Source organism: Hylobates moloch, unplaced genomic scaffold (assembly GCF_009828535.3).
Source record: "Hylobates moloch isolate HMO894 unplaced genomic scaffold, HMol_V3 SCAFFOLD_2, whole genome shotgun sequence".
In the NCBI taxonomy this organism is placed as follows: Eukaryota; Metazoa; Chordata; class Mammalia; order Primates; family Hylobatidae; genus Hylobates; species Hylobates moloch.
The window spans coordinates 76,869,139-76,941,227 of record NW_026652277.1 but is presented as its reverse complement, the minus strand read 5'-3'; the positions used below and the strand labels follow the sequence as shown (position 1 = coordinate 76,941,227).

The 72,089-nt window shown below is 34.3% G+C and overlaps 1 protein-coding gene across 1 annotated transcript; it reads left to right on the top strand.

Annotated features, from left to right (window-relative positions):
• The first annotated feature begins 29,348 nt into the window (after positions 1 to 29,348).
• Positions 29,349 to 67,673, top strand: LOC131382916 (uncharacterized). The gene is made up of 4 exons (XM_058435723.1): positions 29,349 to 29,394; positions 31,182 to 31,499; positions 48,644 to 48,717; positions 67,255 to 67,673. The coding sequence occupies exons 1-4, from the start codon at positions 29,349 to 29,351 to the stop codon at positions 67,294 to 67,296; spliced, it is 480 nt and encodes a 159-aa protein (XP_058291706.1). The 3' UTR covers positions 67,297 to 67,673.
• Positions 67,674 to 72,089: the final 4,416 nt, after the last annotated feature.

Below are 72,089 nucleotides of genomic sequence, written 5' to 3'. Positions count from 1 at the left end.
ATATCGTGAAAATGGCCATACTGCCCAAGGTAATTTATAGATTCAATGCCATCCCCATCAAGCTACCAATGACTTTCTTCACAGAATTGGAAAAAACTACTTTAAAGTTCATATGGAACCAAAAAAGAGCCCGCATCGCCAAGTCAATCCTAAGCCAAAAGAACAAAGCTGGAGGCATCACGCTACCTGACTTTAAACTATACTACAAGGCTACAGTAACCAAAACAGCATGGTACTGGTACCACAACAGAGACATAGATCAATGGAACAGAACAGAGCCCTCAGAAATGATGCTGCATATCTACAACTATCTGATCTTTGACAAACCTGACAAAAACAAGAAATGGGGAAAGGATTCCCTATTTAATAAATGGTGCTGGGAAAACTGGCTAGCCATATGTAGAAAGCTGCAACTGGATCCCTTCCTTACACCTTATACAAAAATTAATTCAAGATGGATTAAAGACTTAAATGTTAGACCTAAAACCATTAAAATCCTACAAGAAAACCTAGGCAATACCATTCAGGACATAGGCGTGGGCAAGGACTTCATGTCTAAAACACCAAAAGCAATGGCAACAAAAGCCAAAATTGACAAATGGGATCTAATTAAACTAAAGAGCTTCTGCACAGCAAAAGAAACTACCATCAGAGTGAACAGGCAACCTACAGAATGGGAGAAAATTTTTGCAACCTACTCATCTGACAAAGGGCTAATATCCAGAATCTACAATGAACTCAAACAAATTTACAAGGAAAAAACAAACAACCCCATCAAAAAGTGGGCAAAGGACATGAACAGACACTTCTCAAAAGAAGACATTTATGCAGCCAAAAAACACATGAAGAAATGCTCATCATCACTGGCCATCAGAGAAATGCAAATCAAAACCACAGTGAGATACCATCTCTCACCAGTTAGAATGGCCATCATTAAAAAATCAGGAAACAACAGGTGCTGGAGAGGATGTGGAGAAATAGGAACACTTTTACACTGTTGGTGGGACTGTAAACTAGTTCAACCATTGTGGAAGTCAGTGTTGCGATTCCTCAGGGATCTAGAACTAGAAATACCATTTGACCCAGCCATCCCATTACTGGGTATATACCCAAAGGACTATAAATCATGCTGCTATAAAGACACATGCACACGTATGTTTACTGCGGCACTATTCACAATAGCAAAGAGTTGGAACCAAGCCAAGTGTCCAACGATAGACTGGATTAAGAAAATGTGGCACATATACACCATGGAATACTATGCAGCCATAAAAAATGATGAGTTCATGTCCTTTGTAGGGACATGGATGAAACTGGAAACCATCATTCTCAGTAAACTATCGCAAGGACAAAAAACCAAACACCGCATGTTCTCACTCATAGGTGGGAATTGAACAATGAGAACTCATAGACACAGGAAGGGGAACATCACACTCCGGGGACTGTTGTGGGGTGGGGGGAGGGGGGAGGGACAGCATAGGAGCTATACCTAATGCTAAATGACAAGTTAATGGGTGCAGGAAATCAACATGGCACATGGATACATATGTAACAAACCTGCACATTGTGCACTTGTACCCTGAAACCTAAAGTATAATAAAAAAATATATATAATATATGCTTTACATTTTAAAAAATCATTTATCTATTTCCCTCTTTACTTACATATCCATATAGTTGAGGTGCTAATTCAGTACCAAAATCAATGTTCCCCTTTCCAAGGTATACACGTCACTGGAAGTAGCTGCCTATCTAAGGTCTAACTGTCTCACTCCCATCTCCTTACATCTAAGTATGACCATTTGAATATTTTTCACCAAATGAAATGTGAGCTGAAGGGATATATGACACTTTGGGGCCAATGCTCTTAATTATTTTCAAGCTTCTTTTTCTCATTTTAAACTCACCTATTTTGGTATTGGGAATCCCAGGTGGATCTCTTACAGTAAAATGAAAAAGGTTGCTTATGCAGTCTATGAATATTATGCCACCGGGAAAATTATTTCTTAAGTTATCTCAACAAAGTAGCTACTGATAATAATATGATTTCCATGTAGCAGAACTATAGTATGAAGATCTGCTGCTTGATCTGACATAAGTTCTGAATTTCAGGTCTTGTGACAACTTTATTCTCACTGTAATTAATAAAATTGCAATCTGTTTTTTCCTTCTGTCTCCAGTGTTTAGTTAACATAAGATAGTCCCTGAGGGACTGATTATCCTTGAAAATGGTAAGAAGGGAATCCCCGAGCTTCCAAAGCAGAGAGCCAGATGCAGCCAGCCTTCCCTTTGATCATTTTATTTCAATTTACATCTTCATTCATTGTAATGAGTCCTAAAATGAGGATATAAATGTATGTGTTTCCAAATAATCCATTTTTATAACATCAGTTGAGCAATCTCTGCCTTTATTGTAAAATATTAGTGTTTTATTAAGTTATACTGAGTGTATATTGATCAGAATAAAATTTGGCATACTAAAATATAGAAATTTATGAGATTATTAATAAATACACATGTTGAATTAGATCAAAGTATTTAATGTATATGTGGAATTCTGCATCTGTATTTTACATTGCTTCAGATCTCACATAACAAATTTCTATACTTGAGAGAAGATATGGTAAATGTGGAGGCCAGAATAATAAACCCCTAAAGATGTTGAAGCACAAATCTCTGGAAACTAGGTATATATTACCTCATAGGGCAAAAGAGTCAAAGGGTCTTTGCAGATGTGAATAGAAATATGGATTTTGAAATGGAGATTATTAGAATGGGTACAACCAGTCTATTCATATAAATGAGTTTGTAAAAGTAAGAACCTGGCTGTTACAGTTAGATGTGACAATGGAAGAAGGGTCCGGGAAATGCAATTTTGCTGGCTTTGAAGACAGGAAAAGGAATGTGGATAGCCCCTAGTACCTCGAAAAGGCAAGGAAATAAATTCTCCCGTGGAACAACCAGAAAAGAACACAGCCCTGTAGACACCTCAAAATCCATGTGGTACTTCTGGCCTACTAACTGCAAGATAACTAAGTGATGCTTAAGCTGCTAAAAATTTGTGGTAATTTGTTAAGGCAGCAACGGAAAACTAATACAGTGAATTATTTACATGAGACATCGACATAATAGGAAAGAGATACCTGTGAAGGGATCTGATGATCACAAAGATGAAGAAAAAGAATAAGGCAGAGGAATTCTCAGGGTACCAACTGCGTAAATAGAATATGCCCTTTATCTGGTTATAGGGCTTCCGCTGCTTGATACCGACTTTTAAATGAGCATTATCACTTATAGTCAAAAGATGCACTAACAAGACACATGAACTTACAATCTCTATGTTGGAGAAAGGATTGAGGTGAAAGGTTGTGTATGGTTAAAGAAAACAAAATTCACAGAACTTGAAAAAAAATTAAGTAGGGTTCTAATCTGTAGCTTCTCTCAGTAACATTTTTACAAATAGTGACAATAAACCTAGTGTCCATGAATCAAGCTAAAAGGAAAGTGAGTAAGTAGACATTGGAAGCTCATTCTAATTTTGATTCTTTCAGTTTGTATTGGGCTTTTAGCACCTGTCAAAGACTTGCTTTTTTTTTTTTTTTTTTTTCTCACTCTTTCTTCCTGCCAACAATGAGCTCATGGCAGTCAAGGGAAAGGATAGAGAAATCCACAACATTTTCTAAGGTCTGTTTCCCTGGCTATGTTTTTTTCTTTCATGAAATTTTTGCCCATTCATATGCCAGTGCCAGTGTTTCATATATAGTATCTTTATAATAATATGTTTAATGTTTATTAAAATAGGTTATCACAACCATTATTCAGCTATTCTGAATTTTCCAGTTGTTTTTATGTGTTAGTCTTCACAATAAGATTAAGGATTATTTTGACATCTTTAGATGTTAATAATAAATGAAAATTTTAATTTCTGTTGAGATTTTAGATACTCTTCAAAATACAATTATGCATCCCAGGAACCTCAGAGGCAAACCAAAATTTAGAGGCTCCTTTAAAGCCTCTGCTTTAATTCTTTCACATTCCATTGGCTGAATCAAATGTTGTGTTCAGGGTGGTATAAACCCTCCTGAACGTAGAAGGAGGAGAAGAGTAAATACTTGCTTGACATGAATGTAATGCACTGAAATATAGTGGAAGGTCAAAAATGGTATGGAAAGTATGTAGAGCGTAGGAAAGGGTATAGAGAATTTGGGGGATTGTGTTGTGGTTTAGATAGTGTGTTCTTAGTAGTCCTGAGATGACATTTAAGCACAGACCTGAAGGAGCTGAGAGAATGCTCCATGTAGATAATTGAGAGAACAGCAATCCAGACAGAGGCAGCAGCCCACGCATAGTACCAAAGTGTGAGCATATCCACTGTTCCAAGGAGTGATGAGTAGAAAGTAACTGAAGTGGATTCAGAGGAGCTTATACAAGGGAAGCAGCTATGGAAGCGAAATTATATTTTAAAAAGATGAGTATGTTTAATTTGGAAGGTATACTCAAAAAGATTTTTTGATTGAAATGTGTAAGAAAAATGCTTTGGAAGGCACTAAAAGTGTTGATGAAATTACATAGAGCGTAAAAGACTCTCCGTAAAATACATTTGGCTTTTTGGCTTTCTCTCCAATTCATCTCTTATTAGTCTTTTACCCATTTCAACTACCAACCTTCTATATTTTTGTATAAAATGATTACAACTCATTGAAAATTCTTTATGCAAGACATTTCTTAGTGCTAGTACCTATGAAAGGTAATGCATATGCCTGAATGAATGCAATGGAAATGACTTCCGCCATTCTGACATTTATTCTCTAATTGGAGAAAGAACTAACAGGCACATACAAAGCACATAAGCAAAGATGAAATTAGATAAATTCGCAGAGAAATTAAGGAGTGAAGTGCAAAATCACTAAGGGAAGGAGGTAATATCTAAGTTGGAAACTAAAACATACAAAAGGGTCAACTGTAAAAAGAAGGACAAGATCTACACAGAGTGGGTAGCATGCACTGTGGCCATTATGAGATGTGCTGATATGCCCACTTTTTAAATAAACTATGCATAATTAACAAAATTAGCAAAATTAACTATTAGCAAAATTAGCAAATTAGCACAGTTAGCAAAATTAACTATTAAAACTCCAAATTAGTTCACATGTAATTGCCATCAACAGAGGCAGTATTATAAATTATGCCCTAATAAATACATAAGCCCAGAAGCTAGCAATACTGGGTGAAAATCAGGCTCTGCTACTTACTAGCAGGGTGATCTTGAACAAGTTACATAATGTTTAGGTATTTCACTTTACTCATCAGTACAGCAAAGGTTGTTGTGAACATTTGAATTATATGGGTAAAATCTTTTTACGGTATCTAGCATATAGAAGTAACTTAATCAGCAACTTTTATAGTCCAGATTATTATTATACAGTTTTATGTATAATTAATTTTGTCTTTAGCAAAATAAACTTTACAAACACATAAGAGGAATCAATAAAAATAATTTTAGGACATTTATCACTGTAGCCCCGTGTAGATAGCTCTCTAAGGAGTACTTTTTATGACGTGATATGTAATGTTTTAGTCACAGTTTTCTGTATCTATTAAACTTACTCTTTGAATTTTGGGAAATTTTAGCTATTTAAGATGTTAGTTAATGAAGTTCATTACTAGAACATCATTCTTACATATAACCGATTACATATTAAATGACTTTTCTAAATAACTCTGGGTTAATTAACAAATAAGCCTCCAATTCAAATATAAGTAGAAGTAAAATTACTTGTAAAAAATACAATAGTCATTAAATGTTTGTCTCATCTAGGGTGAAAAGAGCCTAGAGAATGCCATTCTACATCTGATTCCACTTGCAAATTATGACATGTTTGGTAAATAAAAAGCAGAGTCTTGATCAAAAGGCATAGTGGCCAGACAAACTAGAGTAAAGGAGGTTTATGCATAACACTTTTATTTATTGTGTTTATAGAAGGAAGAGATGTGGTTATTAAGTCCAATAGTAGCAAACCAGTTCTTCAGATTTTATAATATTTTGGGTAATAATCTTTTAAGGCATCTTTTCTTTTAAATGAAGGTAGTGTTTGTTAACCAATTTGATTTTCACACATTCGATTATTCTGAAAAGTTGAAGCTTATCTAATAGCATTATGCCAAATGTGTTTGGGACGACAAAACTGAAGAATATATGAGACTTGCCCTGAAAGATTTTTTAGTCTATTAAGAGGGAGAGGCATGTACATTGTTCAACACAAATTAGACAGTTCGGTTTCATGAGAACTGCTTTAGGAATTTCCGAGAGAGAGATTAACATTCCAACAAGGAAAAAAAATGCCACAAGGGTTAAAATGTAAATGCACACAAGGGACAGACAGGTAAGGTGAGTGAAGAGTCCAGGTAGAAGACATAGGCATACATTATATGTTAAACACAGGCACACTTTTCATCACCACACAAAAATACAGTCTTCGATTTTTTTAAACTATAAAGCTTTCTTATTTTATCCACATTTTCCTTTGGAAAGACACTGGCTACCAAAACATATAATTTGAATTAGGGCAAGTGAGATGATAAATGGCAAATTTTTGTTTCAGAGAGATGGTGGTGGGCTGCAGAAGGTTGGCTACAAGACCCCATATTGGTATGACACCAGCTGATTGGTGGCCACTGATATTAAGGGCTTGGTATTGCCAGATCTTCTAACTTTCAAGAGAAGCTGGAATGCAGGTTTTGAATGTAAAACCACTTCATATTCCAAAATTAGACCAAGTTATTAAAAATTGAAAAATAAAAGTGTGTCTGGGCCACATGAAATGCATATGCTGGCTGAATTCAGCCGGAAGAGGAAGAAATTTGCAGCTCCTCCCTGAGGTAATGTTTTATTCGGATATGAAAGAACAGGAGAAATCTTTATCTCAATGACAATCATTTCTAAAAGTCTATGTTTGGCTTAGGTTCGTGTTTAATACCAAGAGTTGTCAGGGTGACATACATTTCTATAATTTACTTTATTCCTATCTTAAAACCTTTTTTTGCTATGAAATCTAAGAAAGAAAAGAGAATGACATGTATGATCTCACAAATATGAAAATATATGATTCTAAATTTGTGATCTAACACCTTTACCAAAAATATCAGTATCCTATGTAATAAATTTATAAACCAGTTCATTGGTGCCATCCTCTCCAGAAAGGATTCCTATGAGTTATTAGATATAACACTTTGCAGTTGTACAAAAGGTGATAAAACATTTACCTCCTAAACCATGGTGTTAGTATACTCAGGATAAACTGAAGCATACTGCAACTGAAATATTAACTCTTTCATAAATTGCACTTTTTCCTTTATAAACTTCTTCCGTAAGCCTTTGGTTAAAATCTCACAAATAACTGAGGTTCAGATCAACAGCAAATTCCAGGGGTCTTCAATAATCAACAGTTTTATATGCCTTCTCTTCATATTCTCATTAAGACTATCTGATTGAGAATATGAATTATTACTATTAATTAAATCAAGTTTTTGGTCTCAAGAAACAAATGTAGAAATAAATGAAAACATAATTTTAAAATCTGTGGCTAAAAATATATAATTGACAGAAGGAAAAATTCTCTTTCACAAAATGTCTTTTCTCTGGCAGCATTCCCTTACGAATTTTTATTATTCAAAATGACTTTCCAAGGAATGTTTTTCATCTGCATCACCATAATTCTGTTTCAGTGCCTCAGCATCATTTTCAAATACTGTATGACTGATAAGAAATTTAAAAATGGTTTTACTCAATTTGCTGGGTCTTCCTTTTTTCCACTTCCAAGGAAATAATTGCTTTTTTCTTCTTTTTTTATTCCTTCTGATTTCCTCTTTCTCATGTATGTTTCTTCTGTCTCCCCCATCCTTCTCTTTACTCAAGTATGTTCCCCTAATTCCAGCAAAACCTCGAACTGAATAGTTCCCCTGGAAACCTCTCCTGCCCCTTTTTAATTCTAGATCTCTTGGGACTGTATTTCATGGCAAAACCCTATTAGCTTATTTTGATGTTTTGATCTTTCTGTGATTGGGAACCAGTTCATGCAGTCCAAACAGACCATTTTCTGAGGGCGGTTAAGTGGATTTTCAGATCTCCTTTGAGGAGAAATGAGCTTCAATAAAACATTAGACCACTACCAAAGTTTACTGGCTTGAGTGATGTAACTTCTTCTGTGGTTCCTGCCTTTTACTGTAAGTTTACACTCCCATGAACATTAACTCTGCCCGGCGGTAGTGCTTTAAGTGAAGGTTTGCACGCAAATATGGCCTCCATGAAAGTTACCTCGGGCTAAAGTACTTCCATCATCGACAAAATTAAGCGTCACACTAGATCTCTGGTGGTTTAGTTGGCCTCAGATTCAGTTGTGGCTCATGTTTTATTAATGTGGTGAGATTGTCTTTTATTTTCAGCCTCCCACAGCAGGTGAGCTTGTCATATTCACTAAGAGAGAACGAGAGAAGATTGCCCACCACTTGCGTGAATTGTTTCCACAGTTCTTAATTTCTGTTGAGAGGCACGCAATATAAACAAAGTTTTACTTAACTGCTGGAACATTTGTCAAGGATTTGATACACGCAAACCTCCACTTTTATGCCGCGCTATGAAAATGCTGCAGTGTTGCTCCTCTGAGTAACCCTGTGCGTGCCAAGCAGAGCCCCAGAATTAAGGTGTTTGAACAATTTCTCTGGCTTTAGTCTAAGGAAAAATCTCACCATCCAGAAAACTAGGTGGGTGGCCTGGAAATGAGTTAAAAATCATAGAAAAGAGAGGTTCTTGCTTCTAGTGTGGTAAGCTTAACTTTGTCTCAGCCCATTTTCCTGTAGTGGTTTTTTTTTGTTTTGTTTTGTTTTGTTTTGTTTTTAGTATAGAAAATGCCAAATCCTTAAAGTTAATAACAGCTGTTAAAAGCTAAGTTCTTTAGGATACTACAATGTGCTAGAAAAACCTTCAAATTTTATCCAATATACCAATAAACACAAGAATATTTTTCTTGTGAATTAAATTTGTCAACAATTAAGAAGAGAATTATTCTTTTTCTTTCTTTCTTTTTTTTTTTTTGAGACGGAATCTCGCTCTACTGCTCAAGCTGGAGTGCAGTGCTGTGATCTCGGCTCACTGCACCCTCTGCCTCCTGGGTTCAAGCCATTCTCCCGCCTTGGCCTCCCCAGTAGCTGAGATTATAGGCATGCACCACGCCTGGCTAATTTTTGTATTTTTAATAGACATGGGGTTTCATTATGTTGGCCAGGTTGGTCTTAAACTCCTGACCTCAAGTGATCTGCCTGCCTCAGGCTCACAAAGTGCTAGGATTACAGGCATGAACCACCACACCCGGCCCGGGAATTCTTATTGTGTAGTCTCTATTAACGGAATTTATCTCTTTCTTTTTGTAAATTGTTTGTCATATTTACAGATTACTTTATTTTTTAATTTCACAGGACCTAGAGTTCAAGGGAGCACAGATACAAATTCCATGCTGCAAATAATGATGAATAATAACATAGTGATCAATGGGTTCTGTATAGTAATTTAATTAAGAGGGCTTCATGAATCTTGGGAAAGTGAACAAACTTGCATTATGTTGATTTCTTTTTATTTTTTGAAATTACAATATAATAAAAATTGGGTAAAAAATATGTGTATGCACACACATACTTTATAGATACACACATTTATTCAGCTCTGAATTTTAAGAGTTAAACATTATGTTTAGTTCTTGTTTATTTACTATGAAAGTTATTGTATTTTCTATTTTAAACAACTCTAAAGGCCATACATCTAGAATACAAGTCAGGTAATGCTTCCTCTAATACCTAATATATTAATTGAATCATAGAAAAAGAAAATATGGATACTATTAATGCATTAAGGACTTTCTAATCTTGAATTTTCTAGTTTGGCTCCATATCCAAATATGTTTGCAAATTTTATAGTTAGACTCTATCGTTAATGTAATGTGTATTGTCAAATTCTCCCCCTTTTTATTTGTGCTTTAGGAATCCTTCTCTATAAGATCCCTTATTCTGTGTTTTGAATTACTTATATCTAATTAAAACTTACAGAATAAACAAATAAATGGTGTGTAGAAGCTGAAGCTCATAGTTGACACTATTATAAATATAAACTTGCCTAAAAAGCTAATTAGTTAATTTTACCTTAGGGATCTGGAATTAACATTAAAAATCTTGTCACTATTTCAGTTAGCATTATCTTTTGAATACTCGATTTGAATACTAGATTTGAATACTTGAAAGTGATTATCTTTTGAATACTCGATTATTGAAAGAAATTACGCCTTTTAAAAATCATGATATTGTAATTCTAGTGCAATATTGAATGTGATTTAAGTAATTTACCCAATATTCTTTACCCAGTGAGACATGGAACAGAACCTAAACCGACATCTGTATAATTCCAGAGCACATCTTCCTCCTGAAATAATCACATAAATTGCATGTAGGATGACGTTACCTCTAGATGAGCAGGAGTCAAGAGAATAGTTTTAAATTAAGCTAGATGAAGCAACTATTTTTGAGTTCAGATTATAGAGGCACTTGAACTACTCTCCTTTAGAACAGCAAATAAAAGCCTTTCCTATTTCTAACATAAAGATGATAATAGCTTTAATTTATAATAGAAAATTATGAAGATTAAACAGTTGCTCTTAAGATAGTGCAAACTGACAAAATGTGCTAGCACTTTGTGGTAGGCAGAATTCTTGAGATACTCCTTCAAGATTCCTGTCCCTTGGTTATTAAAGCAAACACTAATCTAGGAGCTGCTTTGAAAGGACTTTTCAGATGGAATCAAAGATACCTGACCTTAAAATAGGGAGATTGTTCTAAGTTATCTGGGTGGGCCCAATCAAAACACTTGAGTCCTTAAAAGTAGAGAAAATCTCTAACTGGGATCATAGAAATGCGTCTGAAAGGGAGGCAGAAGAGAGATGAGGGTGAGGGGAGGTCAGAAATATTTGGAGTGTGTGGACCACACCTGCTGCTGCTGGGGGCAGGGGGTGTGTGGAAAACATAGGAAATGTAGACAGCCTCTCAGAGTAGAGCCCCCCTCTGGCTTATAGGCAGCAACTGCAACAGGGGCTACTGTAGCTGCAAAGAACTGAATTAGGCCAACAGTCTGAATGAACTTGGAAGCAGCTTCATCCCAAGAGCCTCTGGAAAAGAATGCAGCCCTGCTGACATGTTGGTTTTGGCTTTGTGAGACTCTAACCAGAGAACCAGCTAAGTCTTGCCTTGCCTGGACTTCTGACGCTATAACAATGTGAGATAATGAATTGATGTTGTTTTATGCCACTAAGTTTGCAGTAATTTGTTGAAACAGCAATAGAAACTAGTATGTACTTATTTTCTAAGCAGGAGTAATGAATGGTAATGTGACCTCACTGGAATGCAAGGATGTCTTTTCCAAGTGATATGGATTTTACATCAATATTGAAGATATGAATGCATTATAGGATAAGAGACAAATATTGAAGAAACGAATGTATTGTTAAATGGAAAAAAGTTAACTTTTAGAGTGAGTGGGTGAATTCCTTATTTCTCTTAAATCTGCAATAGTTATATAAACAAAAGCGGAGTGGGATAAAGATGTAGTTGTGCAAGCTATTTGATGTTATACTACTAGTAGTTAAACAGAGCTGTGGTTTGAACGTTTGGATCCCCTCCCAAATTTATGTTAAAGCTAAATTCCCAAGGAAATAGTATTAAGAGGTGGTACCTTTAGGAAATGATTCAGTGAGGAGATTTCCTCCTTTGTGAATGGGATTAAGGACATCATAAAAGTGGCATTATACAGTGGTAGGCCCTTTTTGCCTTTCTGTCCCTTCACCAGGAAAGGACACTTGGAGAAAGCACTGTCTATGAGGAATGGGCAATGACCAGTGAATGCCGGCACCTTGATATCGGACTTCCCAGCCTCCAGACTGTAAGAAATAAATTTTTTAAATAAATTACTCTGTCTCAGGGATCCTGTTAAAGTGGCATGAACAGCCTAAAACAGCAGACTGCACTGAGGTCTAGTGTTATGAAAGCCAGGGCAAGAGATGAAGTCAGCTCAGAAGAGAAATGAAGGAAATGGTAAATGAGGATAAAGACTGCTCATCTTGTGCTGTATTGAAAAAAGCTTTCAAGGAATTAATGACTCAAGAAACAATTTTATTATATGTTGCAGTTAATGTTGCTTTAGCTAATTTTGACTTGATTTAAATCTATCCTGAAAGCGTTGATCATTTTTCTCCCTGGTGAGCCATATGGTGCATTCAGATACTTCTCCCTAGTTTCTGTTCAGATATCAGATTGTCAGTGAGACCCTTACTGACACTCTATAAAAGGTGTACAATATCGTCACATATCTCACTTCTACTCTCTTTTTGCAAGTTTTATTTTTCTCAATAAAATATAAAAAGAAGACATTTAGTTTTTTATTTGCTTATACATCTCTTTTCTTCACCCGAATGTATGCTCTGTGGACACAAGAAGAATGTTTGTTCACTGCTCCGCCTCCAACATCTAGAAAATTATATAAGATGCTTAATTGTTCCCTGTTTGAAAGCTTCTCCTCCATGTTATCACAGTACTTCCCTCGATCATTCCTCTTTAAGCTTTCCAAACTATACAAGACAAGGGAGTCTGATTCAAACTTAATTAAAATAAAAATCGGCCGGGCGCGGTGGCTCACGCTTGTAATCCCAGCACTTTGGGAGGCCGAGGCGGGCGGATCACGAGGTCAGGAGATCAAGACCACGGTGAAACCCCGTCTCTACTAAAAATACAAAAAATTAGCCGGGCGTGGTGGCGGGCGCCTGTAGTCCCAGCTACTCGGAGAGGCTGAGGCAGGAGAATGGCGTGAACCCGGGAGGCGGAGCTTGCAGTGAGCCGAGATTGCGCCACTGCACTCCAGCCTGGGCGATAGAGCGAGACTCCGTCTCAAAAAAAAAAAAAAATCAATTCAAATATTCTTATTTAGAAAAATTTTGTCCAATGACCAAAGCGGTGAGAATATTTTCATTACTCTACTTGATAGTACTACTTTTGGCCATCTGTGTAAATTAGAGAATGTTTTTCTTCATTTTGTGCAGCATAAATTCATTTCTAAATAAAGATAAATTCTTCTATTATAAATATACTAAAGTTTCTCATGCCTCACTTTATTATCAACAAAATTTCCAAAGAATGCATGTATCTTTTTCCTCAAATTCTAATCCAAATGTGCTAAGTAGTAACGGGGGATTAACACTTTCATTGAAGAAAAGAGCTTATTTAGAAACAACAGTTTAAATAGCAGCTCAGTGTCATGCAGTAATACCAGCACTTAGTACACCACACTAAAGAAAAAAGCAACACTCTCACATCTACTGGGAATGAGAAAACTGGCAGTTCTTACCAACTTCCCACTAAAAGAGATGGTTCAAAGCTTCCATTTTTGTTACATAGCATTGTTCAACAGCACCATTCTTATTGTTATGTGGCCAGTTTTAGCACACTAACTCAGAGAGAATGCAGATGCTGATGTACGTGGGTTCTTTGATGTATTTTTCTACCATGTTTTGAATCTTAACATTTGGTCATTCTTATTTACAGTTTTGTATTTTTGTTGAAATAAAAGTCTAAATGGCAATGAGGGTTGTGTAAAACGAGTTCCCACTGTGCAGTACCATCCCATAAACAATGCATATGGTTTAATGTTCAAGCTGAAAATCAGAATCACATTTTAAAGTGACTGCAGAGTAACATAGGCTAAAGTCAGTTTCTACAATTTAACTAGATTTATTTTTATGAGAAGATGTTCAAGATTATTTTACTCAAGATATTATTTTAGGCTTTCTCTTACAGGGCAATGATTATTAACACTATTTTCCGTTAACCACAGCATTTTGACTGAGGAGTAATTCTACCTTCACATTTTTGTCACATGGTATAACTAATAGGCTAAATTTTTCCAGCAAAGCACATTACATGTGTAAAAACAATTCAAACCCAGTAAATGCAGTTACTTGGAAACATTATAAGGAAATGTCACACCATAACATTTACCTGCTATGTTTTATTCTTTAACCCTCAAACACTTTTCTTGTTTCCTGAGCTGAGATTAGTATCTTAAAAAGCTTTTATTAAACATGCACAATTTAAATGAAGCACACAACCAACTGTAAATTCTCTCAATTAGACTTCCTGCAAATGACAAATGAGTGTGAATGTGCAATAAAACTTTGAATACCAGTGATTTAGTGCTAAGCAGAACTAGAGGATTTCTAGCAACAGACTGAACGCAATTGATTGTGCGGTACAAGGTAAGAAAAGTGTGTGGTGATTCTTTGTTTGCCCTTTCATTTCCTTAAATCAAGAGAGGATACTTGCAATGCAGAATTTATATTAACGTGCTTTGAGAAACAACTTAGGTCAAAGAAAAGACACAACAACTCATAGATTAACAGTTGCATTATTTCAAGGCACCAGACCTCAACTCCTTTTGAAAAATATAAGAATTACTTGTAGATAAGAAAAATTCATCCAGTGTGTCATTTATTTGCTTTTGTTTGTATGGAGGAACAATTTATGGGTATTTCTTTACAGACCATAATTGACTTGCTTTAGACTTTCTGATAGAAGCTTAGTGTACGTAAAGAAATTGGTTTGGTCTACATTAGCAGTTTTAAGGCACGATTATAAGAGCCAAGTATATCTGCCGGAACTACATTTGACACTTATATTTATTTTCTGAAATATTATATTTAACTTCATGTGGAGAAAATTTTAGGCCCTGTGAAATTTGTAAATTAATGATGTGGTTGTGAAAAGCAAACAATATTTGCCTTTTAAATAGGATGACTGCAATATTGAAAGTTATTTTATTTTGTAATATATATTCAACTTCAAAAGGTATCTTTGAAACTAAACACAGTATTGGAACCAAATCTTGAGCATTTATATATACAAGATTTATACGTGGTTACATGGTGACAATAAGCAACCCTAAATTCATGTGACAAAACAAGATAATTGTCATTTATACTACATGTCCATTAGCAGACAGCAACAGGGGACCACAATCACAGCCCTTTAAGGACCCAAGCTGACTGAGCATCCACCACTTAAGAGTTCGTTGTTGTATCAGAGGGAATGTCAGTTCTGGAAATCCTCAATCTAATGATAATACATGTTACGTCACTTACCGTATGTTTGTAACGTTTTTGTATCAGTTCAAATTCTGAGAGCGTGCCAACAGACAACAGGAGGCAGTGTGCAGCAACACGGTTTCAGTGAGCACCTGGGTGCAAGACGGCTGAGAACTAAAACGGCGTCAGGCCTAAAATGGCGTCAGGCCTAAAACGGCATCAGCCCCAAGTGGGGGCGGGGCAAAGGTTTTGTGCGCTCCTGTAAACAGGAAGTGTCCTAGTCTGACGTAACTGCTACATAGTACCCAGACAGCATCCTTCTGGATCTTCAAGGGTATGTGTCTTCCGGCCAGAGTAGGTGTCTTCCCGCGGGCTCCCTTCCTGCTTCTGCTGCCTTGCTGGCGCATGCTGCTGATGCATACTGCTGATGCGAGTGGCCTTGCACCTCGGGACTGGGCCTGAGAAAGGAGGAGTTATTCATCTTCTTAAGCTTTCAGCCTGGGGAGAATCTTACAATGTTACCTTATTGGCGAGAGCTAGTGTGAATCAATGAAAATGACTGAGGCAAGTCTCAATCATTTTAGGAGGTTTGTTTGCTAACGTTAAGGACATTCGCCTGGGAGAGAGGTCTATGCCTTTCTTCAAAGATGATTTTGAGGGGCTTTAAGATTTAAAGAGGAACCGTGGATATTGGGGAAAGAGGAAAAAAAAATTAAAGGTATGGGTAGATAAGAGACAAACGGCTGCATTCTTTTGAGTCTTTGATCAGGCTTTTACTGAATATATAATTTACACGTGAGAGGAGAGAAGAGGAATATTTTACATAACATAATGTAAACAACAGGGCAGAGGAAGCAGTCAGATATACATTTGTCTCAGGTGAGCAGAGGAATGACTTTGTCCTGAGCCTGGAAAGATAAGCTATCAATTTACATTGCCATGGTGAAATTCAACAGACCTGTTTTATGGGTAAAGATTTGGGAGCCCACAAGACATTTCCTTGTGGGCAAATTGTGAGGGAAGTATGTAGCTTTTTATCTTTGTAGCTATCTTATTTAGGAACAAAATGGGAGACAGGTTTAAGACTCACTTCCCACCTTGAGTTTTCCCTTTGGCTTAGTGAGTTTGGGGTCCTGAGATTTATTTTCCTTTCATGCTAGTCACATGACTCCCCATACAATCCTAATGAGAGATGGGCAAAAAATGTTATTCTACCTTCTGCCTAAAAAGTAGAAAACCAAATATATTTGTTTAATAGATTAGTGATTACCATATACACATAAAACCACATTAATTGTGATTCTTAGATACATACACGCCTGCAAACACAAATATACATGTTTATATATAGTTTTAGTATGATTGATTACTGTAAATCTGCCAATCAGTTATTGTTTTGTTTTTAATTTGCAGATGATACGTAAAAATTTTTAGGATGCTATCTAATTTTATAGTTCTTGCTTAGCATAAATTTCAAACTAATTATAACAGGTACTATGCCACTAAATGCAAATAAAATAAGTTGTATGGCCCCAGAGCTGAAAGTGTTTACTGTCTTTCTTTTTATGGAAAAAAAATCCTCTGACACTTAGCTTAAAAATTTGGCTAGTTTTGACTTAGCTTGCCTGAGATTGTTCTTCTCATGTCTCTCATCCTTCCCCTGGAGCTAATGGTCATGTTCTTCTCTGACAATGATAACATGCAAGAGAGAAAGACGTAAATATTTGTAAAGTGTGAGGATATTCTGGAATGCACAGAGAACATTTTGGCATGGAAAAATTGAAATAGCTTTTGCCTAACTAAATTTAGACTAAAAATGCTCCCCTGCCCTGGCAAAGAAAAATATCCTAGGGTAGCTACCAATTTTTGAATGCTTAATATGTGACATATATACCTTGCATGAATTTTCTGGCTTTAATTTAAACATTGAAATTTATTCTTTACGAATAATAAAACTGAGATGCCAGTGTGTTGAATAATTTCCACAAACTGTTACAACTAATAAAGTGATAAAATTAGGATTTAAGCTTCAGGTGCGTTCATGATAAGGGAGACCACATGTCCTGATATGCACAGCAGAGTTCTAGTTTTTGTAGATTGTCCTAGCCTAATGATTAATAGTTCTTTTTTTTCCTCAAAGTGTCCTGGTATGAACGACAGATTAGATCATCACTCTAGTCCTTTCTTTTAACTTACCCTGCAAGAGAAACAAGCAATACCAAATTAATTACGTTATTGTTTAAGTGTACATTTAGTGCTTGCCATGAGTGCTATGGTATCTGAAGACAAGAATTAGACATGTTTACTCTTTCTCAGAGGAGAAAAAGAAGGCACAAAAATAGTTGTAATGCTATAAAAAAGTTATAAAAGTATTACATATATTCTTCTATATTTCTTTAAATGTGATTAATATTTTAATATTTTCCTAATGATCAGTCCCTAAAAACATACAGACATTTCCCAGCCACATTCTCAAACATAATTTTTAAACAAGTAGATAAAATAGATAGTAATATTCAGCTTTCTAAAAGGAAATAACGATATTATAAAAAATAACACTTTTTGATACCTGAATAAAAACCAGAAGCATTTTGTTTTGAGCTCTTGGTAGAATAACCATGACAGAAGTCTGAACAGTAGGCAAATAAGTTGTGCAAATATAGTAATATTTAAATTAATGTCCAATTTTGTAATATTCACTTAGTATGGTGTAGGTAGGTAATATTAACAAAATAATTTTTTAAAATTTAAAACTCTCAAGGACTTAGCAATCTTCTATTCAAACTCTAATTTTTTATCTGTGAAAATGGAGAACTTGGAAAATTGTGACTTTTGTGATATTAAAATTAATTTCTGGTATAATACTAAAAAGTTGAAGTCCTATCACTCAATTTTCTGTTTTCTTAGGTAACTCATAAAAGTTTTTTTTTAACTGTAAGAAAAATATCAACTATATATAGATATATATATATTTTTTTTTTTGAGATAGACTCTTGCTTTGTTGTTCAGGCTGGAGTGCAGGGGCAGGAACATGGCTCACTGCAGCCTTGACCTCCTTGGCTCAAGTGACCCTCCCACCTTAGCCTCCCAAGTAGCTGGGACCACAGGTGCACATCATCACACCCGACTAATTTTTTGACCTTTTTAGAGAGATTGGGGGTCGCCATGTTGTCCAGGCTGGTCTTGCCCTCCTGGGCTCAAGTGACACTCCCTCCTCAGTTTCCTAAATTGCTGGGAATACAGGCATGGACCACCACATGTAGCCCACAATTATGATTTATTTTCTTAATATTTTATATAACAAATGTCATATAGAAACATGTTTGTTTCAAAACCTTAACATAAAAATTGATATGTATTCTAAAAACGAACAGACTTAAGGGGAATTTTTTTATATAGAATTAGTATTTTCAAAACGACTTTAATTTAAAGAAAGGCAGAGATTAATAATTTACCAAAGATACTGGTAATATAGGAACACAAATTACGTAAAGTATTTTAACCATAAAGTACACTTACTGCTTTAACAGATTGAAAATATAGCACTATGCATTATGAAAGCCTCAAAATAATACATGTAACAAAGGGATAAACATTTTTTCAAATAGTTATTTTAAGACATCTTAAATTTTCATTAACTTTTACTAAACACTTTCTGTAAAATAAGAAAAAAGTCAGTATTATTGAAACATACTACATTGATGGAAGATGGTACTGGGAAGACAAAATAGAAAACTTCAAAAAATTATACACAGATCACAGAATCTGAAAAAATTTTGATAGGAGATTTCTGGAGAGAGAGAGGATGAATGGAATCAAAATGATCATTGCATTGCTTTTCATGTCTAGCAAACGATATGTTAAAAATTATGTCTAAATTAACCTTTACAGATTTGTAGTAACTACAATATGCAGATTTATGTGTTTACCTGAGTAAAAGTCTAGAGGAGTGTGAGATTAACACTGACTCTAATATGCATTCTTTTTGTCAGTTTGTAAAGATGTATGGGAGAGGGGAAACTATTTCGTAAAATAAGAAAGACCATTCTTTTTATACTTGTAAGTGTAATAAAGTAAATTTACATCGTGTCAAGTCATTTTAGACAAAGTGAATTGGGGAAAAAAGTGAAAGCAAAATGATTGCCTCACAGATGCCTGCAGTTCTCATGAAGTACTAACATTGTGTGAGAGACATACTGAAAATCACCCTGAATTCTGTTAAATGTTTTTGCTACTCTATTAAAAATAAATAAAAATCTGTCAGGAATCCTTGAATCGGCATGGAACTCTGATGTTCACAGGCTTCCAGTTGAGCTTAAATATTACTCTGTAGTTCTGAGGTTTTCAATTGTTACATAAGCAGTACATTAATAAATACATCAATTATTTAAACATTAGATTTTTGTGCCTACAATCTAACATTTTTTATCTTAAAAATAAAAAAAAAGTTTTAATAGTGTGGACCTCAGATTTCTTCTAAACAATGCTAAATAAATCTATCAGTATGTCCATGGTATTATAATAGCATCAACATGACACCATATAAGTAGATCTTTTTAAAAGACTGACTTCCTTATTTCTAAGAAAAGAAAAATTAACACATTTATTCTTTCAGAAAAGAACAACAAAAACCAACCCAGAAACCCTAAAAATCAATTAAGAACAAATCTTAGATACTTAACTCCATTTTTATTTCCTTTTTATGGATTCGCTCTGGCTCACCCACATCGCCCACCTCTGCAAACATTATTCAATAAAACTTATTAGAGAATTTCAAAAGAACTGACTTTTAAGATAGTTACAGACTGCTTTATACTTATCAAAATCTAATTTGACTTAAAAATGTATTTTCAATTAATAAGCAATATTTTTCTGATTCGATATGTGCAAAAGGTATCTACTCTTTTGGTAATTGTCATTTTTGACAATTTTCTTTAAAATTTAAAGTAAACTTGCCTAAGCATTTCTAAATATTGGATTTAAAATAAATACTCTAGAATTTAATGGGTGCTTTTATTACATCTCTGAATTCTCACCTCATCTGCATCAGTTCCATACTCTTTTAGAAGGCTTTTCATGACGTGAATATTTTATAGAGTTTTTTCATATACAAATATGTATTTTTGTAAAGAAGACTTATGAGTCCATAATACCATTTTTATTTTATTTTTATTTTATTTTTTGAGACAGAGTCTCGCACTGTCACCCAGGCTGGAGTGCAGTGGTGCGATCTTGGCTCACTGCAAGCTCTGCCTCCCTGGTTCACGCCATTCTCCTGCCTCAGTCTCCCACGTAGCTGGAACTACAGGTGCCCGCCACCACGCCCGGCTAATTTTTTTGTGTGTGTTTTTATTAGAGATGGATTTTCACCGTGTTAGCCAGGATGGTCTCGATCTCCTGACATCGTGATCCGCCGGCCTTGGCCTCCCAAAGTGCTGGGATTACAGGCTTGAGTCACCACACCCGGTCCATAATAGTATGTTTAAATCAATTGAATATTATGGGATTTAAAGTACACTTATTTGATCTTGATCTTAGTTCTTTGAATTGAAAATATTGGTTCATAAGAGCATTAACATATTTACTCATTTGCATTATTCTAAATAATCAGTTAATTTAAAAGAGTAATACTAATTTTACTGCAACACTTAGACTCCTGAATAATATTTATATTTCTTTGGGCTTCTAATTTACTGTAATCTCACTTAAAGTAATTTATTCCTCTATGTGGCTATGTCATTACCTTATATATAGTTAGGTTTATTTGTTATATTTCTTTTCAATTTTGGGAGGAGTTTGCTTCTGTAAATTTAAATTTTCTTTGTGAGTATGTGAAACATTTGTATGTTTTCTAAACCAAGACTGTCACAAAGTGTATTCTGGCAGGATTCCATTCTACCCTTACTTATTCACCCTTGGTCTCTCCTTCTTTCTATAAATAATTATTTTTATTAATGTATGGATTAAGTGAACAAGTTTTGTTTTCTTTCTTAGTTAACATTTACTTATATTGATTTTAGGATTTTATATAGAATATTAACTTGGTATTAGACTGAACTGCTTCGGAAGTTCTCAGGACTAGGCCACTGTGGATTGAAAAAAAAAAAAAAAAAAGTTTTCAAAGGAAATGGACTCCAAAATGCCAGTCTTTTTCTTCTTTCCACTCTCACTACTGCTCCATCAAGCCTTTCTAAATTTGATGAGTGGCTCTTTTCTTTCTCCTGTTCTTCCTGGGTACTAGTCTTTGGTACTGGAAGGTACTCACTTCATTTCCATCAGAGAGAGGTCAATTAGAAGGGGCATATTTGGGTTTATTTGGGGAACTTTTTTTTTCATAATGATGTCAGTAGCTTCCTGATCTTGTATTTTTTTCTATCTGGAAAAACTGAGGATTGAATTACAGACTATCTGTTTGTAACTTTGCATTCTTTGAATTTTAATTTTCCCAAATAAAATGTAATTGTGAATACATAGCAAGGAATGTTGTAAAGAGAGCACAACTGAACAAAATAGTTATATGATCCCACTTACCACGCAAAGGCTTCACCTTCCAGTTCTTCCCACCATGGGTTATGATTGTACCTTGTCAGAAATTTCTCTCAGTCTATTTCCTTCTAAGACTCTCAGCTTCATGAATGCAGGGACCATATCCAATTTGTTTCTAGTTCTATCCCTAGCATTGAACACACTGCCTGAGCTATTCATTTTTAATATAATGAGCTCTTTCCACTGATATCAAAATACTCTCTTGGGAGTGAGCAGCTGTTCCATATACAAACTCCTTCTGAAGAGGTATGCAGACATATGAGATGGTCAATATAACACAAATACAAGAGAAACTTATGTTACTCACAAATGCAGTATTTTATTTTAAGGATATATACCTGAGACACACATTTTCCTCTAAACTTTATCAAAATCTTGTTACTATAAAACTTCAACTCACTTCTCTTCCACAAACCCGTTCCTTCCCCAGTTTCTAGATTCGTGGTTCTAGTTACCAGAATGCCGTATCTTATGTGCATCTACTTTCGCTGATTTAACTTAGGCATTTTGTCTCACCTAGTCACTTGCAACAGCCTTTTGTTTAATTTCTCAATAGCTGGTCTCACTCTTTTCTGTTTTTCCTGATGTAAAGAATCCTGAATTTCTTTGAATAAAACATCTTTTATGTCAATCTTTTTTTTAAGAAAACTGCTTTTAAAAATGTATACAATTATGTGTAATATCTCTAATTGTTAGTCAATGGTTTTTAGAAATTTTTTCTATCAGCCTATTTGATTATTTCTTATTTTGTCACCTATGTTCCAAACTTAGTAAATCTCTATTTATTTCCATTATATATGGTGTTCTTGTATGGCTTCCTGCCTTTAAGTATAATCTTTCCTCAATTTGGAAGTCCTATCCTGCCCTCCTCTTGAACGATATCTACTTACCTTTCAAAGCACAGATAAACTATCACATTCCACATTGAAAATGTCAGCCACTACAGAGAATTAACTACCTCATCTTCTATAGCAATGGTATCAACAAAAATAATCACAGCGTTTTTTTGTCATCTACTTGCTATATGATTTTATCAAATTCTTAAAACCACTTTTTTTTTATGTGTTAAAACTGAGGTTCAAAACTATTTTGTAGTTCAGGTGAGACAGTGTAACCCGAGGCTGTACTACTTAAGCCTTTGAGGCTGGCACAGTGGCTCATATCTGTATTCCCAGCAATTTGGGTGACTGATGTGGGAGGATCGCTTGAGCCTAGGACTTCAAGGCAAGCCTAGGCAGCATAGTGAGATCTCTGTCTCTACAAAAAATAAAAAATTAGCCAGGCATGGTGGTGTGCAACTGTAATCCCAACTACTTGGGAGGCTGAGGTGGGAGGATCACTTGAACTTGGGAGGAGGAGTTTACAGTGAGTTATGTTTTTGCTACTGCACTCCAGCCTGGGCAAGAGAGTGAGACCCTACCTCTAAAAACAAACAAACAAAGAAACAAACCAAAATAAAAAAAAAAAACTCCAAAACAAAAGTTTTTTGAATAAATAAGCTCCTGAATGTATAGATTTGTGAAGAATTCTTCATGTTTACATACACATCAATTATTTCCACTGCACTTGGCTGATATTTAGCCAAGCTGATTCTCATCCATTTGCTTATCTTTCTGTCTATGTAAGAGGAAAAAACTTTCTCAATTATTATTTTCCTCATCTTCACCCTAATTTCTCTGAGCTTACTGAAAAGGAGTAGATCTCCTATGGTTCTCTGTTTCCTCTTCGTACCTGTAGCCCAAGGTGGGCTCTTTGTGTTTATAAGCAACATGTGTCTCCGGTCTTCAGTTCTCATAGACATGTTCAGTTCATTTCCTTCTCTAATTCTTTGTCTACCTTCTATTTGCCACCTACTTCTCTTGATTTACATGAATTGAATTCTGATCTCTTGCTTGAATTAAAGTTGTATCCTTCTTTCTGTTCTGGTTTCTTGCTTACTACTTTAGTTAGCATATAGGATATATATGGAAATGCATGTCGTAATGAGAATGGGGCATTCAGTGGCTGAAATAAGATAGATGCTTACTTGTCTTTCTCATATCTCCAAGTTATGTTGGCTGAGATCTAGAATGTTCTTCCAGAACTAAAGCACTTTCCCTCTTCTTATGCATTTACCATCCCCAAGATGTTGTCCTGGTCCTCATGGTCCAAAATAAGGCACTATTAAATCTGTGTTCTAAACTTTTGTTTGATGAAAGAATCGAATACAATGAGATAAACCAAAAGTTGCACATATTGCTTGTGTTCTTATGCCATTAGTGTAGACACAGTCATATGACCATATCAAACTGCAAAAGAAATTATGAAATGTTGTAACTAGGTAAAATATCTGAAAGGTAAAATTAGAATGAAAACTAAAACTCAGTAGTCTTCATTGGACTCATTGATTATTATTCTGAAGCCATGCTAATTTAACATATATTTTTTCCAATTATTTAGTAGGAAATTACACACATGAACTAGAAAGTCCTGGGATTTGGTCCCAGCACAGCCATTTAAAAACGCTGGATTTTGGACATGAACATTTCTAAGCCTCAGTTTTTACAGCTGAAACTAGAATTTGTGGAAATTCTATCAATATACTGTGAGTTAATTGTAAAGTATTCTCTGTTGCATATTTCAGGAGTAGCAGGCATGGTGACAAGAACAATTATCTTCACTCTATACTCATTCATTTTACCAACACTTCCCTATCACTAAAGACATCACTCTTTATCACTAAAGAGAAAATTACTTTGAAATATTAATGCATGATATTCTATTACTAAAAGGAAGAGTAAATGGATATTGTAATCACTAACACTTAAAGAAAAAAAATAAATTACCCATACTCACCATGTAATCTTTAGTCTAGACTTTCTCTATAATGTATCTACCCTATGGTTTTTAATAAACTGCTATATTGTATTAATAGTTACCTTCACACCATGGTTTTAGGGCAATGTATAATGATAACACACCTTAAATTTATGCCCATTGTATTTACTCATCCATTCTACTTTATCCCACCTTTACCTGCCCTTATTTGTAAAACAAATTATATACCTTTCCATAGAATAGTATAAAAGAAAAATTATGAATCTAATCTTCTGCATCTTCTTACTCTGCAAGACATTCTATAAGAGTGCAGTGACAATCCAGAGATCAGAGATCTGCTACATTTAAATTTATCAATAATTTATCAATAAGTCTTGATACTGAATATCACTACAAATAAAATATTCTCTATTGAGTATGAATACTGTCTATAAAAACACTTTTTCTATAAAACTTTGCCTCATAGCATCATTATAGGATATTAATTAAATGTGCCAATAAAAGTGTCACAGCACAATAAATTTTAAATACACATGTTAAGTGAAGTTTGACATGGCTCAATATTTTAAAATATGCACTTATTATAGCTTCGTTCCAAGGCACTCTAAAACTTTAAATTACTGGCTAACTTGATAAGTGAAAATTTATTAACTACCACCTAGTCTTTTTCGATTACTCCACATTAACTTTTTAACCTTGAATCCCACTGAAAATAGCCTTCATATACATTTCCAAGTTTGTTATTTAGTCTTAATATCCATCTACAAATTAGCATTCTCATAATAAAAACTAATTTTTGTGGAAGTCAAATTGTGCCAGTTACCATAATAAATTCTTTGTAATCCTCATCCAACTCAATGAATTCGATTGGATTATTATGCTCGTTTTACATGTGATGTAAATAAAGGAAGCTTGCACAGAAGAAGACTCTTGCCTAAGTAATTTTACCAAGACAGAAACTCAGGTACTCTATCTCTAGAACCTGAATTTTACCATGATAAATTTCTTCCTGTCAGTCAATTCTGTGATGTTCACCTATATATTAATAGATGAGGCAACTGTTTATTTAAAGTTGACATTCTATGAATATTATTTACAAATAGAATAACACATTTTAATGACAAGCCTTTAAAAATTGTTTTGGGTCTCACAAAATTTAAAAGTTAAGACCATCAGCTTTTAGTGGTAAAATGCTTGTTAAATGAATTCTGTCCGTTTTTTTTTTTAGATTTGGTTTCTTTCTCCTTTAAAAATAAAATTCAACTTGTGTTTCTACATACATATTCCTTGTAGATTATTTTTAAAATACAGAAACCTATTAAATCAGATGAGACATTAGCTACACTTTTAAATTTAGAACAGACAGCAGTGGCTTAAACAAGATAGTATCATTCTCTTCCAAAAATTATGTAATACAAGGTGATGTGAAAGAAGAGGAGTATCTTTTATACTGTTGCTTCTTCATCTCTTAGGATGTTAATCTCATCATGCCACATCTGAAAAGTCCCATTGAATGTTGGAAAGCAGACTTAAATGGAGATCATTTTCTATTTAAAATAATCATTAAACAGTTCAAACATCATTTCTGCTCACATCCTATTGGACAGAAGTTAGTCACATGACAAGTTTCAATTGCAAAGGATGCTTGCTAATACTGTCTGTAACTAGGTGGTCATGTACCCAGGTAAAATTGTCACTGTTCTGTTATTTCAGGAAAGAAAAACAGAATGGATATTGGGATAAGTAAGCATTAAAGCAGAGAACCTATAATTTCTCCACCATCCAAGAAAAAAGAAAGCTAAAATATTTATATATTTTCATTTCTAGTGATCTTTTAAATTTTTTCTCTGAGATTCGGACTACTAATTTCTTATTGATACAATTCATACTGATATAAACATATAAAATACATTTGTTGTTTTTATAAATTTTTAAGATGGATTCTTGAAAATGCAAATGTTGTGTCACACTCTATGGCATACACAAAAATCTGAAACAGTACTCAAAAATATTTTGCAAAAATAGTATTAATTTATTATGCTTGAAAATAATTTGTGCCTGAAAACTAAAATATATTTCAAGATGTATGTCTAACACTTTGCAAATGTGATAGGTAAAATCTTTTTTAAAATGTACATTCATTTTTATTTATTAATTATTATACATTTCCTAGTTAATAGGCCAGCTTTGTTTGTTCTCCACATTGTCTCTTCATGCATCTTCACATATTAAGTAGAATTTAGCATTTGTTACATATTAATATAAACTATATGTATTATGAACATTAATGCTTCACCAAGTATGTTTTTCAACATGTTTAAGTTGAATATTTCTTCTAGTTTGACCTCTGCTTCTTACTTGTTTGTTTACTGATTAATTTATTGATTTCTTGTGATGTTTCAGAACTTTAAAGCTTTATGTTCCCAGTAGTTGAATTCATCAGTAAATTTTTGAATGTCTATTTTATGCTGTGTTTGGCCAAGTATTTTTTCCCATTTTAAAATCAGTAATACATACATTACTATTCTCATTTCGTTTATTTGTCCATAAATATTTGTGTTATTTTGTTATGAAATAATACAAGTACATGATTAAAAAGAAAAAAATGCAGTTACCCAAATTTAATAATGTTCATGCCAAACATTACCTTATCTCGTTATCTGGAAAAATTCGTTGCCAATTTCTCTGTATATTTTCTGCAGATTAATAAGAAGTATGTTTTATAAGGATTTTAATACAAGTTATATCTTACGATAACTAGGTAAATGTAGCAATTATGGAACTACTGTACTATGTTATGAAGTCATCTGTACATTGCCTTGGAGGTTTTGATCAAAACAAAAGAATCTAACTGTATTTTTTATATTACCTGAAGGTATACTGTGCCCAATGTCTCACTATTCCTGTGTGGACTCAGGATAACCGCTACATATGGTAACTTGAAACTTTGAGAAAAGACTGCTTGAGTGTCAACATTTCCTTGATAACGGCCTTTGAATTTTATTATCATGTGTTCAGGCTCTTTTCATATGTTATGTTGGCTAGTTTTATTCTAGTGAAATGTGCAAATTGATATAGCTAAAATGATTTATTTATGATATATATTTTTCAAAAATTTTGATACTTATTTACATTTACAAATTAAAAAGCAATAATTGCTGAATGATTCTTACTATTTTATGGAGATACTACTTGACTTCTGACATAGATTATACAAGTTTTATAAAATAACAGAGTTTTAAGTTATCAACTCAAAAAATGTTTTTGGCCGGGTGCGGTGGCTCACGCCTGTAATCCCAGCAATTTGGGAGGCCGAGGTAGGCGGATCACGAGGTCAGGAGATCGAGACAATCCTGGCTAACATGGTGAAACCCCGTCTCTACTAAATATACAAAAAATTAGCCGGGCACGGTGGCAGGCACCTGTAGTCCCAGCTACTCGGGAGGCTGAGGCAGGACAATGGCGTGAACCCGGGAGGCAGAGCTTGCAGTGAGCCGAGATCACGCCACTGCACTCCAGCTTGGGTGACAGAGGGAGACTCCATCTCAAAAAAAAAAAAAAAAAAAAAAAGTTTTCTAATTTTCTATCTAATGTTTGATGAAAATGTCTAATGAGAAGAGAGTTACAATATTTTGGTTCATTTAAAAGTCTAGGCCTTTAGTAGTCTGCTATACTTAGGAGTAGAACTAAAAAGCAAAAGTATAGAAATTAAATACAAGGAAATGTATTTAAAATATAATTATTTCAATGATTACATATAAACTATTATAAATAAATATTTAAATGACATTTATTCTCATGAAATCCACAGATAATACTGAAATTATATTTGTATAATACTATAGAAGCATCTTTATTATTGCCTAAGTGATTTATAGTCTTGTGATATAACCAGTATTGCTTCAGTAAACAAAAACAACAAATTCAATATATTAAAGTCAAATTCAATTATTTCAAATTCAATTATTAAAATGTTAACATTAGATTGGTATGGAACAAACGAAAAATCACTTTAATCCATGGCTTAAAAGTAATATTATCCACAGTATGAACTAGCTTCAATCCAGTATGGAACCAAATGCAATGAGATTATTTTTCTTGCTATAGTCCAAGAATTACATTTTATTAAGACCAAAACTGAACTAGTCCCACCTAAAACTTTTTCAGGACGTCTCTCATAAGTCCTTATTTAAAAAGAAATAAAAGGATGAACAATGTGTTTGCTCAATCAATGTGTAAATTTTGTTGAGCACTGCTATATAGCAGGCACTGTTCTAAATGCATTTGTATTTTGCCTTGTACATTTCTCTTTCTCTACCTTTACTTTTTCTCTTTCTTCCATAGAGTTAGCAAAGGTTCAAGACTCCAATAGATAGATAGATAGACAGAGATATAGATAGATATTATATAGAGATATACACATGCAGTTATATGTATAATTGTATATATATTCTATGATGCATTTTTTCACTTACAAACATTTTAAATTTTGAGATTCATCATAGATTTGATGGTGTGTTAGAGTTTAATTGGTAGTTATTTTATTTTTCTTAGTTGCTCTCTAATAATGGTGCAACTCATAATCAGTGTCCTTTTAATGTAACAAAATATGGTTCAGTAAAGTACTTAAAATAAGCACCTAGTTCATGCCGTGTGTCCAGTAGAAGTTAGGTCTTCCTACACCAAACTAATCACAGAGCATGCAAAATAAATAAATATATAAATACATAAATAAAATATAACAAAATATTCTTGCCTTGACTGGGCCCATGGCCTGGTGGCTTTGTGCAGTCTTGAGACTTTGTGCTCTGCATCCCAGCCATGGCTAAAAGGGGTCAACATAGAGCTCGGGCTGCTGCTTTGGAAGGTGCAAGCCCTAGGCCTTGGTGACTTACACATGGTGCCGGACCTGTGGGTCCCTCCTAGGCCTCCTGTTTTGTGATAGGAGGGTAGCCATGAAGACCTCTGACTTTCCCTGGACACATTTTTCCCATTTTCTTGGTGATTAACATTTGGCTCCTCATTACTTACGCAAATTTCTGCAGCCAGCTTGAATTTCTCCTTAGAAAATGGGATTTTCTTTTTTATCGCATTGTCAGGCTGCAAACTTTTCAAACTTTTTGCTCTGCTTCCCTTTTAAACATAAGTTCCAATTCCAAACCATATCTTTGTGAATACATACAACTGAATGATTTTAACAGCACCCAAGTCAGATATTGAACTCTTTGCTGCTTACAAATTTATTCCACCAGAATAAATTCCACCTAAATCGCCTCTCTCAATTACAAAGCTCCACAAATCTCTAGTGTAGGGGCAAAATGCCACCATTCTCTTTGCTAAAACATAGCAAGAGTCACCTTTGCTCCAGTTGCCAACAAGTTCTTCATCTCCATCTGAGACCACCTCAGCCTGGATTTTGTTGTCCATATCACTATCAGCATTTTGTTTAAAGCCATTCAGCAAGTCTCTATGAAGTTCCAAACTTTCACACATCTTCCTGTCTTCTTAGACCTCCAAGTCTCTAGGAAGTTCCAAATTTTCCCACATAATCTTGTTTTCTTCTGAGCCCTCCAAACTATTCCAACCTCTGCCTGTTACCAAGTTCCAAAATCTCTTTCACATTTGTGGATATCTTTACAGCAGCGCCCCACTACCTGATACCAATTCACTATATTAGTCTGTTCTCACTTGGCTAATAGACATACACAAGACTGGGTAATTTATAAAAGAAAAAGGTTTAATAGACTCACAGTTCCACATGGCTTGGGAGGCCTTACAATTACGGCAGAAGGTGAAGGGGCAGCAAGACACATCTTACATGGCAGCAGGCAAGAGAGTGTGTACAGGGGAACTCCCCTTTATAAAACCATAAGATCTCATGAGACTTGTTCACCATCACAAGAATACCACTGGGAAGACCCACCACCCTGATTCAATTACCTACTACTGGGTCCCTTCCACAACATATGGGAATTATGGGAGCTACAAATCAAGATGAGATTTGGGTGGGGACACAGCCAACCCCTATCATTACATTTCTGGGTATTTATACCATTCCCCAACATAAAATCATAAAAACCCTTCCTCTCCCACAGTGATCCCTGTCCCCTTCATGGCAGCTTTATCATTCTAAGTACACAAAATGAAAGTCTTGGGGTTATTGTGGCTACTCTTTTTGTCCAATCCATGAGCAGATCACTTCAGTTCTCTCTTCAGAATGAATCCAGAGACCCATGCTTGTGACCACAACAGTGATGCTGGTATCAGATCAGGTTCTCTTGTGTAGAACACTGGAAAATGCGACAAACTAGGTGCCCTAACTATTTTTCAGAAAATGGAATTCAGCAACACTTACAAAAAAGGAAACGAATATATCATCTTTATGTTTGCACAGAATCTTTTCCTGAAGGGAATTTCTAGAACACAGTGAAGCAAGGGGAAATATAAGAATAGCATGTGAGCCGCACTGAGCTGATGAAACAGAGACAGTAGTGAGAGGTGACAGCATGCTGGCAATCCTCATGGCCCTCGCTCGCTCTCGGCGCCCCCTCTGCCCGGGCTCCCACTTTGGCGGCACTTGAGGAGCCCTTCAGCCACCGCTGCACTGTGGGGGCCCGTTTCTGGGCTGGCCAAGGCGGGAGCCGGCTCCCTCAGCTTGCAGGGAGTGTGGAGGGAGGCGCGAGCGGGCTGGCCAAGGAGGGAGGGGCTGTGCGCGGCGCTTCCGGGCCGGCCGGAGTTTCGGGTGGGCGTGGGCTTGGCGGGCCCCTCACGCAGAGCAGCCGGCGGGCCCTGCCGCCCCGGGCAATGAGGGGCTTAGCACCCGGGCCAGCGGCTGCGGAGGGTGTACTGGGTCCCCCAGCAGTGCCGACCCACCGGCGCTGCGCTCGATTTCTCACTGGACCTTACCTGCCTTCCCGCGGGGCAGGGCTCGGGACCTGCAGCCGCCATGCCTGAGCCTTTATTTTGGACAAAGTAAGTATCTAAAGGTTAAGGAAGTGAGGATAATTTGAACACAGGGACTACATAAAGTTTATGAAAACAGAAAATACCTGAATGCTATAAAAGTTAGATTGAGTGGCTTTATATAGGCTTTCTAACTCATAATTCTTAATTCAAATATCTGTGACTCAAATATTTTCCAGATCTTAAGCTCACAGGTATTTCATTTGTCAGCAAAGTATTCTATTTCTCATAATTATCTGTGATGTTAGTGTCTTCTAAATTATTTTCATATCTTTAAAATAACACTATTAATGTGTTTTAGTTTAAAAACTTACAAGTACATTTTGACAAGACGTTCGTAAGATAGAGCTGTTGTGGGGTGGGGGGAGGGGGGAGGGACAGCAGTAGGAGATATACCCAATGTAAATGGTGAGTTAATGGGTGCAGCACACCAACATGGCACATGGATACATATGTAACAAACCTGCACGTTGTGCACATGTACCCTAGAACTTAAAGTATAATAAAAAAATATATATTATTAAAAAAAGATAGAGCTGGAACATGGGTATAAACTGTGAATAAATGCCACCAGTAATACCTGCACTATTTAAAAATACCACTTAGGGTATAGTGTAATCTTAACAGAAGAACTATACAAAAATCATGATCAACTGTACTTCCTCTACATTTTTTGGGCCAAAGTAGAGTCAACTACCTATATGTGGAACTGGCTGCCACCTTTGCCATTCCTTTCCTGTGCTCTGCTCTCATAATTGTGTTCTCATATGCACTTGTATTTATCACTGTATAATATAATTTTGGTTTATGTTTGTATTCACCAGAAGATTATGTGTCATTATTAGGTAACTGCCATCATATAGCTTTCTTCTCTGTTCTTGGGGCCTGGCATATACTACAAGCTCATAAAAAGTTCACTGAACAAAAACATACATTATATGATTTCTGAAGTACTTTGACTCTGTGATGGTTAATATTGAGTGTCAACTTGATTAGATTGAAGGATGCAAAGTATTGTTTCTGGGTGTGTCTGTGAGGATCTTGCCAAAGGAGACTAACATTTGAGTCAGTGGACTGGGAGAGCCAGACCTACCCTTAGTCTGGGTGGGCACCATCTAATCAACTGCTGGCACGACTAGAAGAGAAAGCAGGCGGAGGAACATGGAGAGACTAGACTTTCTTAGTCTTCCTGCCTACATCTTTCTCCAGTGCTGGATGCTTCTTGCCCTCAAACAGTGGACTCCAAGTTCTTTAGCTTTGGGACTCTTGGACCTTTGACCACAGACTGAAGGCTGCCCTGGTGGCTTCCCTAATTTTGATATTTTGGGACTTGGACTGACTTCCTTGCTCCTCAGCTTGCAGATGGCCTATTGTGGGACCTCAGCTTGTGATCCTGTGAGTCAATACTCCTTAATAAACTTCCCTTTATACATATGTCTATTCTATTAAATCTGCCCCTCTAGAGAACCCTGACTAATAAAGTCTCCACGAAAAAATTGCCCTCCCTGACCTACTGGTTGATGATATAAGTTCCATGAGTTTATTCCCAAGTTTTCATGTGGTTATTCCCAAGTTTAGATATCTGTTGAAATACAAGCACACTGGTAAATATATTAATCTGCATATAGCATACAATTTGAAACAAGATATTTTAATCAATTGTTTAATCCGGAGATACAGATTTACATACAATCTAAGAAATAATATAAAGAGATCTTGAGGACCTTTCACCTAGTTTCCCCAAATGGCAACATCTCGTAAAGCTGTATGATTTTTCTGCTGGTATTTGGCTGAACTAGGGCAGGTGTCGGAGAAAAACGTGTTCTTTGTCAGGCCACCCTGTTCCAGTCTTTCTGCTAGTGAGAACATGCTTTTTGTGGAGCTTTATTTTTGGTCTGAGTGTTGGCAGTTCCAGGTTGGAGGCTTCTGCAGTGCCCTTCCTGGGCTATATGTGGGAAATAAAGAAACCTATGGGCCCACCACTGTGTCTCTCTCAAGCCCTGAGATCTCCAGGTATGAGCCTTCTTTGTCTTTCCACCTTTCAGAGTTGTCTTCTTCTTGTTTTGTTATGTCCACATGTTTTTAGTTGTAATAATGAAAAACTGGGAGAACTGTGGTTACTGCATATTGGTGAACCAGAATATGCTTGTAATTTGTGTCGGTAGATTGAGTTTGTAACTTACAAAAACAAAAAAAAAATACCTATGGATTTTACCTGGGTTGAGGAAAAGGAACATGTAGGTTTTGTGCCTAAAGTGATAGAAGAGAGATTACATTTGAGACAGAAGAGATGTGAGGAATAAGTGACTATGAAAGAGCAACTTTAGTTGGCATGCCCATTTTTTTTTCATAAATTACCCAAAATGCCAGTGTTTCTAAATGCTCAGGTTTTGAACCCTGGCCCATTAAGTATTTTTTTTTGTCATTTTGACAATACTGCATTGCTGTTTATTAGAAACTTTTTTTAATCTTTTCCCTCTTTGGAAGAAGTTATAGACAAGGACCTTTAATTTCAGTTTCTGCAGGTAACCCATCTTACTGTCTTGCATACCAAATATGCCTTCCCTTAATTGAAAAATGATATACATCTTAACTGATTTGTATTAAGAAACTTGAAAGGTGAATTTCTATCCATAATAGTGAATAATAATTTTAAAATATTTTTCTTATCCAATTTTCTTTTCCAAGTCCAACTAATACATAATATCATGATACTGTTTCCTGTCTCTCTTCTCAACTTCTCCAGTACTGAGTCTCTGCCAGCTCTCTGTTCCTTCCTTTTTTCCATTCACATTTTTTCTTTCTTTTTCCAGACTTACTCTTTGATCTTTCTATTTTAAGTCAATCAAGCCAGTTTTGAGGTCGTTTCAAGTCCCACACTTTCCAATCCTAATCCATTATCCATCATTATATAACAAGACCTACAATTTAGCTAACAGAAGAGATTTATTTCTAGTTGTCAAACTGAGGGCTAACAATATGAAATACACTCCGCATTATTTCTTTTCCCTTATGAAATTGGAAAAGTATGTTTTTGTTTTGTTTTAAGAATTGGAGATTGTTAGCCCTGGTGAGGCATGAACATGTAAATCAAATAGAAGGAGGCATATTTCTTACCTGAGGCAATTAAACTAGCATGACTGTGGAAATAATCAGATTGCCAAATTCATGTTAAGAAAGCTCATCCATTGAATCAATATCAAAGACTTAACCACTGTTTTCAAAAAGTGACAGAGCATCTGATGTTTCGAAGCTATTTGATGAAATAATGATCCCAACAAATTTTTAAAGTTTTTAGAAAAAATCTTATGTAAGATTTTTTAAAATATCTTTCTAGTCTCCTCAACTTGGAGATACATGACCTGAATTTTCTAGTGAAGACTGGAATGATTTAATGTTTATGGTAGTTTGTGTGGCTTTATACAGCAGTAGTAGAAAACTTGGCTGAATTGTAAACCGTGGCTGTCTAATATCATACTCCACATTTCAAAATGTTGTAACTGATAGAATGTTATAATTTTGTTCATAGGGCAAGGTATCAATCTTTAATTCATAAAATCTCTTTATGCTGTTCTTTTTGAAGGAATTACCTATAAAAATAATAGCTGAGCCAAACCGTAGTATTCTGATTTAAAGGCATAGTGCTTTAAGGAAGTGCTTTAAGACATCATTTTTTAAAACGAGAGAAATTTAGCAAATTGTTTTCTATAAGTCATAGGATTAGTTACTTTTTGAGATAACTATAGATAGAAAACTCATAGTTTATTATGGTTGTGTCGGAAAAACTATCTCCTTAGAATTCTTTAAAATGTAGAAATCTTAAATGTGATACAGCAAATGCTTATTGTGACTTTTCTGGGTAGTAAATAAATCTTGAAATTTGGCATCCATTTATTTTTGTGTTATTTGAACTTATTACTTCTTTCATATTCCACTCTTCATAAGTAAAATAGAGATAATATTTAACTCATATGTGGTTGTGAGACATAAAAATGATTAAAATGCATAAAATGTAATAATTTTAATAACCTTTTCCCAGTATAAGAATACTCATACGTTAAGCCATTTGTCCTCATTTTACCCTTTAAAGTATAACAAGAAACTGAGATTGAGAGATGTTAAATAATATTCCTAAAATTACAAGTGACTGTCAGAGGCAGGATTTAAACACATGTCCTATAAGTTCTTGCCAAACAGTGACTCCATCACTCAAAGTCTTCTTATAGCAAATTTAATATGTCTCATCACTTTAATGATACATCTGTTAAATACGGTTGCAACATACCTTATCAGTTGGACCTGAACTTATAGCTTTCTACACCTTACATTTCTCTGTGCAACTTCTTATACCATGTTTTGTTGGTTTCAAGGGTAGTTGCTTGCTCTAGCTCAGTACTAAAGCCTCAACATGCTATGTAGCAATTGTTTTGCACAATAAAAACTTATTTTGAATATTTACTGAATTGGTCTGTATTTGGCTTAATGTCTTGATGCCTTGGTTTCCTATAGGACAATAACTACACAATATATATACCCACCTTCTAGGTTTGATGGGAAAGTTAAATGAGAGAATAGATAAAAAGGGCTTAGAACAAACAATGTCTGGGACATAGAAATTGCTCTTTAAGCTTTCTATTATTACAGCTGTTATTCTTGTTTGTCAACAGAAGCCAAGTGTCATTAGACAGGTATGCTAGACATATGAAGAGTAGGCATCATACTGTGTGTTTGCTCCTTCAGTTGGGAATTGTAAAAGAAAAAGGATGACTTACAGTTAGGAATTAATTGTACTTCTGGTGAATCAATTCAAAGCAAGTGCACACTGTGTCTAGAAGCTGGAAAAGCCAATCTGTTCTTCTTGAGAAATTGAGCTCCGGCTCTGATACAATCTCTGCTCTTCTATCTACTCAAGGGTTGGGTAGAAACAAAAGCATTTTTATATAGCACATTTATCTTAACTAATGTAAAGGGATGTGCACATATTTTGATAAGTGAGAAAGAAATCACTTGGAAAATCATAGCTAAAACTCTGTAAGATTTAGAAAAAAACAAATTATAGCTTTAAAAAAAGCATAATGCCTAAAATCAGCTTTTGTTGTGGGCAAAAAAGTAATACATCCTCCTCAGGAACTTGTCACATACATTTTTCAAATTCATGAAACTTTCTTTCTTTGTAAAAAAGAGAAAAAAGCTTAATGATATTTTCCTATCTATAAAACTTTTTAATATTGTAGTTCTTAAGAAATAACTTAATGATGGTGTAAAAATCCAATTTTAAGGCCAGGTGCAGTGGCTCACACCTGTAATCTCAGAACTTTGGCAGACAGAGGTGGGTAAATTGAGCTCAGGAGTTCAAGACAAGCCTGGGATATATAGCAAAACCTTGTCTCTGCAAAAAAATACAAAAATTAACCAGGTGTGGTGGTATGCATCTGTAGTCACAGCTACTTGGGAGGCTGAGGTGGGAGGATCACTGGAGCCCAGGAGGTCGAGGCCACAGTGAGCTGAAATGGCACCACTGCCTTCTAGCCTGGGTGACAGAGCAAGACCCTGTATCAAAAACAAATAAAAACATCAGATTTTACTAGAAACATCTAAATTTGTTCTTAAGATTTTACCATATGAGAAAAATTAAATCTTATTTATTGAGCCATGTAGCAAACAATGAGGTCACTGAAGAACACAGCAAATAACGTTCAAAAATGTAGTATAAGCTTAGTAGTCTTTGTTCTCATACAAAAATCAACTTCAGTAGTATATATTTAGGGTTTTGTTATTCTGTCTTCTAGTAATTGAGTATGTGCCATAGATCCATAATACATTTTCAAATATATCATGACTATTTCCTTTTGGTCTGTTGACTGAGATCGAGTGTTATGTGCTGTCTCTAGGGACTCAAGCCTAGAAAGCCAAGAAATAGACTGATATCTAATAAGTTTTTAGCATCTTTTAACTAAAATGATGGTAACCACTATTATGCTAAGTGTTGTATTATTTATGAGCAATGTATTGCTCACAAAAGATGCTCAAAGCATCAGCTACAATGAATCTTCATCATTTTCAGCTATGTCAGACAGTAATCACACTCCATATTTTTTTTTTTCATCCTTTTACCTCTTACTCATTTTGCTCCCCAATTACTTGATTTGGTAAAAGAACTCAGCTAAGTATATCTTAAAGCCATAAATTCTATTGGTTAGAAAATATTTCCCTTTTGTTTTCTTTCTAAAATCAGATATTGATATATATATCTCCTATATATGTAGATATATGTAGATATAGATATATATCTCTCTATATAGCTATATATGTATGTGTATTTATATCTGTAGATATATGTAGATATATGTCTATATATATCTGTAGATATATGTAGATATATGTCTATATATATCTGTAGATATATGTAGATATGTATATCTACATATATATGTAGATATGTATATCTACATATATATGTAGATATGTATATCTACATATATATGTAGATACATATGTATACATATCTACACATACGTATATGTAGATATATCTATATATAGACATACATACATATGTAGATATGTATGTATGTCTATATATAGATATCTATATATATATATCTACAGGGTCTGAAAGAAGACAGAGTTTTATTTCTTATGGGTTCCCATATCTCAGCAAATTGTTTCCATAGCAAGCTGACTTTCTGGTCTCTACTCTGTCCATTTAGGTTTTGCCCTCATCCAACTATCTGTACTCAGGTGTAACAAATTAAGATCTATTCCTGTATGCTATTCAGAGACTATTAATTCTTTACTCACAATTCATTGTTTATGCTTTGTAAGAAAATTAGATATTATTAGAGAAAAGAAGAGAAAATATGCCCAATTAAAAAAATAAAATGTATCTGCTATCATCTTTTGCAAGGAACATTGCCATTTTACATCATCGTAGTCTATGAATTGTAATGAAAAATTGTTTTATTGGGAATTCCAAAACGTACTTAAAACACACACACACACACACACACACACAGACACACATAGCCAATATTGACTATTGGCCACTCACACTTCTCCTTTCTTCTACTATTAAAGTTGCCTTACTTACAGGTATCATCATATGATTAATGTGATTTTCCCAAAGGATAGCAGAACAGAAAGACAAAGAGATTGGGGTGTTATTGGAATCTTGGAGACTTTACCAACCATAGACTGTCTATCTCCAGATTTATCATTACGTGCACAGATTTCTCATTAATTTTGTTTAAGTTACTCTTTTTTAGGAATCTGAACTCACAGTGAAATAGGATTCTTTACTTTCATCTCTGTAAGAGATTTATATTTTCAAAAGTATTTTGGAAGAACAATGAGTTAAATATCTAAAAAAACTGATCAGTAACCTTAATTACTTTAGATTCTGCAGTTGGAATTTTAAGGTTTGTGATACATGAAACAAGCTACTTTGTGGTTTCAATCATTAGTCCTTATTAAAATATTTAGTAATATAAAATGACATTATGCTTTAAACATTGACAGTTAATCTTTCTCAGATTAGTCAAATCCTAGATTACTAACTCTGATAGGCTGTACAATTCCATAAAAGCAGGAGTGATTTCTTTTTTGTCCAAAATATCCCCAGGTTGCAGCAGGTAATTTAAAACACAGAATGCTCTAAATAAACATTTTTAAATAGATGAGTAAAATATTGAAAAGATGAACAAACCCAGGTTGTCCCCAACTATCAACAAAACTAATCAAGTGTGGATAATTCTTTTTTTATGTTAAAGGCCTTTGTGCATGAATTCTGCCCTTGGACAAGTTCAAAAAGTGGTAACCAGCAGTAGTTATTCTTAAGACAAAGGGTTTAATTTTCTGAGGTGTCTTTCTACCTACCTCCCTTCCTCTTTCTCCCCTCTTCCTTCTTCCCTCTCCCTCTCTCTTCCCTTTTTTTCTCCCTTCTTTTTAATTTTCTTGATACTTTTTACCAGCCCATTTGCTTAATGCACCCAGTCTCTATCTTTTCTACATCTTTTTACAGTAAAAAATCTGACATTTTGAATAATAGAGATATTGAAAATGAACACATATATATATTGCTTCCTCATTAGAAAAATAAATCTGCCGAATTGTTTTTCAATAATAGGTGCCTTTTTCATTGTCTATCTTAACTTTCTTTCCTATGAAAGAAGAAAGACATTTTTACTAATTATTTTTACTAATTAGTTCACATGGTCTAGCCTTCATATGAGCTTGGAGGTAGAATCAAGGTATCTTTTCGTACTAGAATATTACCAGTCAAACCCAGTTAAAAGAAACATAACAACATGCAGAGATATAGAGTGATTTAACCACAACTCCAAAGTAATAGTATTGCACAGCTCACCAAAGGTATTGATTTTCAATACCTTTCTAAGTGCAGGAAAAGTGGATTAAAAATAATGTGGTCTGTTTTAGAAAATGGCAGAAAAAATGACAAAGTTCACTGATCCTAGGTAGATTAATTTCAACTACTCCTCTTCTTATCTTTAGCTTGATCTTGAGCTTAATATCATATTGACCCCTTACTATGTCTCTGGTCAACTAGATAAAGTTCTGAACTAGAATTTCTTTAAAATTTTCTGCTGTGTTTATTAGTTTATCTTAGGTGGAATACTGCACAGATTGGGAAATAAAAGTCTTTCTGAACTTTGGATTCACTGGAAATCTTTGCTTTTATAAACATTTCTGTGATGCAGGTTAGAACCTGACCTTAGTTTATCCTTGAAACATACTAACAACCTAACTGGAAAAAAAAAAAATATATATATATATATATATATATATTATAATATCAAGCATCTCCCTTTGACTTAACAGTGTTCTAGAATCCAGTAGTCCAGTTTCATTTCTGTATTAATATTTAAAGCATATATAGCATATGTGTTTAAAAGAGGTTATTTAAAATTATAGCCATCACATAACCCTGACTTACTCACAAGAAGGATATTATACTGGATTGGATAGCATCAGCTGTGACATTATAAACTCTAACATCAAGATAACCTTCTCTGAGAGGCTGAGTCCGAGAAAAACTGCCTGATCTCAGGCTTGAGGAGGTGAATACAAACTACATTAATTCTAGAGGCAGCAATGCTATTTCTTAACTTCTGTAGGTGTTCAACATAAAATTACTACCACTCTTTTATTTTAATGTATAAAACTCTCAGTTTTGTAAATGCATACTTTTCTTTCCATAAAGTAAAATTCAACTTAATGATAACCATATATAACATAATAAATTTGCATGTTGGTATGTTTATGCACAAAATACATAAAATGTCTGGAGGGGTAAACCATACTACGGAAGGTAAACATCAGGATAGAGTTTGAGTAGTAGTCAAGGAAGTTTTAGTGTCATCTGCATTTTTTGCAATTTTTATTATGTTGAGATCTATATTTATATATATTCTTAATTTAAATGGATTTTTAAATTAACATATTTATTAATATATTAATATGGATTAATTATACATATTATATAGCTTATATATAACATATTAAAATAATAATATCTGAGAATTGGAAAGAAACTTAGAGATCATTTTTGACATATTTGTGACAGAAAACCCCCTGTTCTAATAGGTAGTAGGAGAGTTGACCTAGAATTGAAACCATTTTTACTAATATTTCTCTACTTTAAATATAAAACAAATATACATTAAGTCAACCAATTTACATTAAACTATAGTTTACCACTATGAATTTTTAAAAAATTGTTGAAAATGATTCTTTGGAAAAGAAAATACAGCTTGCTAATACTGCAGTTGCTTAAATATTTTAATTTTGAAGTATATCAATGACAAAGTGGAAATAAAATATTTATATTCTAATACTGCCAAATTTGTTGTTTTTCTTCTTATGATCCCTTTCTTTATTTGGCATTAAAATATAGATTTTCACATGTATAAAAGTAGCATTTTATACCTTTCTTTTGCTATTAACATATGACTTTACAAATGTTTTCCATACTGTTACATAAATCTGATTTTATAAAAATATTGATCTATGACAATTATAAGTACTTAAAATCGTAGTTCAAATAGGTAGAAAACATGTGCAACAGATTATATCCACATATGTATAGGTATATTGTTTTATTTTTATATTTATTTCAGCAGTCTGATATAAACAGAAACAGAATCCAGGAAAATTTAACCGAAAGGGAGAAACACTTGGACTTAAAATTTGTACATCTTCTATCCATAATTTGATCCAACTATCCATAGAACAATACAGGTAACTTTCAGTTTGCTGAGAATTACATTTCTAGTACTAGTATAATTCAGAATCTTAAAGATTTTGGAAATAAATTAGATTAAAGAGAGGCTCAGAGAGTGACACATGGCTCAGCCAGTAAGTCAAATAATAGCAGGAAATAAACAGAAAATAAAATCTCTTCATAGGAGCCTAAAACATGCATGTGCATTTTCTGATAAAGGAGGCTTTTGGTCCCATGTATCAGTGACTCTCCTGATTACACATTATATTTGTAGATGTGTGTATATATAATTTGCTAATTATGGTAGAAAATATGAAACAAAGTAACAGAAGTAAAATTACTTAGAAGGGGATTGACTCTCCAAAAACAAGTACGTAAGTTTAAAAAAATCATTTCTTCTTTTTAAAAAAATGTTTGTGGGGAAAACAAAAGCAAAGCCAAACAAACAAACCTGCATTTTCTAGATTCAGTCACCTCAGAAACATAGAAAGCACTTCAGAAAAAAAGCAAAACAAAAGAAAACACAATTCTTATTGGGAGAAAGAAAACACAACTGTCTGCAGAAATGTAGCTAATGAATTAGCTAGAAAGCAAGAACATTTCTTTCCAGTTAACTATAGAAAATCATCTCTGTTGCAGAATAATTGTAATGCCACGAATTTCGGTGCTAATTTGAGGGAAGGCTGAAGACAGCCTGTTCTCTGGTTTTACCTGATGATTGACTCCTTCCTAGAATTTTAGAGCAATAAAACTGCCTAGCAGTAATTTCCACGGTAAACTAATTATTTCTTTGGTAGTGCAACATTCAGTCCAAAGGGCTCCGTTCAAAAGCTTAGAACCAGTGAGGTGTGTAGGGATCTAAAATTTTCCATGGGATTGTGGTGTGGGTGTGGCATTCTGTGTTGGTGAGCTGAGACTGTGGCTTTTTACCTATGAGAGTGATAGGAGTCCCCATTGTCTTTTGTTTTACTTATTTATTTTTCTTTTCTTAGCATATTGCATATGCAACAACTTTATACAATTCTCTGGATTTTTTTTTATGTCATGGCAGCACTAGTGACAAGTAAATATTTCCTTAGATTTTCACCTAGCAGCTGATGAACCACCTAAGTGATACAGATTAGTTACTGACCTGGGGCTAGAGGTACAAGTTTCTTACTTATTCTCCATATTGAGTTGCTTTCAATCTGCAAATATACACAGTTTCAAAGACTTCATACATATCTAGATATTGCAATTAATTATTGGGTTATGTCTAAAATTCATTCTTGTCATAACATTGAGAAACTCACAGTTGTTAATGGAAACACCAAAATCTGTAAAATATTTTAAAGGGCTTGTTGTGAACCGAAATGAGTGACTGCAGCCCAGAGAATACACAAACCCAAGAGGCCTTGAGTAAGTCATCCTGAGGAGGTGGGATTATGGTTTTGTTTTATGCATTTTAGGGAGACAGAAATTGTTGGTAAAATTATAAATCAATACATGGAAAGTTTCTAGTTCAGCCAGAAAATATAGGACATCTCAAAGCGTGGAGATTGTAAATTAGAGATGGGTGTAGGGGTTCTTATTCATTAACAGTTGGTAGAAAGAGTGAAGCTTTGTCTAAAGACTTGAAATCAGTACAAAGGAATGCTTGAGTTAAGGTAAGGGAGTTTGCTGTCTGTTATGTGATAATATACCACAGCCAGATTGGAAAGTAAGCTGTATTATACTGAGTTAATTAAAAAACCCATTTAATGTGATTTTATGGTTTGTAGGGTGTGATGTAACCTTTGCCTTGCATGTCCTTAGGTCCTATTTATAATTCAGTATTGCCACAAAGAGTCCCTTCTGTCAGTCTTATGATCTCTATTTTAATATTAACCCTAGTCAGTTGTGCCTATACTCCAAAAGGGAGGGGGTATAATGAAGGATGTCTGTCCTCCCTTCCTGTCATGGCTAGAAATTTAGTTTTTAAGGTTTTTCTTGGATTCCCCTGGCTAAGAAGTGGTCCGTTCAGTCAACTGAGGGGCTTAGGATTTTAATTTTAGTTTACATAGTCAAAATTTAGTTATATATGAAATTTTTTCCTGCCACTAATTGCATTCTCCAAAAATAATTAACAGTAATTGTGATGGTTAAAACTGAGTGTCAACTTGATTGGATTGAAGGATGCAAAGTATTGATCCTGGGTGTATCTGTGAGGGTGTTGCCAAAGGAGATTAACATTTGAGTCAGTGGACTGGGAATGGCAGACCCACCCTTAATCTGGGTGGGCACAATCTAATCAGCTGCCAGTGTAGCTAGTATATAAAGCAGGCAGAAAAATGTGAAGACTAGACTGACCTAGCCTCCAAACCTACATCTTTCTCCCATTTTGGGAGAAAGATGCTTCCTGCCCTCAAATATCAGACTCCAAGTTCTTGAGTTTTGGGACTCAGACTGGCTTTCCTTTTTCCTCAGTTTACAGACAGCCTAATGTGGGATGTTGTGATCATGTGAGTTAATACTTAGTAAACTCCTATATATATATATATATCCTATTAGTTCTGCCCTCTAAAGAACCCTAATACAGTATGCATATTCTGTCATAGGTTCTCCCAGAATGGGTGCATGTGGAATAGTACATTTATGATATCTCATAAATAATATACTATATTTAAATTATGCATTGTATTTACATTAATAATTTTATATAACATTATTTTGTGTTTGTTCTTATGTGTATATTATTGCTTTATACTATGTAGGTAGTTTATATAATACATTTTAAGGTAAATAATGAATATTTATGGAACTATATTTACCTAACTTTTGTAAAAGAAAATTTAAAAATCTCAGGACTGTTAGAACTTCTTATGGAAGGAGAAGGTCACTGCAACACCATCTTTCAAATGGATAGCTGTTACTAACATTTTGCCTCACCCAGATCCCCATGGAAAAGTAAAAGCTCTCAGGCATCTATGGAGGACTGCCTCTACAGATCATTCATCTGTAAATTCTTTGCTGGGCTCCTATAAAGAAGGGCATGCCAGTTGTAACTTTAAGTCTACAATCTAAGTCTAGTTCCTAAAACTGAAGTGTGTTCCATTCCACATGGATAATGTCATTATAAGCTTATCCTTCCAGGACAAGTTCTTGGACAAAGTCAAGACTCTTTCTTCTACTTACCCAGAGATAGCTGCATAATTGACTCTTCTTTTACTCCCTTTGATTCTTCAGATATTCACTTTATCTCATGTAAAATGAAGAATTACTTGTCACTAATTAAAGTCTCATAGGAATGTAACTACTCATCCAACCAACTACTTGCTCCTCTACTTATCTGTGTCCCTCACCAACCCCATTTTTAAGGAAATGTATAAATACTAAACCTGAAAACCTCATTGGAATAACAGCCACTCATTTGAGTTGTCACTTTATAGAAATATTTCAAAAGTTAGCACATTTTAACATTATAAACAGTTATGTTATATTTATATGTCTTATACTTATCTTAAATTATAATTTAATTTAAATTAAATTATAATTTTCTTTGGTTGATTTACTCTGACAATTTGTTACTATAACTAAATAATAAAATTGTACCTTATTTGTTGTTTGCTCTTAAGAGAAATAAAATTTTTTGTGGATTTTTTTTCCTTAAAACAGTATATTTAAGAGCATAACTAGGAGAATAAAATCAATATTTCTTGTAATTTCTAGAAAATTAACAAGGCTTAAAAATCTATGTGTAGATTTAGATCACAATTAATATATAAAACTAAGATAATATATATTGACTGTTTGTGTAAATCACATAATTTTTTTCTTTCACCTAAGCCCTAATTCTTTATTGTATATTTGTAATATAAGAAGTTGTTATCTTCAAATTTAAATTTTTATACATGGTATAGGTATTCAAGTAAACTGTATTTGGTATAAAACATATTATCCTCTGTGTATACCAAGTAGAGGCTGCTAAATCAAAAACCTCTATGACATACAATTCATTGGCCTTAGGTAGGCAGGAGCCCTCAGCCTCAGCAAAGGCTCCAGTAAAACACTAACCAATACCAGAGAAGTCTCACCATTGGTGAGAAAGCCTCGTAACAGCTCCACATGACACACCAACTGCCGCTATTCTACTAGGTGGACGCTTTCAAATGCTTATCATTGCTTACTTTTATTTCTCACCTTTGATGATTCTGATTTATTTCCCTTTTCACTTTTACAGTACTGATCCAGGGAGCTTTGATACAGTGAATCATATGTAAAATTTAGTAAATATTTCTCATTTCAAAGATGCTACTTTTGCACTATAGAGTATTTATTACACAGTAGTTTAAATGACATTCAGTCAATTTGTCTACTCTTTTAGAATAACTTTGGGGGAACTTTACGATGTGGCTCCATTACACCTTTCTATAAAATCTTCACTAATTGCCTTAAAGAAACATCTTAACAAATAAGGGCAATTGTCATTCTGCAGTCATCATTAGCAACTATGTTTTATCCTTTTTCCTGTTTTTCCTACATACCATTACTTTAACTTGGAAGCTCAAATATTCCATTCTTCATGATTCTCTACCTGATCTTCCAGTCAGAATTAATATTACTCCAATTGGTTTTCCCATAAAACTATGCTATCTTATAGCCTAATGTATATATATCACCTTGAATTACACCCACTTCTGAATCTTCCATTCTAGATAAGCTACTTGGACATCTCATACTATGCCCCACACTCAACCCCTCAGTCTCCTACCTAAGTTTAGAAATAATAGATGCTTCCTAAAAAAGATGCTGACTGAATCACTGGAATAATTCTATCACTGGAATCATTTCATAAGAAGGAGGTTGACCAGGTTGAATGATACCTTTTATTTCTGATTCAGTGTGTTACTTTTATAAAAGCACAACTGAAATGTTATTAAAAATATATAAAGAAATCATTTCATAAATATCTTTAGTTTCATGAAGCCATCCAGGGTACTCTGAAACGAAGCGCCTAAGGCACATCAGTATTGAGCCAATGCAGAATATGGTTTCAGCATAAACTATCAAGGTGGTGAAATGAGAGAACAAGCCTGGGGTTTTGAAGCTGTAGGTTGTAATTATGGGTCTGACATGAATGATCCTTGTGGACCTCACATCACTTATCCTGCTTGTGCTTTTGTAACATTTTTGGTAAAATTAGGGCAATGGATGAGATCACCTGCCAAAGTCTTGCCTGGTTCCAATTCGGCAATTTTCATAACAAAGTAAAAGTAATAAAAACACGTGAATTGTAAACCCTTAGTATGTGAACTGAGCTGTAACACAAACCGTGGCAACTGAGAATCCTCGGGAGACTTATTGAATAAAATGGCCATACATCCTGGGTTTCTGCAGACAGTCGTCATTTCTGATATTTACCTATATCCTGGTGTCCCATGTAGTTTAGCATTTTGCCTGAGTTTTTAAAAATTAAATTACACAGTATTAGTATAGTTGTAGTATACTATATATATAGTATATTAGTATAAGTCAGAGAGGGTTTGGTAGATCTGTGTTATAGTTTCTGCCATGGTCTCATCTGGTAGAGTGTAGGATGCTTGTGCTCTCAACAGATTTTTAAACTTTTATTACATGAATAAATATAAAAGAGAAGTAGTGATAGTCTATCTCTCCTTTCCTGAAAATCTCAGAGGCAAAGTAATTGAACAACCCCCTTCCAGATCAGTAGTGTAGGTGCTCACTGTCAAAATAAGTGCTTTCTGATTCAAGCATCTAGTCTTGGCTTAGCGTCTATTTCACTCACATCATTTATTGGTTTCTATTTATAAATGTTTCAACTGACTCTATCAAGAAGTGACCTGGTGGCATTTATATCTTGTAGACCATAGCACATAGGTCAACTGGCTTGTACTTCAAGTGACTGACAGGAACGGTTGAACTATGTGTTAGAGTCCATAAGATATAAATACCACCATGTCACTCTTGATAGAGTGTGAGTGAAATTGAGGCTAAGCCATCTTCTTCTAGAATATATGGCCAGAATGTTTTTGCTATAGTTCTTTTATCAATTTCTGCGTGGTGAAAATCTCATCTCTGTTAATTTTTTTGTTTGCTGACAATATACTGTTTCTGAAATTTACTTTTTGAAATAAACATTTATTTTAGAGTATGTTTAGATTCAAAGAAAAGTTGCAAAAATATTGATAAGTTATTTTTAACCAAATCGACGATTTCAGGTTTTCTTTATACTGGAAAATGGTAGGAGAATCCAAAATACAGATGCCAGGTATGCTTGTTGTTTTGCAAGTTCATCGTTTCTAAATCTTCTCAGAGGACAAAACAAGGAAACACATGCAACAACACTCATGCTAGTTGATATGGGCTGTCTTTGTGTCCCCACCCAAGTCTCATCTCAAATTATAATTCCCACACGTCCAGGGAGGGAACTGTAATCCCCATGTGTTGAGGCAGGGAAGTGATTGGATTATGGGGGCGTTTTCCCCTATGTTGTTCTCATGTTAGTGAATTCTCAGGATATCTGATGGTTTTATAAATCGTAGTTTTTCCAGCGCTCCCTCACATACTCTCTCTCACCTGCCACCATGTAAGATGTGCCTGCTTTGCCTTCCACCATGACTGTAAGTTTCCTGCAGCCTCCCCAGCCATGCAGAACTGTGCGTCAATTAAAACTCTTTCTTTTACAAATTACCCAATCTCAGGTATTTTTTTATAGCAGTGTGAGAACAGACTAGTACACTAGTTTATTCGCATTATTCTCCAGCAACTTATTAAAATAGTCAACTATTGAATTGTTTCTACCAGTTTATGGCTTCAGTGGCTTCTGCTCCACATAAACAGGTCTTACTTGTGTCTCTATGGATTAACCAGACTCCTGGATTTGGTGTGGCGATTTGCCCTGCAGCTATAGTTTTCTGATGAGCACTCATTTACAGGTCGTCCTAATTTTTCTTCTGAAGAACAGAGTGATGACTTCCAAGTTCCTTACATGCTGGAGCTGAAACCAAAGGTAATCTCTTTTTAACCATTAATCATTTACTTATGAACCTTTTCATAAACAAAGGACTAAAAGGTGAAAGTGCTGAGTCTCTATTTCTTAAGACAGCTGATGAATGTGAAAATTACATTTTTAAAAACATTGGTCTATATCATGAGGTTTGGATATATCATTGAATATGTGAAAATTAGAAGGCATAAATCCAATGAAAAATATCAGCATTTATTCTAAAGTGATATTGTTTTATTAAAACTGTATCTGGGACAGCTATTTAATTGGGCCACTGCAAAACTGTATTTTTATATCATTTGGTAAATAAATACTTTTTGTTTAGATCATAAGATGGTTCTTCTAAATTAATTTCACTGGAATTTTTATTCCAAATTAAACAGTAACGGTTAATTCACTGACTCCATCAACAAATAAAAAAAACTTCACAAAGTGTTAAATGATACCAGTTTTATATTTGTCCTTCAAAGCCTTGAAATGGAAATCTAGTGAATATCAATAATGGTTTGATCATTTACCTTTATCCAATTTATAACCTCAGAGTATAGCTCTAGAGGTTCAATCCATGAAAGGTAAAATATTATACGTTATTGTGATGCTTTTGCAAATTCAGTTAAACTTTCAACGTTGGAAATATATCCAATTTTGCAGTGTTAACAAGAATAAAAATTTTGATGGAGCACAGTATTATTTTAAAATGCTTTTACTAAATTAAAAAACTAATGGATTAGAAATATACTTGGAACTTATTATTGTGCAGACGTAATTTATAACTACATCAAAATAAGCTGTGACTAGCAACAAAATAAAATGTAAAACTTTGCATACTTTTTATTACATAGTGTGCCTAAACTATAATATTTTTGTGAACAGCTGATTTTTAAAACTAAATAGACTTCAGCATGGCATCCTGTGCTTTCTCTGTTTACTGATTATCATAAATTCAATTTTAGAAATGTTTACTCTCCAAAAAAATTAACCTTGATAAATCAAACTTCAGTGAGATACTGAAACTTCTTGTACATTTTTTATCTAAATTGTAGGTGTATTTGGTTCAAACTAAGTTTAAAATATTTAATAAAAATATTTTAACTAATGAATATCAAAATTGTAGCTGTTAAAACTTTTAGAAAATAACAAAGACAAAACTTAGAAATAAAAAATTTCAACATATCCCTACAAAATTAAAAGAGAACCCGACAAATAAAATTAGGAATGCTCAAATTTAAACTATTAAATCATGCAGTTCTAGAAATGCTTTCTTTTTTTTTTCTTAATTTAAGAGAAATGGAGTCTTGCTGTGTTGCCCAGACCGATCTTGATCTCTGTCCTCAAGTGATCCTCCTGCCTTAGCCTCTCAAAGTGTTGATATTACAGGCATGAGCCATCGTACCTGGCCTGTAAATGCTTTATGAAAAATTTCAAATTGAGGTTAGAATCTTTTGATAGAGCACATATATTCAGTTATATTTATATTCTCTACCAAAATGTAATAAATTAAGAAGGCCTGATTTGGCCTAAATCACAAAAAGTTGTCTTTATGATACATTTAATGTTATACCAAATTTAGGTATCTAATTTTTCCAGTATCTAATCTAGGCATAAATTTGATGTAACATTAAATGTGTCATAAAGACAACATTTTGGAGACTTTTATTGGTAAAAATATTTATCAAAGAAACGTACTCTAAATTGTGATAGTATACATAAACATCTACTTAAATATTTTAGATAAAATGTTTAAATATTTTTATTTGAAGCAAATTAGACTTTAGAAAATCCTCTATTTTATTTAGTTTGCTCTGAACGTTATCAGTCATGTCAGCTCCTAAATAATATTGTTTCAATTAAAAATGTTATGATTGGCCGGGCACAGTGGCTCACGCCTGTAATCCCAGCACTTTGGGAGGCTGAGGCGGGCGGATCACAAGGTCAGGAGATCGAGACCATCCTGGCTAACACGGTGAAACCCCGTCTCTACTAAAAAAAAAAATACAAAAAATTAGCCGGGCGAGGTGGCAGGCGCCTGTAGTCCCAGCTACAAGGGAGGTTGAGGCAGGAGAATGGCGTGAACCCCGGGGGGCAGAGCCTGCAGTGAGCCGAGATCGCGCCACTGCACTCCAGCCTGGGTGAAAGAGCGAGACTCCGTCTCAAAAAAAAATAAAATAAAATAAAATAAAAAAATAAAAATGTTATGATCTACCAAGATATGTTAATTTCAGATGTACCTTCCCCACCCAGACTCTGATAACCACCATTCTACTTTCTACTTCTTTGAGTTCAATATTTTTAGATTCCTCATATAACTGAGATCATACAGTATTTATCTTTCTGTGCCTAGCTTATTTCACTTAGCATAGTATCCTCCAGGCTCACACATGTAGTCACAAATGACAGAATGAAATTTGATTTTTAAATAGAATTATTTCATAGCTTAGCAATTTAATAAATCAATCAAGCAATAAATATTTCAAAAATATATACAAGTTTTATTGTTTTTGGTACCTTTCCAGTATCTAAAGTGTTCTGGATTGTACAATAATTTATGTACTTACCCAATGATTGAGGGTATACATAAGGAAGCCTAAGGAGCATCTGCAAAACATATTTAAATTCGTATTTAAACTTAGTTTGTCATATGAAATTATAATAAAGATAATATGATAATCTTTGGCAATTAAAATTAAATGTTTTATTGAGCTCAATATGCTTTTATTTGTAAGCATTCCAGCTTACCACATTAAAAAATCTGCTTTTTTCTTTCTGAATTTGCCCTTGTTAAAGTGAACTGTAATAGTGAATATATATCCAGCTCTTTATAATAAAAATAGAATAGAACACAAATTACTATGTTTAAAATAATTAATGCTTATTTTGCAATCTGAACTGTATTCTAGATGGAAAATATTCTCCTTGTGAGAATAACTTGGGATTCTGCTATTTGAAATAACTGTTGTTTATAAATAAACACAGTAATTAATTAGACTCCAAAGTTCCTTTCACCTAAAAGATTTACAACTTTGCACACTTGTCAAAAAGCAATATTTTCCACACTAAGAAGATTAGCATCAGTACAATGTTGGTGATTCCCTACTAAAGCATAAAGAACTTAAAGGCCATCACTGCACTCATACACCAAAAGGGGAAGAAGAGACGCAGTTAGAGGTAATTTTTTCCTGCTGCACCCTGTTTACTTGTGAAGCCAAATATTCAAACATTCAATGTTTTGGGTGCCTCTAAAATATTAAAGTAGAAGACTTATTGGCAGAGAGGCCAAAGGCACTGGGGATGTGAAACTGAAGTGTTCTGTCCATTGAAATGCAATGAATAGTGTGCAGCTTGCTGATGGTGATGGATGATGATAGTTGATCACTCGGCACTAGCCACTTGGCTGAAAAACAAATTGGGAATGCAAGGCAGACACAGAGCTGGGCAGGCCATCAAAATAAATAAGTAAAAAGAAAGGACATTAAAAGACAATGGACTGTTAGGATGAACGCTTGTAATAAGTGATGTCAGTAATAAATTAAGGTTGCTTATGCCATGGATAGAATTCCAGAAAGGAAAACAGATTGAAAAACTCAGCAGTAACAATGACTAGAAACCGGTTTTCAAAGTGCTAAAGGTTAAAATGAAACTTTCTATAAGAAATGCATAGTCAAGACTTAGGTGATACCAGAAGACATAGATTGATACCTGTTTTCAGTAATTCTTCAGATGCCTGTAGAAGTTGATTGCCACAAGAAATATATATATTGGAGAGAATTAGGGTAAAATGTAGTCAAAGTTCAATAGTTAGAGTTGAATTTCACATGTCTTCTGTGGAGAAATTTACCTTTTATTTTTATTTTTAATTTTTGCTCCACTGATTTATTTATTTATGAAGACTGATTTGCATAAATATATGGCAATTGGAAATGAAAAAGGTTTTTTTAATTCCACAAAAATTTATCTAAACACGTCAATAACACTATTTTTATTAAATCTGCTGGCTAGAGATGTTACAGAAAGTGAAGTCATTGTGTTTGAAAAGTTAAAAACAATTTGTGACTTAACTACAATCCATTACTAAAAGAATGAAAGAAAAAACAAGAGCTAATACAAGACTATATAGTATACCATCAGTTAATTGATCTGCACAAGGATTTTTCAAATTGTGAGAAAGATTAAAGGGTATAAATAATAGGTTTTAAAATTTTTATTTTAAAACTATAGGTATGAAAGAGTGCATGCACATTGTTATGAACTCAGCTGTGTCCCCCAAAGCTCAGATGTTTAAGCCCTAATCCCTAATGAGACTGTATTACAAAAGTTAACATATTAGAAAAAATAAGTTATTACTAAAAGAGAAATATTTCAAAGAACACAATGAAACAACTTGGCACTAGGACAACTTCCAGATATCCTTTAGAAGAACATAGAATTTTCTTTTCTTTTCTATTTTTTTTTTTTTTTTGAGATGGAATTTCACTCTTGTTGCCCAGGCTAGAGTGCAGTGATGCGATCTCGGCTCACGGCAACCTCCGCCACCAGGTTCAAGTGATTCTCCTCCCTCGGCCTCCCGAGTAGCTGGGATTACAGGCATGCACCGCCATGCCTGGCTAGTTTTGCATTTTTAGTAGAGACAGGGTTTCTCCATGTTGGTCAGCCTGGTCTCAAACTCCTGACCTCAGGTGATCCACCTGCCTTGGCCTCCCAAAGTGCTGGGATTACAGGAATGAGCCACTGCTCCTGGCCAGCATTTTCTTAAACACAGATTATCATGTAATAAAAATGCTTTATAACTATGTGTCTTAGTTTGCTAAAGCTACCATAACAACAACATACCACAAGCCAGATGGCCTAAAAAATATGTTTATTTTCTCACAGTCCTGGACACTAGACATTTAAAATCAAAGTGTCATTAGGTTTGTTCTCCCCTGAGGTCTCTCTCTTTGGCTTGGAGATGGCTTCTTACTGTTGCCTTTACTCATCCTTTTCTCTGGGTGCACATTCACGGTTCCTTTCCTTTTCTTCTAAGGACACCAGTCACGCTGCATTAGGGTCTCCCCGCTATGACTTCACTTAACCTTAACTAACTCTTTAAATGTTCTATCTCTAAATACAGTCATATTCAGAAGTTTACCTTTAATGAGGTATATATTGTTGTCACTAAACTGTTACACTTATCACTCACTCTGGCCTCAATACTTCACATATATTGTCTAAGATACCTCAGAAGGTATTTGGTTTCATTCGTTCATAATGTCAGTCAGTAAGTCAGGAGATGAAGTCAACTACAGTACCCAGTAAACTCTGCCTTATGTGTACCCATGTGCTGAGCTTTGTTTCAGAGGCTAATGGATAAGCAAAATTCTTGTCTTTAGAAAGCTTTCTGCCTAGTATAGTAATTTAGAAAAGTTTTTGCTTTAATTTCATTAATTGACTTTAAAGTCCTCGAAAAAAATAAAATCATTACATATCCTCAATCATTTTTGTCTAACTCTTCCTAAATAGGGTGAGTTTTATGTCTAAACTTCCCTCCTAGACAAATGAGTGCCTGGAGGCAAATGATCATATATGAGGATGGGGGATTGAAGACCCTGGGTCTCGCAATGAGGCAAGATTTCAGAAGTCCTCAGTTTGTATATCATCAAAGCCCAAAGACACAGTCAGACAAATTAAGAGTCAAGTAAACAATTCAAGTGAAGTTGCATCTAAGGAGAAAAAAAATGAAAACCAAACAGCAGAGAAAAAAATGAAGATAAAAGAACAGAACAAATTGGATTCAGAGGACAGAGAAGAAGGTAGAGCCTAGAAAACAAGCAAACAACAAAACAAAAAGCAAAAAAAAACAAAAACAAAAAACTTTCAGGGAGCTAGAATGTGGCATTGAGGCTTATTACTGCCTGCAAACTCACCAGTAGACATGGAGAGACCCTGGAAGGCATGAAGTAGGCTCAGATAGCATTCCTATGATAGTTAAGTCCTTGAGACAAGATGTAAATGTTTATTCATAACGTTCTTAAATAAAGAAGCAAAGGCTGAATACATTTAAAAAATCATCTTAACATTGAGAATATATTTCCAGTAAAACTGAAGTAAAATATAATAAATGTATTGTTTTCTGCATGTAGTTTTTGCGTTATAATCTTTATGTGGTGCTTTTGTTTTAGTTTTTCAGATGACCCAAAATCCCACATGATATTGAGAGTAGCATTTAGTTTTTATCCAATGTATTTTTTTCCTCAGACTTACTCATCCTCTCATGTATGTGTTCATCTGGGCCGATATAGAAACAATCCCATTTGTATATTACAAGCCTCCACTCTCTGAATGGTTGCAGCCTGGAATTTGTGTCCACTGAAGGATCCAGTGTCAACTCAGGCAAGCCCTGGTAGTGTATGTACATTACGCTTTAGGCTTTGTTTTTTTCCCACTCTGTTTGCTATGTTTTTTGTCTAATTCAAACTATAATTCCCTGTTGAAAGTGAAACCGTAACCTCAAACTTAGCCTGCTTTACTGGGGTCACAGAGATTATTCTGAGGTATAGGGAGAGAGAGAAACTTTATTTTCCACCAAAAAAACTTCATAAACCTTGGCTCTCACAGAATCTTTTCAGTATTTAAAATACAGGACATCTTGGCTTAAAAATTCTTTAATTTCACCTTCCTACCAGATGCCTACACTTTTTCTATTTTTTCCAGCTTCCCGGTAAAAAAGGAATAATATTTCATAATCTGAAAGATAGTAACTCTGCATTTCACTTTGAATATTGCTCAGTAGCTGAATATATGCTGCTGTTCTGCCCAATAATGTTTCTGAGCCCATTTGCTATTAAGATTAATTTGATTAAGTTCAAGTTGCTATTTCCCCTTGAAAACTTAGAGTGCACTGATGATTGTAACTCTGAGAGGGGACACTCTACAGCTTACTCAAAGTTGACACCCTCCCCCGATCCTTTTTTCTTTGGCTTCTTCATCCCCATTGGCCCACTAAAGTTTCCAGTGGGTCTCAAATTGACCTTCTCTGATTCTGCCAACACAGAAGAAGGCGAAGGCCTTAAAAACGTGATAAATAATCTAAATCAAGTGATTTTTATTAGCTATCTTTTAGTTTCATGTAATGCATTCATAATTATGTCCATGCTTTTACCTTTTGAACTGTGTTAATTAACACCATTATTTCTGAATTGAGGATCCTCCAAACCAAATTAATGCTTCTGTCAGACACAAGTTAAGTACTTTGCTCTTTTGAAAATTATTTTTATTATAAAGGATTTTATAAATAAAATATTTTATAGAGATGCCAAAGACAAGAAGAATCAGAGCAACAAAAACGAGAGAACAGAGAGCATCTTCCACCAAGGCGTTTGTTCTTGACCTAGGAATCATGTAATAAGTGTGTCCATCACAAAAGACTGCTCTACAGGATCTTTTTTAGTGCACCACTGAACCTGTGTATCTCAGGACTAATTCTTTAAAATTCAGAAAAGCTTGTAATAAGATGCAGTGTGTGTGTGTGCCTGGAGGGAAATGATCCTATAAGAGGTGTGTGTGTGTGTGTGTGCATGCACACGAGGGTGCATGTGCTTACATCTGTTAACTAATTTATTAACTCTCTAGTACAGCCTTTGCTCCTTTGTATTTTAGATTGCTACTGAAGAAGCAATATTTACAAATCACAGAGGACTTTCTCATTTTTTGCCAATAATTATGCATCCTGATTCATTCACACTGAAGACCATCTAGAAAGGCATGGACTCTAGCTCTATTCATATGACCATTTAGCTGAAAGTTTTTGGCTAAATTCACCAGATTTAACAAAGGGATACTGGGATTTTATTCCAATTACAGATCCCTCTGTTTTATGGCTCTATTTCTCTCAGTTATATCATTTCAAACTTAAGCTGAATATTCTAAATGTAGGTATGTTTTGAGCTTGGAAAAAGAAAAAAAAGTTCATGGAAATGAAAAAAATTAAGTGAATGGTATATATATATATAAAATATATATATATACTGTATACAATATGCTTGCCGGTTTGTAATAAACCACACCTGATCCTCAAAATAACCCTACTAATAATGTATTATTTAGCCCACAGAGAAGAAAATACAGACACTGAAATGTTAAGTAATGTCCCTGTAATTATACATGTGGGCAAGGGGCAAGACTTGAATCTGATACAGGCTTTTCCAAAGATAGCCTTTCCCCTACACACTTATTCCTGAAAATGTCATGCTCGCTTATGCCCTTCTTATGCACTTTATTATCTCTCATTCACTACACATGATTAACTCAATAAGTTCTTTAAATACGACCCAAAATATGATTTTCAACAGACTTTACCACTTCCACCATATTTTATGCCTCCCATGTCACCAATCAAACTGTCTTCTTTCCTCTTCCAGACTCCTCTAGGGTTCATCATGTGCATAGTACTTGCACAATCATATAATGTCCTACATTGTTACAACTTTTTAGGTGGGTTTTTTTCCTCTTCAATGTGATTGTAAATTCCTTGAGTTTAAAGCTGTGTATCAATCAATCGACAGATAATCACTGCGACCTTTCTGTGATTGAGACATTGTGTAAGGTGAAATGGTGGATAAAACAATTTGAGCAGTAAATACCTGAAAGTCTCAAAAGACAGTACGTGTCTCGGTATACTATTGCCACAATAATTCTAAATAACGCACAGCCACAATACTCATGCCTGTAACAGTAAGTTTTATTCTTACATTCACTGGCGTGTCAATTAACTGTCCTTCAGCTTCAAGCTGTGATTTGGCTCAGATTGGCTCCAGCTATGGTTGGGTCAATACTTCTGCCTTATTTTGCACCCCTGATTGAAGGAACTCTATGTAAAGACATCTTTTCCTCAGGAACTTAATTGCTATGTTTGACATCCTCAGCAGATTCTTTATTAATGTCTTCTTTCTCTTAAATTATAAAATAATTTTAAAAAATAATCATGAGATAATTATTAATCTGTAATGTCATTATTCCTTTTATCTGCCTTTGGTTTTAAACAATATTTTTAAAAGAATAATGTACCTAAAATGTAAAGATATTATTCAAATTCTATAAAATATTTCATAGTAGATCTAAAATTTGCATTTTCAAAGCAAAAATTTACTCCTCCCAAATTTGCATTTTAATTGTTAAAAATTTTCTTCCCAAATACAAGCTCTGAGACATCATTTAAAATGACAGAAGTAAAGTTACTCAAGTTCTATTTCCGCATGTTTATAATCAATCACTGTGAAGCTATGATTATTTATTTTAAATCTATTCATTCGAAGCAGGAATACGCAGTGCCACAAAAGGTTAGAGACTCAAACTACTTCTGAAGTGATTCTAAAAATTATGAATTTACTTTAGGAATAAATGCATATAGCTTAGTCTGCTGTGCTGATGGCTGACTGTAACTGCAGTAATTAGTTGGCCTTAAGCCAAAAAAGACTTGAGAGTATACTCCATATTTGGTAAACTCTTTTCTGCTTCATGGGTATATATACTAGATTCTTGGAGTTCAAGAAGCCAAGTTACACCATCTAGTCTCTATTCAAATATCTGTTCACATCATGTCTGTTAACATCCAGTTATCAAAACAGGTCACGTAGCCAAGCCTAAAGTCAAAGGGTGGGAAAATACACTTTTCCCATGATGAAGAGACGGCACAGGTATGAGGAGTGAAGAATTGAGATCAATATTCAATCTACTCCAGTAAATAATAAAAGTAAATAAAATATTTTATGAGTGAAGAATATTTAAAATTTAGAGGAAAAAAGAAATTGTGGTTATAGAAATATTTCTTAGTCCAGGTCAATATTCATAGTGTTGTATAAATGATACGTTTGAACAATTTTTAAGCATTCATTCATTAGAGTAGCTTTGATATGCTGTATATAATGTGTACGAAATAATATGTAATGTATATAAAATAAATTATTTTTTTTCTGTGGATGTCTTTTACTCAGCCACATCCCCTGGAATAGAAATTGGTATATAAAGGTATAAAAGAGTAAGTATCCATAATTATATTTATATAAATATAAATAATATATGTTATTTAAATGTAATAAATAATATATATTATGTAAATATCTTAAATATGTTATTGAATATTCATAAAATATAAATATATAAAATATATAAATAAAATAATTTATATAAAAGTATAAAAGAATAATTATCCAAGAAACTATTGACTATCTAAAGTACATAGGTAGACCTTGGTACATAAAGGTATAAAGACCTTGGTATATAAAGGTATAAAAGAATAATTATCCATAATAATTGTTTATATAAATATAAATAATGTATAAATATTATATATTACTTAAATGTAGTAAACAATATATTATTCAATATTTATTACTTATAAAATAAAAAATAATATGTAAAAATATATAAATAAAATAATTTATATAGTTATAAAAGAATAATTATCCAAGAAGCTATTGACTATCTAAATCACATATATCAGTACCAATTAATTTTATTAATAAAATCATTAAAACCTTTTGATAAGGCTCCCTTCTCTATTTTATAATAACTAACTTCTATGTATGTTTTGAATAACAATGATAGAATTGGATACAAAATGCAGGTTTTAGCTATCTTCAACAAATAGAAAACAAAACACAAATAAGTATTTTATTTGGAATAAAATGTCAGGTCTTCTTTTGTTGTTGAAGTCTTTTAAAGTATTATGTATAGGTCATACACAAAAATTTTATTGTTAAGTGATATGTTTGTGACCTTTATGAAAATTCATGTAGTTGTAACTCTGAATTATTTACTGCAATAGTTGTTATAGCATAAGCAATTGAAATATACAAACAGTCTTTAATTTGAATATTTTCTTTATCACGGTTCTAGACGTTTCTATTTTTTTTCAATTTCCCCTGACCTACTCACCCCACAAAGGCTGTATCAGAAGAGCCAGCTACTTGTGTCTGGGCTTTTATATCAAGTTTTAGGAAAGTTCAGACAGTTTCCAACTAATTAAAATTTACATCTTAAGTTCTCTCTTCATCTATGGTATTTTTTAAAGAGAAGTGATATTTGTTTTTGTTCTGCTTTTTTATCTTCAGGTTAGCCTCTACAAATGTCTGCAGTCTTTAGATAACGTTGGCTTCTCTTTCTTTTGTTCATTTTATGACACTTCTTTGTCTCTCTCTCTCACTTTGGCTATAGTTGCTGAATATCTTTCCACCTATGACGTTTTAGATGGGGAAAGAGTTTGGTCATCAGTGTCTGCAAAAGAGATTCCCAGTGCACCAGTTACTACCTCAGCCCACTACATCTTGGGCTGCAGTTTCTACTACTTGCATGAATTCTGTGAGACAAGACACTCACACACACACAAGTTAAATGAGGGGGATTTATGACTTACATACAAACATCAAAGGACAACAGAAGTCTAGGATTCATGATGAGCCGGTCCAATGCTCAGGAAAGCTGCCTGGGGCAGATGGGGTCTCATTTGCTCGTACCCCACTTATGCCACAGGTAAGGGAGCCAGGAAAGCAGCTTGCTCTTGGTTTTGCACCCCAGTGTGGCAAGACTCTCTGGTCTAAAGCATTGAAGGACATCCTTTCCTAGGAGAGACTGAAACAGAGCCTAGGATGTCCTCTTCCGTCCTTCCTTATCTCAGGATATTGCCTTACCAGCACATACTCTGCCCTTGAGAACTACAAGTGAGGAAAGAGGGAGAACTAGGTAGGTCCAAGGCCATCCCAAGAACTGTTTTCCAGTATCCATTCTGAGTCAAATGTGAAGAATATCACATCCTTTACAGAAGTCATAAAGTCTAAGAAATAGCCAGCTCAGCCCCCAGATGGTTGAGTAAAATCTGAATTCTTGCATCACTTACATAGATGTCACGTCACTAACTTCGACTCCTATACCAGTAGCCCTCATTGCACTTAGCTTCGTTAATTTTTTACTTTCACAATTTCTTTCACGATGATTTTTCAAATATTAAAAAAGTTCTTCAGAATGACAGTAGGATTTTCAAAGAAAAGATATGACATGTGCATTATAAGATTTCCATGTAATCCTAATTATACAAAAATAGTGTGGTGCTACTAAAGTATGTCATTTAATATCCCATTATAATACTGTAAATGTAGTAGATACTTTTGCAAGTAAAGATAAATTCTATGTGTGCATCACACAATGACCACTTCAGATCAGTGGTTATATGGTCCTCCACAGGCCCACTTCTAAGTTATTTGTCTCTACTGGAATGGTAAAGGAAAAAAAATGAACAGTTTGTTCTTCAGAATATGGGCCGTACCATAGGAGTGTCCTGTGCACTCTGGGACCTATAATTGCAATGGGAAAAATTGGATTAGTTAGATTCATTGTAACACTGTGAATTAAGTTAATTACTGTGTTCAATATAGGCTCCACAATGCTAATAAGACAAGTGAAATAACCATTTATTCATTCAACACATGTTTGCTGACCAGTGACAATTTTGGAATCAAAGAAAAGATCAGAGGAAAATAGTATTTTTAGTAGAGTATATCCTTGTTAAACTGAATAATGAGAATTTCATCAAAATCTAAGTTTAAAATGATATTTAATAATTTTTTGCATAAAATATTTAGGTAATAATGACTTTTGAAATTTGTTCTAAAAAGAGTGAAAATGAAAAAAGAAGATTCCAGACATTTGACTTCTAACTAAACTTTTCACTTCTGCATCTACCTTATAATCTACGTTATTCAAATTTCTGTCTGCAACAACTTGCAAATTACTAGCCATCGTTCTTACTTGATGATAAGATCTGTGAGGGTAGATACTGTCTTATAAATAAGACAAAAGAGAAACTTAAAAAATTTCTGAGTTAATTAATGTATTAATGTTAATGATACCTTAGCAGGATGATAAAGTTTGTCTTAGCAAAAAGTGCTAAAATCCCAAATAGCAAAAATTCCCTTGTATAAACTAAGAGAAATACAGTACATGAATATATAAAGAAACAAGGTAAAATCAGCAAGAAAAATCATGACGACAGTAATACTTTCAATTAGGTTAACTTATGTGTCAGGCATTTTTCTGAGCATGTGACATGTTTTCAAATCAATCCTCACAACAGTCCCCTAAAGTAAATAATATCATTTCTGCATTTTTTAAGATGAAAAACCTGAAGAGTAAAGAGATTAAGAAAATTGCCCAAGGTTACCCAGCTAACTCATGGTCAATATGGGATTTGAACCCAGTTTGGTTCATGGGTATGATGGTTAATATTAGGCATCAACTTGACTGGATTGAGGGATGCCTAGATGGCTAATAAAGTATTGTTTCTGGCTGTGTCAGTGAGGGTGTTGTGAGAGGAGAATGACATTTGAGTCAATAAATCTAACTAAACTAATTTTTCCCTTCTCTTTAGATTTTATGATATTGTCTTCACATTTCATTGAGCTTAATTTCTAAGCTGGTGGGTGCTGCTTTTCAAGAAGGAGATAGTATTAGGTTGGTGCAAAAGTTATTGTGGTTTTTGCCATTACTGCAATTACATTGGCACCAGCCTAAAGTAGTAATATTTCCTTCTTGTAAAGACTCCTAATATATCAACTCCTGCTCTTTCGGGTCTTTTCTTGAGAAAATTGGTGGAATGCTCACCTTTTGCTGAAGAAGACACTGAAATGCAGCTGAAAAAAAAAAACAAAAACAGTAATTAACTTCAGGACAACAATTCACCCTAGGTGCCAAATTTCCCTTTTACATCAAATATAACTTACCAAACTTTTATAATAGTCTACACATAGGGTTATATTAACAGAGGTTAAGAGTGTCCACTCTCTGCGAGCTTCCTGTGGTAAGGGCTAAGTGGAATTTCACGATCACTGTATGCATAATACTCCGTCATACCATGCCCCTTCTTAGTTATGTAAATCACCACAAGATACAGGGGTCTCCCAAGTCATTTCTTATCCCACAGACTCTAATCCTCTGACACTCTTTATATCAGAAACAGTCATGTCACGAAACACATCCTTCCCATTTTTTGAAACTCTTCCAATTTGCCCTCTGGAATGCAGGGTTAGTCATCAGTAAATACCTGTGTATTCTCAGCCTCTTCTTTGACGTTCTTCTTTTAACTGCAGTCTGTTTTTTTTTTTTTTTTTTTTTCCTACTTCTTTGTGGGTCTTTCAATAGGTGTTTTTTTCCCCTCATTCTTCAGAACCCCTGGGTCTGGAGTTAGAATGCAATGCCCCCTTGCTTTCCACCGCTGTTTCTGGATTAATCTCCCTTCCCCAACTATAAAAACATTGGTTCTGAACGTTAGGTTGCTGCAGCCCTCTCTCAACTTTTGGGGCACTCTTCCTCATTCCATGAAGATTCCAGCATCAGAATCACTGTCAGTTACCCTAACACTACTCTTGACCCAGACTGTTGATCAGCTTTATTGATTTCAATATTCATATGAAAGATCTGTCCTCTCAATTCCCTGACTAGGTCCTCACCTGCAAAAATCTTGTCCTCTATTTTTCCTCAGCTTCTCACACACAAAAGGAAGCATTTGTTTATTTCACACATTTGAAGGTATGCTTTATAAAGCTTGAAATGTTTTAACCCCTTGTGCCTAGAGTTGACAAATGGCAGCCACTCAATTCTCATTTATTGAATGAATTAATAAATAAATGGTTATTAAAACTTCAGCAAATTCTGATTGAATGAGTCAATACTTTCAATGTCACCAGGATGCTAGTGAGTCTAAACCAGTTTTTCAGAATCCACAACCTACACATTTAAACTCAGTTGGGAGAAATCTCTGAATAAGTTTAGGGTGACACCACTTGTGTCATACTGAAGTGGAGGTGATGGAGTGGTGATCCAGTGATCACACTGCCTTCTCAGAAACAGTCAGGACAGAAAAAAGCAAATGGAATAAATACATAGCTAGATAATTGTACTGACACTCCACCATCGTGCTTTCTGGAGGCTTTCTTCTTTTCGTATCAAACCCACTTTTAATTTACTTTTGCCCTCGAGTATTTTCTTTGAAAATGGTAATACAAGCATGATCTAATGTCAATTGTCAACCTTCAATTAAAATAGTCACTCTTCAAATGTTTTGAAGCCTCATTGAGATGTGATCAACAAATAAGCATTGTATATGTTTAAATGTAAAATGTGATGTTTTGTATACATATAGTGAAATGATTCCCCCAATGAAACTGATCAATATATCCATCACATTAGGCAGTCACGCTTTTTTTTTGTGATGAGAACACTTAATATCTATTCTCTTGGCAAATTTCAAATACGCGATACAGTGTTATTAACTATAGTCACCATGCCGTACATTAGATTTCCAGAATGTTTAATCATATAACTTAAACTTTGTACTTTCAGTTTGTACAACACAAATCTCCCCATTTCTTCTGCTTCCCAGCTCCTGATAACCATCATTCTATACTGTTTCTATGCATTCAACTTTTTTTAGATTCCACATATAAGTAAGATCATGCAGTATTTGTCTTTCTGTGTCTGGCTTACTTCAAATAGCATAATGTTCTCTAGGCTCATCCATGATTTTACAAATGGCAGGATTTGTAAATCCTGTGTGTGTCTGTGTGTGTGTGTTTGCCTGTATGTGTGTATATGTCTCACATTTTCTTTATCCATGGACACTTGATACTATTTCTTGACTATGATGATCAATGCTGCAATGAACATGGGAGTGAAGATATCTTTTTAAGACACAAATTTAACTTGCATTAGATATATATGTATCCAGTAGTGGGATTGTCAGATCATATGGTAGTTCTATTTTTAGTTCTTGAGGAATTTCCAAAATATTTTTATGTCTATACCAATTTACAAGTCCACAAACAGTGTATAAATTAGATGTTTTCATTCACAGCCCCATATTTTTTTCCTAGTCTCTATGAATTTTCTGGTTTTCAGCCAAATCATTGAGTCTTTTATAGTGCCTATCACTGTAAATTTTTGTCCTGGAAATCTCACATCCAGTAGAAGGATTTATTCTAGCCCTAATTCACCTCAGGTGAAGATTCATTCCTGAAAGATTTCTGCCCTAATCTGAGGCTGCTTTGAGCATTGATGCCTACACAGCCTGGTGTCTAAGGCAGAGCAGTACCTCTGTATTGTGGCTACTCCCAACTCACATCTGTCCAGAGAGTTCAGTGTTTCAGCCCTGAGGGATTTGTGTTACTTCAATGACAGCAGGAATTTTTTTTTTATTATATGTTTTTCTTCAGCAGGGTTTTTCATTTTTCTATGTTGTTTCCTTTCTTCTTTAAGATTGGCTTGGGCAAATTAAAAAATAATAATTAGCTACTTTAGATGTTAGCCCATTTCCTGTTCCGTTGTGTGCTAGACTACCAGTTTCAGAGGGTCAGTATTCCTTTTCCTTTGTCTTTGCTTTTAGAACTAGACATTTTATCTTATAATATCTGCTTTTGGTTCCATCTTGTATGATTTCTTTATAGGGAGCCATACAAAGCCAATACTTTGCGGGTCTGCAGAGAAGTATTTATCATCCCAGCTCACCGCTTATGTTGGCCTATGTACAGTCATCCAGAATGTAACTTTTGATTGGTGTAATATCTATACCTGCTTGAACTTCATCTGTATATGTTTTCTTGACTAGCTTCACTTAATGGGCTTCACTTATTTGGATATTCTCTACTTAAGTAATTTCATAATATTGTATGACGTGTCCCTTTCCTTGTAGATAACTTGTAGCACCACCAACTTCACTATCATATTGAAACTCTTCTGCTATTCTGCTATTATTTGAATTAAACTATGCTGGTCTAGTCAATCTCTTTATGGTATTATCTTCAAACCTAACGATGCACTATTAAATATATTAGGTTGGTGCAAAAGTAATTGCGGTTTTCACCATTACTTTCCACAAAAACTGCAATTTCTTTTGCACCAACCTAATAGCTTTCCTAGTCTTTACGGGGTGGATCCAAATTATTTCTTATTGTTGATTGTCTACCTAGAATTTTAAGAGGTTTGCTTTCACTTTTTTTTTCTGGAATTTCTTTTTGTTTTGTTTCTGAGATCTGTTTATTTTTTATTTATTTTTTCCTTGTTAGATTTAATTTAGCTCATTCCCCCTAACCCAGAAATAAATAATATAGTTTTCATTACCTGGACCCATTTAAAAGAGCAGTTGACCAGGTTATATCCTAACTATTTTTTTTTAAATCTATCGTGAGGCCTCAAAGTTCTCAGCCTTGGGAAATACTTCTCATTCTCTAGCACCTACAACACATAGTCATTTGTTATGTTTTTTTTCTTTCCCCTTCTTCCTTAATATTATTTTTATTTGTGAACTGATCTTTGATTATTTACAAGAACCTAATTCCTAGAATAGAGTGTTAAAGGAATAATCCTAATTATTTTTTTTCTTAGCCTTTAGGTTCACAATAATTTTACTGAGTATTTATCCAATCTAAACTAACACAATAAATTGTCTTTCACATAATAAGGTCCTAATTCTCTTTATCAGTTTATACATAAAATCCATTACCCTTTTGGGATTAAACGTCATTTTGGGCCACTGAAATTGGTAACTTTTATTAAAAGTTATTAATTCAATATATACTGAAATAGAAATCTACTTCTTTAAATTCTAGGATTATTAAACACATGATTTACGTAGCCAAATATTCACTAATGGCAAACATTGGGTTTAATTAATCTGGTTTAGTGTTTTGTTGAGATTGCTAATTTTATTCACTCCTCTGTAGAAGAAAAAATGGTGAAAATTGCAGAATATTTTTTATTAAAATCAATGTTATCTATAAAGTTCACAGCACATAAATACCACCTACTTTTGTATAAATAGTATGCTTTGAAAAAAAATCTGTAAAGGGTATTACTCTCTAAATATTTTTTTTTCTCTTTGCAGTAAGACAATTGAATGTCTGAGAGCTGAAATTTCACTTTTAGTAAGAAACAGGGCTTAATTTGAACTCAGCCCTATCTGATCACATGACCCATGCTCTGTGAGGTAATTTTGGATACACTGGAGAAAATAATAATAGAATCAGTGTCCTAAAGTCAAGCTCATTGAAGATAAAAGCAATATTTCATTATTAATTATTACTTTCCTTTAGGAAATTTGCCTACATTTTACCTTATATCTGTATCTGTATCTATATCTGTATCTTAAACTTTCAAGAAATGGAGCTATATATTACCCACCATTTTGAGATCCCTGAAGAACTATACTCTTCTTCCAGGGGCACATCATCTAGAAATCTGTTTCAACTTCAATATGTATTAAAGTCATTACATATATTTTTAAAATTTTAAAATTTCAGCACACCTTCTTTGTAAATTCCTATTCTAGAATTGGCTATTTTCATACTTAACATTTTTTTCTTTATGCCAATACATTTTATTTTATTATATTCTTTCATGTAATATTGTTTGTATTCTTTATTATAAGATGTCTTAATTTCATAAAAAAACTAAATTAAATATTTAGACTGTATCCACCCCAATATCTTTAAGCAAAAAATTAACTTAATTTTTATATTTTTACAGACAGAAGAAGGATATTGTACCAGAAGAGTGAGTGACACCTAACCTTACTTAGAGTGAATGGTTTCTCCAAAAAAGAGAACCAGTAAAAGGGAGAAAGGATTTGTAGAAGATGAAGACAATTGTGGCCTACTTAAGAATGTTTATATGTTTTTTAACTTTTAAAACAAACACTCAGATCATTAACTTTGCCATTTCTAAATACTGAAGAATAATCATCAAATAGTAGTTGGATCTCCAGGTAAAAGTGATGTCATTATGGACGTGGTTTTTCAGAGGCCATTAATTTTTGTTTCAGTGAAAAATCGCATTTATACAGTAAATCACTTTTCCCATTTAAGTTCCGTTCACTATAATATAAATATTGTGTAAGACCTGTTATGAGAGTGCTTAATAAACATTAAAAATTGGTTTCGCTTTGATATTCTGAGACTGCATAAGATAAACTCTTTATTAATTTCTTAACCAGCTTTCACTGGACCAGTGGCCTTAGGACAGGCTTGCGGGAAACTTGGTCACATCACTCTAGGAGCACACAGCAGCTGAGACACAGTTTCACTATAAAGATGAGGGCAGAATATCATTATGGAAGCTGGCAATAACATAACTGAGGACACAAATTGTCTGGTTTGCGTTCTTAGGAGCGCTGCTATGTGCTAAACACCAGGCTCTCAAATGTTTTATTTTTAAGCAGATGCTCGCCTGAAACAAGTTTGTGCCAAGTTTTGCATAATGTCTTATGTTCTTTATTAGTACAATATGAAATATTTAATAGGAGGTTATTACTGTGGCCGATATGAAAGATTAAATGGGTGTGTCTGTATTTTTTTTTTTAAAAAGCAAGCATGATATTCAGAAAGAATTAAAAGAGCAGTATCAGACATCCAGATATGGATTCAGATCCAAATATTGTATTATTGTATATCAAGAGGTTCTTTCCTGTCACTCTTAAGTAGAATAAAACTATAAGAAACTCAATGAGCTTTTATGATGAAAATTATTTTTATTCTTTTTTAAAGTAGAAAAATACATCAAGCTATGCTGAACTAGAAATCTACATTATGATAACTTTTAACAAAGGTTATTAATTTCAATGACCCAAACTGTGGTTTAACACCAAAAGTGTGGTTGATTTTATCTATAAAGTGGTAAAGAGAACTAGGATCTTATTACATGTAGGACAAATTATTTTGTTAGCTTAGATTGCATAAAACTTACCAAAAGGTAAACCATGCTGAAAATAGGAAAAACATATTAATCGTTACAACTTCATAATAAAATAATAAATTTTGCAATCTTAGAATTTAAAACACCATATTTAATTGTTAAAGTACAAAGGTATGGAATTCAATGCGATAAAAGTAAATAATTTGAAATTTTGCTGAAACTATAGGTCTGTAAAAATCACATTAAAATATGTTAAACATTTCAACAGAGAAGAACAGATTATAAACCTCAGCCTCATTTTTTTTTTCCTTTGGCAAACTGTATTAGTCCTTTCTTACACTGCTATAAAGAAAACCTGAGACTGGATAAATTTTAAAGAAAACAGTTTTAATTGGCTCACAATTCTGCAGGCTGTACAGCAAGCATGGCAGCATATGCTCAGCTGTGGGGAGACCTCAGGAAACTTAGAATCAAATCATGGCAGAAAGTGAAGAGGGAAGCTGGCAGTTCACATGGCCAGAGCAAGAGTAAGAGAGAAAGTTTGGGGAGGTGCTGCATACTTCTAAACAACCAGATCTCATGAGAACTCATTCACTGTCACAACCCAGTACCAAGGGGAAAATCTGTCCCATGATCCAATCACCTCCCACCAGGCCCCACTTGCAATATGGGGGATTACATTTCAACATGAGATTTGGGTGGGGACACAGACCCAAGCCATATCAGCATACCATATCTGTGCAGGGCAATGACAAACTGTATCAGAAAGCAATTGCTCATTTGGACAATGCTTCCTTTTTCAAGACCCTTGGAGTTCTTTGTTTTTCATGGCAGGTTAGAGAGAAACAATCTCTTACACCATCTAGGCAAACTGTCTAATTCTTTGAGACTGTTTCTGGTCTCATTGTGAAGGTAGGTTATCCTTTCCTCCTACACTCTAGTTTAATATATAAGCCAAGATGCGGGAAATATCCTGAATTACATTAACTGATTTTTTTTTTTAGTTAACTTTGTTTTACCCAATCACACTCCTGTCTCTGCCCTTTTCTTTATGTAGCACCTCAAGCCACAATTACTGCCACCAAAACTCAGTCAAATCTTGGTCACTGCATCTTGTTAGTTCAGGTACTTTTCTTTCAGGCCCAACTTCAATCTATCCACCCAACCTTGCCATGGCAAAAGGATTATCTGGCTTTAAATTATTTTAAAACTTTTCAGTGGCTCTCATTCCCTCCTGTGAGAATTGAATAAAACTTTTGTGTGTGCCACCAGGTTTTTTTGTGTAAATAATCATCATCCAGAACATACATGTTGGAGAAGGGGAGAAGCAAATCCTTGTTGACTAATAAATCTTTCATTTTAACTCAATGAAAATAAAAAAGCTAGAGAGGTGATTGAAAATGGACAGAATATGTATTGGATAGGTCAAGCAGTGGCTTAAAGGCTTAAAGAGAGTTAAATGAAAATAAAATAAAGCTATGTCATTATATGAAGAAATTAGAGAGCTAAGCTTAGAGAATAGGTGAATGGCACATTTTTAAGGGGGTGATCATGAAATTTTTGAAGAAACGTGCTATGAATTGCACAATGAGGAAAATGGTGTAAATGATTTGTAATTGGGACTCCTCAAAAGAGGAAGTGGTTGCCTCCTAGATAGAGATGATAGATAGATAGATAGACAGACAGACAGACAGACAGATAATAGAATTGAATTTATTCAAGCAAAACTTACATGATAACATGTTGCAAAAGGAACAACTGCCTTGGGTGGGATGTTAGACCAGGTAGTCTCTAATTCTGCACTTCCTTCAGCTTCTGATTCAGAAGTGCCTATTCTGTAAATTCCTTTGAGGCAAGGTCACATCTGTTTTATGTTCAAAACTATTTCTGGCCCTCTGTAGAGAAGTAGATTGTAAACTATTACTTTTTGTTTGCCCACAGTGACTACTACAGTGTTCTGAATATATTAGAGACTCAATAAATATTTTATGGACTAATTGGCACATGAAATTTTGGAACAAATGCTGTTTAAAAATGTAGCCAATAGGAATTCATAGCCCACTCTAAATTGTTTCAGCAGATGTTTGGTCTTAAAGTGATGTTATCTGTCTAATCTGGCACCTTGGCACAGAAAGGTGTTTTCTACTCCAGGTGGCAATACCTTGAAATAATCACAAGTGACTGTTTCCCAGCAACAACAGAAAGAACCTCCTGCTGCACAGTCATTTCCTGACTTTAAACAACAAAATTATAAAAAAAAATTAATGGAGATTATTCTACTTGTTGAGTTTATTATTTCTACTCCTTGGCCTTCCTGATAATATATTATCAATTAAGGAGCTATGGAAGGAAATTTATTTCAATAAAAACATTGTCAAACAAATATAGGCTACACAAGTATATAAGAATATATTAGAAAAATTTTGATTAATAGCAGAATCTCATCTCAAAATAGATTAAAGAAAAAGATTACACAATATTAGATTCAAGTAATCTAATATATGGCTTAATATGCACCTGTTTATATATCATAATATTTTGCTGTTTTATTATTGGCAAATTATTTGATTTTCTTTATAAATCTACCTCATAATAATTCATTCTATAAAAGTTTAGTCTATAGTTGACTATATGCATTTAAAAATCTAGTAGATTCCAATTCTAGGAATTATTTGCTTCATAGAGCCAGGTTATAGAATTCTGATTTTGCCAGTCAGTGAAACTGATTAGTTTATGGTCATTCAATACAGAGGCATTGCTAAAAATAACAGAAAAGGATTCTCTTAACCATATAGCTAAATGGCAGAATAAAAGGCAAATATACCTACTCAGTAGAGTGCAGTACTTAAGAGCACATGCTCTAGAGCCAGACTAACTATATTTGCATCTCAAGTGCTATCACTGACATCTGTATAAATCTTGGGCAAATTATTTTAAAATTCTGTACGTTCATTGTGCAAAGGATAATGGTGGCATTGATGATAGCACCTACATTCTATGGTTTCTATTAATGACTTAATATGTATAAATTGCTTAGAATTGGTCTCAGCAAGAAATGTTTAGGGTTATCCTTTATAATCCAATTTATACACAAAATTTACTTTTACAAACTTCTTGATAAACAAATAGTTGCTTCAGCCAAAAGTTACAGTCAGAAAACTTTGAAGATTTGCCATTGGAAATGTAGACCCAGCCACCACTCCTATCCCTATGTCCCACTTAATAGTTAATAAATAACTGATAAGAGCTATCTATGACAAACCCACAGCCAATATCATACTGAATGGGCAAAAACTGGAAGCATTCCCTCTGAAAACTGGCACAAGACAGGGATGCCCTCTCTCACCGCTCCTTTTCAACATAGTGCTGGAAGTTCCGGCCAGAGCAATCAGGCAGGAGAAGGAAATAAAGGGTATTCAATTAGGAAAAGAGGAAGTCAAATTGTCCCTGTTTGCAGATGACATGATTGTATATCTAGAAAACCCCATTGTCTCAGCCCCAAATCTCCTTAAGCTGATTAGCAACTTCAGCAAAGTCTCAGGATACAAAATTAATGTACAAAAATCACAAGCATTCTTGTACACCAATAACAGACAAACAGAGAGCCAAATCATGAGTGAACTCCCATTCACAATTGCTTCAAAGAGAATAAAATACCTAGGAATCCAACT

Coding starts and splice junctions, on each gene's coding strand:
- LOC131382916 (XM_058435723.1), top strand. CDS start 29,349: ATGGCTAAAAGGGGTCAACATAGAGCTCGGGCTGCTGCTTTGGAAG. Junction 29,395..31,181: donor TCGGGCTGCTGCTTTGGAAG/GTGCAAGCCCTA, acceptor CGGCTCCCTCAG/CTTGCAGGGAGTGTGGAGGG. Junction 31,500..48,643: donor GAGCCTTTATTTTGGACAAA/GTAAGTATCTAA, acceptor ACTCATTTACAG/GTCGTCCTAATTTTTCTTCT.